General features: G+C 39.6%; 1 protein-coding gene across 1 annotated transcript; it reads left to right on the forward strand.

The window, feature by feature from the left end:
- The first annotated feature begins 7869 nt into the window (after window positions 1–7869).
- Window positions 7870–42604, forward strand: bdh2 (3-hydroxybutyrate dehydrogenase, type 2). The gene is made up of 9 exons (XM_039759220.1): window positions 7870–8051; window positions 16697–16775; window positions 21269–21365; window positions 31109–31217; window positions 31655–31715; window positions 32831–32944; window positions 39215–39273; window positions 40992–41084; window positions 42206–42604. Exons 1-9 carry the CDS (start codon window positions 7980–7982, stop codon window positions 42257–42259), a joined length of 738 nt encoding a protein of 245 aa, XP_039615154.1. The 5' UTR covers window positions 7870–7979; the 3' UTR covers window positions 42260–42604.
- Window positions 42605–54961: the final 12357 nt, after the last annotated feature.

The following is a 54961-nucleotide window of genomic DNA, read 5'->3' on the forward strand; positions in this document are numbered from 1 at the left end:
AACAGAGTCCAAAACAAGACTGACACAGAAGGGAAAAGGGAAGGCTTTTAAAGGGGGAGACAGGAAGTGAGGTCATAAGGGTCGGGCACGTGTTCATTGTTCATTGGTTTAGTCCGGATGTGACATCAGGGGGGCCGGAGCTGGCAAGGTCTGTCTCCATTGGCTCGGTCCCAGAAGTGACGTCCAGAGAGACAGGTGGAACCTCCCGGGTTAGGTCTACAGGGAAGTGAGAAAGAGAGTTAGTGCGCTCTGCCACATCCCGGCATGGCTCAGAACTGCCTTCACTCGAGCCCTTTAGCTGCCTCCCATGCGCGCGTGTGTGACAAGGCCCCCCCCTCAGCCCAGACCCGCCGGGTCGGGCGACCTTAACCGAGAGGTCGTAAACCGAGAGAGAGCATCGCGCTGGCATGGAGAGCACCCGGCGATGAGCGCAAAAACTTATGCGGCTGCAGGTCAAGAAACCACCGGGTGACCCGCGGATTCACTCCTTGTGCAGGGCCATCCACTGTAGAGGTGCATGGTCCGTGACAAGGGTGAACTCACGCCCAACAGGTAGTACCTCAGCTGAGTGATCGCCCATTTAATCGCCAGAGCCTCCCTCTCCACCGCCGCATACCTGGTCTCCCGGTCCAACAGTTTCCGGCTCAGGAACATGACGGGGTGTTCGACACCATCGACACTTTGGCTCAGCACGGCTCCCAGGCCTGTGTCCGAAGCGTCCGTCTGGAGGATGAAAGGCAAAGAAAAGTTAGGTGCCATCAAAATAGGTGCGGACGTAAGGGCCTTCTTCAAGTCACCAAATGCAGTGTCTGTTTTGCAGTCCATACCACAATGTTCGGGCCCTCTTCTTTGTTAAATCAGTCAAGGGCGCTTTCTCAAAACCGGGTACAAACCGGCGGTAGTACCCGCTAACCCGAAAGGCTTGGACCTGCCGCTTGGTTCATGGACGGGCCATTTCAGAATGGCATCAATTTTGGAGCACTGTGGCCTTACGGTACGGTCACCCACCAGGTAGCCTAAATATTTGGCCTCGCTTAATCCAAAGAAACATTTCTTGGGATTAATCCGGAGCCCGGCCTCACCAAGTGTCCGTAATACCGCTTGGACATGCTGTAGGTGTTCCTTCCATGTGCTGGAATAGATGACCACGCCATCTAGGTAGGCAGCACTGTATGAGTTATGAGGTCAAGCACTTTGTCCACCAGGCGCTGAAAGGTTGCTGGAGCCCCGTGTAACCCAAATGGAAGGACACGATACTGCCAGTGTCCGCTAGGGGTACTAAGCGCGTTTTTCCTTCGGAGTCCGTTAAAGGACCCTGCCAGTACCCTTTTGTCATGTCAAGTGTGGTCAGGTATTGAGCCTGTCCAAGCCTCTCGAGGAGGTCGTCCACGCGTGGCATTGGATAGGCATCAAATTGGGAGACCTGGTTAAGCCGACGGAAGTCATTGCAGAACCTCCAACTCCCGTCAGGCTTACCGACGAGCACAATGGGGCTGGACCAGGGACTATAACTCTCCTCAATTACACCTAGTTCCAGCATGCGCTTGATCTCAAGTTCCACTTCAGCCTTTTTGCCTCGGGAAGGCGGTGCAGGCGTTCTCGGACAACAACCCCGGGCTCTGTCACAATGTTGTGCTCAATCAGAGAGGTCCTTCCGGGGTGTTCACTGACTACCTCTCGAACGGTCCGGATAACTGTTTCCAGCTCCTGCCGTTGCCTGGGTCTCAAGTCTGCGCCAAAGTTAAGGTCGTGTGTGTGAGCGAAGAGTGAGCGGGCTGGCCGGAGGAGGATCGGGTCCCTGTCCTTCCACGGTTTCAGCAGGTTCACATGATATACCCGCTCCTTTGGCCGACGATTGGGTTGACTCACCAAATAGTCGACCAGTCCCTTCCTCTCCTTAACTTCAGAGGGGCCCTGCCAGTGGGCAAGCAACTTAGAGTGGGAGGTAGGCACTAGGACCATGACCCGATCTCCGGGTGGAACTCCGAAGAGGCGTGCCGCGGTTGTAGTAGCGAACCTGTGCTGCTTGAGCCTCCTCCATGTGACTTTTAAGGACAGGCCGAATCTTTTCCAAATCTATCGCGTAACTCGCGATATACTCCAGTATGTTAGTGGTGGGAAGAGCCTCTTCTTCCCAGCCTTCTTTCAAAATATCCAATATGCCCCGAGGTTGTCGCCCATACAGTAGTTCAAAGGGGAGACCCCGTGGAGGCTTGTGGGACTTCCCGATAGGCAAAAAGGACGAGGGGGAGGAGCTGATCCCAGTTCCTTCCATCCTCGCTGACCACCTTACGTAGCATTTGCTTGAGAGTTTGATTAAACCTCTCTACTAATCCGTCGGTTTGAGGATGATACACCGAGGTTTTTAAATGCTTTATTTTCAGTAATCTGGCAGTCTCCTTGAACGTCTCCGAGGTGAAGGGGGTCCCCTGGTCTGTCAAGACTTCTTTGGGGATCCCCATGCGCGCGAATACCTCTAGTAATTCCCGTCGCGATGGCTTTAGAGGTAGCTGAGCGCAGCGGAACAGCTTCGGGTATCGTGTAGCATAATCCACGAGGACTAAAATGTACTTGTGTGCCTCGGGCTGAGGGCTCTAGAGGTCCCACCAGGTCGACCCCGATTCTGTGGAAGGGAACGTCAATCAAGGGAATAGGAACAAGAGGAGCACGGTCCCTCCTAGGAATCTGTCGCAGTTGACACTCCGGCAGGAAGCGCCAAAGCGAACCTCCTCATTAATTCCTGGCCAGTAAAACCGAGCTTGATCCGCTCCAGAGTTTTTTCGGTGCCCAGGTGGCCACCTAGGAGGTGGGCGTGTGCTAGCTCGCAGACCTGCCGCCGGAAGGTACGCTGCACTAGCAGCAGCCTCGTCTCCTGCCCGTCATGCATTGCTACACGGTAAAGGAGGTCATTATCTAACACAAAGTAGGGGCCCTGTGGCATCGACTGACTAGTCGCTGGCCATTGACAAGGACCACTGCATTTTTACAAACTTCAGGGAGTCGTCATTCCATTGCTCCCTTTGAAAGAAGCCGGCGCCTTTTAAATTGAAACCGCAACACGGAGAGAGGGTCAGCGCCACCTCAATGGGCGTGGTTTCTCCGCTCCGCCGGCGTTGGTGGATGACGTGTCAGCCTGCGGCGGCCCGGAGTTACCCGCGCCAGCCAGGACGGCTGCTTCTCTCTCTCTGCCGGGCTGATTACACGGGCGTGGAGGCAGCTTGAGACGGTTCATCTCCGGCCCATAACGAGGCCCAACTTAACCCCGGAGTGGTATGTGTCTCACCGCTTTAATGTCAGACCAGTCCCGCCCTAGTATCACCGGGTGTGGAGGATCAGGAAGGATTGCCACGGTTACTTTCTGGACTGATCCTCCGTAGCTAATGACACAGCGGCGGTGCTGTACCAGCGGGTTTCCCGCGGACACAGGTTATACTGGTCTTGAATTTTAGCCATTGTCGCGTAGCACAAAGCGGCGGGCAACAATGGAAATGTTGCTGCCGGAATCGAGCAGAGCGAAGTTTTAAACCCGTTAACATCACCACGCCTGTATGCGGGACCGCCAACGGGTTTGTCAGAGCACACCAAGCCCTCCTCCCTCCACCTGCATTCCTCCTCGCCCAAGCGGTTTGCACAGGCAGCGCGGACGCCATGCATGCTCCGGTTGTACAGGGAGGGGCTAGGTCTTGGGACATACCCGCTGAGTTTGGCAGAAGGACGGTTCTGCTCTCCCAGAGTGTGAGGCCGCCTCTGTGTTTCCAGAAGCTCTATGAGCCCTGACATGTTCAAACTGCACGCCCCAGACCGGCTGGGTGAAGCCCTGGGAAGTGCTTTCAGGAGCAGATAGCAAGCTACCTGCTCAATGACCTGGTAGGGCTTGTTTTCCAAGGGCCGTAGCCACTGCCATACTTTGCCCATAAGGACCAGGCTTGTTTACTGGTCGGCCTCTCAGGGTCCAACCTCCACTTTGTTATTTTACTCACCTGCCAGTCTGGGGCACCCCTAAGGTGGTAAATGGGGCTGTGGTTTCACTGGGGGGCAGGCACTCTCCCCCAAGAGAGCATACTGAGTCCCTCTCGTCTCCCCCCTCCAGGGCAGCCCAATCGGTGAGCCCCACCCACACTCCCTGGCCTCTCTAGATGGCCTAGTTCTGCGTGCTGGGAGCGGAGCCCGCACCGGTCTCGCCGAACCACGGGCACCCTCCCGCCTGAATACTCGGCCCCGGTACGCTCCCACCTGGGTGTTTTGCAGGTCCTGTCCCCTTCTCTTCTGGGACTTCTCCATCCTGCCGACTACGCCACTGTCACAAAACGAGACAAAGACAGAAAAAGGTTTGGGGCAGCCACCCATGTAATTAGGTATCCTGGCTGCAAAGTCGTTTTCTTTTCCAAATACAGCACAGAAGTGCTTACAACAGAGTCCAAAACAAGACTGTCAGAGAAGGGAAAAGGGAAGGCTTTTAAAGGGGAGGCAGGAAGTGAGGTCATAAGGATCGGGGACGTGTTCATCTTTCATTGGTTTAGTCCCGGATGTGACATCAGGGGCCGGAGCTGGCAAGGTCTGTCTCCATTGGCTCGGTCCCAGAAGTGACGTCCAGAGAGACAGGTGGAACCTCCCGGTTAGGTCTACAGGGAAGTGAGAAAGAGAGTTAGTGCACTCTGCCACATCCCGGCATGGCTCAGAACTGCCTTCACTCGAGCCCTTTAGCTGCCTCCCATGCGCGCGTGTGTGACAATATATATATGTATATATGTATATCTATATATGTATGTATGTATATGTATATATATATATGTATGTATGTATATATATATATATGTATGTATGTATATGTATATATATATATGTATGTATGTATATGTGTATATATATATATGTATATATGTATGTATGTATATGTGTATATATATGTGTATGTATGTGTGTGTGTGTGTATATATATATATATATATATATATATATGTATATGTATATATGTATGTATATATATATATATATATATATATATATAGCTACAATTTTGGATAAAAAAAGTTAAACATTTTAAGTAGCAACAAACCAAGTTATATTTTTGTGTAGTGATATATCAAAAAAGCTGTCAGATTGGCACAGTGTTCATCAGGTACTGTGTCAAAGAATTTATCATGTAAGAGGCTCTGCTGGATGAATCACTGCAAGTGTTCAGCTTCTATCTTTAATAGCCAGATAAGAAGGTGTACTTTATTACCAATCTACCTATGCCTACAACTGGACTGAAACACACTTGCAGGAATACTTCACACAGTTATCTAAGTCTAGCTGAATTGTTTAACTTTGCTTGTGTAAAGGTAAGGTTATAACATAGATAAAGAGTATAGATAAGCCAGTGGGACTATAAGTTGTCTCCTCTTTTATGTGATTTTGCAGTGTACTTGGTGCTGCCTTGCTATCTAGCACCACAAACCAAGTCCTTGAACCAATCCTTATTTTAAAGTTTCAGTTCTAAATAGCTTACTTTCATCCCCACATTACTCTGACATGCCAAGAAGCAATTAACTTTGTACAGCTAAATTAATAGTGACAGCATCATAAGTTGAAAGTTGAGATTGATGGCATTGCTGAATGTTATAAAACATTTTATCTTTTGTACTGCCCTTTGAATGTTTTGGCTGTCACAGTCAAACTAAAGTAGCAAGTTTCAACAGCATTCATAGTTGTATATGTGCCGTTTTGGGTCTGATATCCAGTCTGAGATGTTTAGCTCAAGTCTGTTCACAAAATTAATTTTAGATAAAAAAGAGGGAGATACTGTGAGAAATGCAAGTTGAACGAGGGTGTCTGAATGCATATTTACAGCATACTAGTGCATAGCATTTTGCAGTTTTATGTCTGACAATTTTTTAAACCAGTTTGCAGTTGTTTGGTGTAGCAACCTTTATACTATCCATAAAATGTAGTGTGAGAGAGAGAGCACTTCATCTGTAAATGTGCCTTAGAAGAAAAGCACAACACTTCAATAAGGTTATCAGTCCTTGAGCAGGGAGAAGCCTTTGAACTAATCTAATTCAATGTGTAAGTGTGTCACAGTTCAAACCCCTCTCTTTGTATAGACACAAAGTTTATACAGTGGAACCTCGGTTCACGAACGTCTCGGTACACGTACAAATCGGTTTTACTACCCAAAAGTTTGCCAAAAATTTTGCCTCGATTCACGACCACACACTCGGTATATGAACAAGCCAGTTTCCCTTTCGGTTTGTACATGTTCAGTCTCTCCGAGACAGATGCACACACACACACACAGAGGAGCGTGCTAGAGAGAGGCACTCCAGGCTCGCGAAAGAGACAGAGAGCAAGTGAGAGAGGGAGGGCTGGACACATAAGGTAGAAAAGGCTTCTTTTTGTTTTCAGTTCTGTTTACAGCGATCTGTTTATAGCGTGCATTGTGGCAATGTTACTTTTCTTGGTGGTTTATTAAATTACAGATTTTTAAAATGTTCATTTTTTTCCCTGTGCTTAAAACTCATTAAAAAAAAGTGTTTTTAGCAAGCGGTTCCTAGCACTATAGCGTGAACTATTGCAGTGTTAGATTTCTCTGTTGTTCAAGGTTTTCTCAGTGTTATTCAAAGTTTTTACATTTAGTTTACTATTACGCTGTGCATTCTATGGTATGATTAACTATATTTGTGCTTAAAAATTAAACAAATATACTGTATATTTACATACAGTTTGTATGGTCTAGAACGGATTAATAGTATTTATATTCAATCCTATGGTGGAAATTGCTTTGGTTCACGACCAAATCAGTTTACGACCAGAGTTTTGGAGCGAATTATGGTCGTGAACCAAGGTTCTACTGTACTTGCTTAAATTAATTGGTGTAATGAAGCAACATCTATTGCATAAAACAGATCTCAACTGTGAACTTTCAGGGGAATAATGACAAAAATGACATTGAGCCTTCAAGAAGGAAAAACTGCTAAAGATGCCAGAAGTAACAACAGGTGATTTTTGTGTTAACTGCTGATTTTGAAGGTACTTGAATACTTTGACCCTTGTGACATAGTTATATGGGTAATTCCATGTCAAATCATCACACCTTTGGAGCTCATCACAGATTTTAACAAAGCTTGGCGCGCTGATTTGGTCACATCAGTAACCCATGAAACTGAAACTGCACGCATCTTGGATCAATATTAAGGGAGATTTAAGATAACATAGCTTGAACTTAATGAGGGGTGTGGGCGGCTATGACTTTGACTGGCTATATCTCCATACATGTAAGTTGTACAGAAATGGTTTCCACATTGTTGTAAAGCTTTTTTCCAGCTCTGTATTTTGCATAAATACTATACTATCCCCAAAATGAAAAAAATGATTCATTATAATATTAAAAGCAGAATAGCAAAAAAAAAAAAAGTATTTTAAAATTGATCAATGTTTTACTTAAGATAGCTTTTAACGATATGAATATTTCCAGAAAATGTGGTCTATGGTTTTTGAGTCATGGCTGAGCTATTTTTACTTATAGGTGGCATCACATGGTTTCATATCCCTAATGGGCCTTTGTTTTAGGAGCCAAATCCCACTTAATCCATTTTGGATTATAGTGGGACTGCCCCTATTGCAGCAGTCTCAGCCTTTTATAATTATTCCTTTTTGTATATAATTGTTTTTTAAATATGCTTTGCCTTTTTATTTTTCATAAAATAAAGCAATTTAGAATTTAAATTTAAAGGAAAAGCTTTCTGATAATCTCAATTTTGTTACAAATTGCCAAGCATTTTACAAATAGTGTAACCTTTGCTGTTTAACAGCTTTACTGGACTTTGTCCTAAATCAGATAAACATAAAGTAGAAGTTGTTAAGTATTAACAGCATATCTGAAGTTGCCAATAAGCACAGTCTCAGGGAAATATGAAGATTTAATGTTTTGAGTAAAGTTAACCACAAAAAATATTGTTCATCGGGCTTTTTGTTTGTTTTCTAAACAGCAATCTACTATGGGTCGATTAGATGAAAAGACCATTTTGCTTTCTGCTGCTGCTCAGGGGATAGGCCGAGCTGCTGCCATTGTAAGTTTATCTTCATTTGTTATAAGAAAAAACTTTTGTCATACATGATAAGCTTAGAAAATATTTTTTGGAGTTACTTAATTTCTTTCTGTAAAATACTCAATGTGTTAGAAGAGCATTTTATTTGCACACAAAATAACATATACTCTTCCTTATTAATCTGTTATGTGTAGACAACTGACAATATGTATGCATGTATTTATATATATATATATATATATATATATATATATTCATTGTTGTGTATTTCATACAGAGCACTTTACTTTTACAACCCAAGAATGCTGTCCACATTTACAAGTAATATATAAAGCACCAAAAGACCCAGGAGTATACAAATATACATGTGTCACAGTAGTTTGCAGTTCTTCCTCAGAGCTCCAGAGACTTGTTTGAATCCTCAGACACTGTCTGGAGAATGCATATTCTCTGCATGTCTTTATGGGTTTCTTCTGAGATACTCCATTTTTTTCCTTTCATATCCCAGTAAGACTCGTAATAGTGATAATAAAAGAAAATATATTATAGCATATCATATAGGGTTGATTAGCTCAAAGACTATGCAAAGGAAACCACATTTTTACTGTAGAAGAGAGAAAATAAATGAGGCCAATGGCCATTTGCAAACAGGAAGTCGGTCTATTTGCAACAAACCTGCTGAATTCCTCTCTTTTGTAAACCATCTGTAGGAAAAAAAAATATTAGTATTTGCAAAAGAAAAGCACTGTGATATGTCAAGTGTGGGTATCTAGGTGAAAATTTCTTCATGCCCCTGTAGATACAGCGGGTGTGATTTTAAGTAGCTGACTTTTGTGTCTTTGAACAGAGACACAAGATATGCCATATAGCTTTTGTAAACGAGTATTTTTAAGGCATACTGCAGTCGTGTCAAGAATGTTTTGCAGTTGGATCAAAAGGTAAGCCACCCTGCTGTCTAAAGTTGTCAAAACACATATACATAACAATGCAAAGTTGCCACAGATGAAAAGCTTAAACAATAACAGCTGGACAAGTTTCTAGGTTTACAAAATTTCAGTCAGTCAGTCATTTTCTAACCCGCTTAGTCCTGAACACGGTCATGGCGGTCTGCTGGAGCCTGTGCCAACTAGGGCTCGAGGCAGGAACAAACCTGGGACAGGGTGCCAGTCAATGTTATTATAGTTAATGAAAACTAAAATCAAAACTGAAACTATTATGAAAAAAACATTTTCATAAACTGAAATAAAATAATTAACAAAGCCGAAATGAAAAACTAAAACTAAACTGTTAAAGTAGCTGGAAAGACTAACTGACATAAAATAATCATTTGCTAAAAATATTTTTAGTTTTCATTTTTGCATGAATATTCTTGCTGTTAGTTTTTAACCATTTATCTTTTAATGCGTGTTCACACAGCATTTGTGTCAATATGGTTGGTACAAAATAACAAAGCCCAGTATGGGAGATTTTTGAATGTAATATTGAAGGCATTCATTATAAGCACATTGTTTTGGAGCAGGAAATGTATGGTATAGACATCTAGAGTAAAAAAAAAACCCTCAAATCTTAAAATCCACCTAATTTCTTTACAAATTGGCCCATTCTGGGCAATAAAAGAAAAAAAAGATCCCAGCAGGCAGCACACATTTGTTCAGCACAAATGATATAGAAAATATTTTTAAAAATTTTAAATTGTTCATATTCATTATATAGTTTTGATTATGCTTGTTTTTAACAGACAAAAACAAAACTAGATAGTAAACAATGTCGTGTAGTAAGCTTTTACACTTGTATCCTAACCCATTAAGTGTACAGTTCTGTCTGATTGTGATGCAAAACTAAACTCCTTAGTAGCTCTTTAACCAGACCATAATTACTAAAACTAAAACTGAAACTAATAGATATAAAAATAAAATAGAAATATCTTTGTGAAGTAAAAACTAAATTAAAGCTAAAAATACATGGTGAAGGAAGACTAAAACTAAACTGAATTTCCAAGTAAGGTCAGAAAAAATATAGAAATAAAAACTAATATAAAAAGGCAAAATTACAATAACCTTGGTGCCAGTCCATCGCAAGGTGAACACACACACAACCACACACACAACCACATGCTAGGGCCAATTTAGGATCAGCAATTCAAATGAATACATTTTTTCCCTTTTTGTTATGAAAAGAAAGTGAATGTTTGTCATGAGGTACACAATATGAAATCCCCTTGTTTCTTAAATGTTAAACTTCAAGTTTGTTTTCCCCTGTGAAATATTTTCTATTGCACTTAAACTTGAATTAAATTAATCTAGACTGAAAGATAAGAAAATTATAAAACGAAGAAATTTAAATGTGTTTTAATCAAACTTTATTTGGACAGCTAAACCAAGCTGTTCTAATGTTTTCAGAGGAAATGTGACACATAATATGTGCATGTTGTATATATTCATTGAGTGATTATTTTTAAGTTCATCTTTAAACAAGGGGAGCATCAGGGCCTCAGCACACTACAGCACTGGATGACAGTGTTAAGGATAGATGTGGAGAAAGTTGCACCACCCATCCACACATTATGGAGTCTTCCAGTTAAGAAGTCCAGTCTCCTGTTGCAGAGGGGTGATATGACAATGTTAAATGCTGAGCTATAGTTTACAAACAGTACTCTAATATGCCAGTTTTTATTATCTAGGAGAATAGTTTCAATTGTAAGGAATATGACATCCTTTGTGAACAGCGTGTGATGAGAAAACTGGAGATGATTTGAATTATCTGGATGTTTAGATTAATGTGTCTGAATTGACAGTCTTTTAAAGCACTTAATAAAATTGGAGTGTGAGCCTGTAGTCATTAAACATAAGACACTCCTTTTTTTTGTTTTTTTTTGTAATCAAAATTTTATTACAGGGATGAAAAAAATGAATGTTATATAAACAAGATTTTGATTAAAGAAGAAGTTCAGAATTTTTTAAGACAAAGGTATTTATTTATTCACAACGATGGTATGTATGCATTTGCCATGCAAAATTGTATTCTATAGTCCAGCATTTTCTATAAGTTAAAAAAATATCTTGCCTGATCTGGCGCTTTATAACTGGGGAATCAGGGCATGTCACACCGCCAGAAAATAAAAGCCGAAAACATGTTAAATATGTCCTCCTTCCATGTTTCTAATACATGTTTGTTACAACAAAGGGAATCTGAAAATAACCATTTTATTGTGTATTTCTCAAAGTAAGGGTATGTTTTCTTTTTTGCTTATGTGAGTTCTTGGATAAATACAAAGTAAATTAAAACAAATCCCACCATGTGGCATGAACAGTTTGTGATTTTTGTCATTTGAGAGGAAACCATCGCTCAATGGTGGTGTTATCAGGCTACTAACTTAGATTCAGCATTCATCAAAATATTTGATGACGGCATGAGCTTTCAGAGGGGTCTTGATCATGATTTTGGCAGGAGGCTAATTAAATCTGTATTGATAAATGCATTAATATTTAAGTTGGAGAATGTAGCCCATTTCAAGCCTAGTTTGAGTAATTCAAGTTTAATAATTAAGGCTGACCACACAAGGGTGAACACTTTTGAAAGTTGTGAAACATGAGTCAAGCTTAGTAATTTGTTATTACTTTAAACATAACTTGTTTATGAATTAAATGGAGAAATCATAAATAGTACCGTTGATTGCTAGCTGGATCCTCTACCATGGCCTAATTAATAGAGATGAGCCATTTCAGATGAGAAACAACTTTTTGACCAAAATTGGTTGAAGTAAGGAATTGTTGAAGCACCAGCAATTAGGAGAGTGACGAAAGGTAGAGCTTTGACAGCATGCATTCATTAGGGATTGGAATCTGATGATTCAATTTTGACTCTTGGGGTGTGTGTGTATTTATCCACACATACACACACTAGTAAAAATCCCATTTTGTAAAACAGGCACAATGCTACAATGTTAGAATAGGAAAAAAATTGAAGTAAAAAATAGGAAAAGGGAATCGATATTCTATATTGAATACAATTTTATATTGTATTGTGATATTAGGATTGCAGAAACTAAGTCTGTAGTTACCGGTATAGATACTAAAGAATAAAGTTTTCTTTGTATACAGTTTTTTTAGTGAACTGTCTTCTTTCTCCACTAGCTGGATGTAATGCACTTGCATAATGGTACATCTCACCATTAATCGTAAAACAATACAGGCAAAAACTTGGTGGAGACAAGATCCTGGCAAACCATTGATGCAAATGCTAAAGAGCTATTGATTAAATAAATTTTCTGAAAATATATGGAGATCAGTTATAAACTGTCCGGTTGAAATTGCCTGTTGGAATGAGCTGTAGGATTAATGTTTCCTTTTGATAATACTGTGTAAATCCTTTATCAGGCAGTTGCTGTGCAGCAAAGTGCTTATCACTACAAAATATAGAAATGCTATGTAATGGTTCACAACTATCTCTGATAATAGTTGCTTCATTGATTGAAACATTGTAGGCTAGTCAATAAGTGGTGGAATTAACTGCATCAGTCCATCCGTTTCGATCACATCGTGCATTAGGAACCTGTAGCCATGACATCCCGCTTTCTTTGTGCTGGTTGTTACCTTATATCCATCTCTTGTTTGTGGTTGCTGTTGTCTTTGTTCTTCAGACATTCTAGCCTTTACGTCTTTTTTTTTTTCTGTCTCTGCTCATTTGACATTCTAATTTGTTGCGTTCTTTTTTTTTTTTTTTCTTTTTTCATGTTGTAATGGCTCATCATCCAAAATGGAATTTGTTGTTGGTTTTATTAATTTCCAAGTGGATTAATTCAAAATATCTTCCTTTTTTCTACTTGTGGATGCCAGTCGACATGAGCAACATTGACTCACATTAATGCTGCTGTGTTATGCTTGGCCACGGACGAAGCTGGACAGTTTAAAATGTTATGCTGGCCACAGGTGGATGGATGCTAGATGCTTTGTCATTTTATATAGATACTGAGCAATAATTTTAGAACACCTGTATTTTTCCAGTTTTCACTACATTTAAGAAGTTCAAGTCCAGAGAATAACATGAAATGGTACAAAAGTAAATGGCAATCTGTCAAAGGTTAAAAAAAGTGATTTTTCAGAGTTATACAAAAAAGTATTTTTTAGGAAATAAGTAATGGGTTAACAACTTACAGATTTCTACAGGAATGGAAGTTAATTAAGCCTTGAAAGCTTATGCAAACAATTCCTACAGGTACAGGCAGGAACTATAAGTAGGTCGGGAACAAACTGTGTTGCTACATTCTCTAAAGCATTATTTGGACAATATTATACAGTATATTGCTATCATAATGACAAGAAAAGGCAATTAAAGACCATTATAACCCTTAAAAATGTAGGTATTGTCGAGAAATTGCAAAGAAAGCCAACGTCTTAGTGAGTACGGTTTCCTACACCATAAAAAGGGACTTGGAAACTGGAGGATATTCTGTGATGTGTAGAGTGAGCAGCAGAGAAATGAAAATGTAATCCAGTCTGGGCTGACTGTGCTAAGAGTATTCTAAAACAGGCCATTTATAGAAAAAAAATTAGTCAATTAAGCTTAAATTGGAGGCAGACTTACAAAGGGTATTAATAGACTGAGGTATATGTTGATTTGTCAGGAATTTATCTAATTAAGGGTTCATGTTGTCATTTGTGTCAGTGCCAAGGGTTATTTTGTAGCCTGTAAATTTCAAAGGATATTTGATAATAAAAGGTTGGAGCATAGATGGCACTCCTTCCACTGATACTGCCTAGAAGATAGCAGAATTTCCCTTTCAAAAGTGAGTCCTTACACACGTGGACAAAATTGTTGGTACCCTTAAGTCAATGAAAGAAAAACTCACAATGGTCACAGAAATAACTTTAATCTGACAAAAGAAATAATAAATAAAAATTCTATGAAATTTAACCAATAAAAATCAGACATTGATTTTCAACCATGCTTCAACAGAATTATTTAAAAAAATAAACTCATGAAACAGGCCTGGACAAAAATGATGGTACCCCTAACTTAATATTTTGTTGCACAACCTTTTGAGGCAATCACTGCAATCAAACGATTCCTGTAACTGTCAATGAGACTTCTGCACTTCTCAGCAGGTATTTTGGCCCACTCCTCATGAGCAAACTGCTCCAGTGGTTTAGGTTTGAAGGGTGCCTTACCCAGACGGCATGTTTCAGCTCTTTCCAAAGATGCTCAATAGGATTGAGGTCAGGGCTCATAGAAGGCCACTTTAGAATAGTCCAATGTTTTCCTCTTAGCCATTCTTGGGTGTTTTTAGCTGTGTGTTTTGGGTCATTGTCCTGTTGCAAGACCCATGACCTGTGACTGAGACCAAGCTTTCTGACACTGGCCAGCACATTTCTCTCTAGAATCCCTTGATAGTCTTGAGATTTCATTGTACCCTGCACAGATTCAAGAGACCCTGTGCCAGATGCAGCAAAGCAGCCCCAGAACATAACAGAGCCTCCTCCATGTTTCACAGAAGGGACAGTGTTCTTTTCTTGATATGCTTCATTTTTCCATCTGTGAACATAGAGCTGATGTGCCTTGGCAAAAAGTTCAATTTTTGTCTCATCTGTCCATAGGACATTCTCCCAGAATCTTTGTGGCTTGTCCACATGTAGTTTGGCAAATTCCAGTCTGGCTTTTTATGATTTGTTTTCAACAATGGTGTCCTCCTTGGTCGTCTCCCATGAAGTCCACTTTGGCTCAAACAACGACGGATGGTGCGATCTGACACTGATGTTCCTTGAGCTTGAAGTTCACCTTGGATCTCTTTAGAAGTTTTTCTGGGCTCTTTTGTTACCATTCGTATTATCCGTCTCTTTGATTTGTCATCAATTTTCCTCCTGCGGCCACGTCCAGGGAGGTTGGCTACAGTCCCATGGATCTTAAATTTCTGAATAATATGTGCAACTGTAGTCACAGGAACATCAAGCTGCTTCGAGATGGTCTTATAGCCTTTACCTTTGACATGCTTGTCTATAATTTTCTTTCTAATCTCCTGAGACAACTCTTTCCTTCGCTTCCTCTGGTCCATCTTGAGTGTGGTACACACCATGTCACCAAACAACACAGAGACTACCTGGAGCCCTATATATAGGTCCACTGACTGATTACAAGATTGTAGACACCTGTGATGCTAATTAGTGGACACGCCTTGGATTAACATGTCCCTTTGGTCACATCATTTTCAGTCTTTTCTAGGGGTACCATCATTTTTGTCCAGGCCTGTTTCATGAGTTTTTTTTTTTATTAATTCTGTTGAAGCATGGTTGAAAATCAATGTCTGACTTTCATTGGTTAAATTTCATAGAATTTTTATTTATTATTACTTTTGTCAGATTAAAGTTATTTCTGTGACCATTTTGAGTTTTTCTTTCATTGACTGAAGGGTACCAACAATTTTGTCCACGTGTGTATCAGAGATTTTACGGGGCAAGTGCCGTCTTGCATATGTTAGTACACCACATTTGCACAAGCTGGGTAAGGATGATGATAAAACATACTTTTTCATCATGAAACAAATGGTAACTACTGATTTTCTTAGTAAGACATTAGAAATGGCTGATAATTTGTTGGTACAAGTTTTTAAAATGAGCCGTTAAACTGTCCTGATTGTTGGTTTGCAAATATTGACTTGCTTAATGATACTCTTTTTATTTCATTCAAATGAAACTGACAAATGGAAATTCACAAGAAATAAGCTTTTGAATTTACATAGCCGTAACTAGTGAGATATATGTGGATTCCTAAGCAATTTAAACCTTTTTTTTTTTTTTAAGCATTTATTCCATACCAAGTAACTGAAACAACATGGAGATGATGGACTTGTAACATGGGTAATAGATTTGGTACCAGTCTATTGGAGTCTAGCAATAAAGTACCTTAAAAGACTCAGTCATACATTCACAGTGTATTGTCCTGTGGTGCACTTTGCTCTGACAGAGCCTCTGCACATTGTCTTTCTTAAGTCTTGCTCCTTAGCAGCTCATCAGTATTTAAGTCATTCAGCATGCTGTCAGCAAACATGGCATCACACTCTAGCCACCTGCCTCTCCTTCCAGATCTCCTTTTCTAACCAATGTCCTAATAGACCTCCTTTCCAGCCAATAAATGTTTTAAGGATATTGTCCTTCCGACTGCCATAACTTGTTCCAGTTTTTTTTTTTTTTTTTGCATACTTTGTTGGTTTTCAGCTGATTTTTTGGTATTCTTGGTAAAATCTGTAGTTTTTAATCATAATCGGGTCAAAATTTCTGTATAAAGCTGGTTTTCAGTTTTGTATATTAGGGCAGCTGATATTTGAGCATATGTAGAACACCACCTTTATTATTATTTACCGCTGGTACATGAAGCATACAGTTTTATGCTGGGGTCTATAAAGATTAGTTGGTTTTGAAACCAGGCCCCAGCTTTAATGTTAACATCAAAATTATCACAGTGGATAAATATCACTACAAATTAACTGGTTCACACAAATTATATAAAATAATATACAATTTCTTTATATCTTGTTTTGTTACTTAGAGATTTAAAATCATTATGCATCACAAAATATGTACATTTACATTGCGAAATGTGTTGTGAGAAAAGCTATTTTCCACTGACTACAATGTGTTCTGATTGGCTAGTTTTGTTCATGTGTTTATCTCTAGGCTTTTGCAAAGGAAGGAGCAAAGGTAATTGCTACAGATATCAATGAAGAAAAACTTAAAGAACTAGCTCAATATTCAGGTACGTTTAATGTTATTCAAAATATAATTTTTGCCCTTTAACATTCGTAATACTGTATGCAACATATTTAATTTATGAGTAATACTCCTTGGATCTATTTATTCTTAAATAATATCAAAGCAATTAGGGTGTACTCACTTTTGCACAAATCTTTCTAGAGCTGTTTTAGGGTGTTTAAAATTTAAATTTAAAGACATCCTGTGTATTTGTGTAGATTTATATTTTTGTTTATTTTATATTATTTTTGTCCTTTTATCCTACTTAGTGCTGTCTTTATTCCCAACTAAAACAAGCCAAAAACATTGAAATATTTTCAACACAAATGTTATGTATCTAAGAAGCACATAAATTCCAATATTTCAACATGCATACAATAGGAAAAGTACGTCAAGTTTCCACCCGTGTATTGATGCAGGTTTGGTACACATCGTATGTGGGACATGTTTTGAAATTGTCACCAACACGCAGCCTAATTGTGAAATCGAGACAATAGAAGCACATTTCTTTGCACACTTTTCTTATAAAATGTTTTTTGTTGCTTGAACATGAGTGGGTAGAATGTCAGTGCCTAATCTGCCCATCGATGCTCCCATTGTGTTATTTTTGGCTACCACAGCACAAGGCTTTAGTGACTTCCACATTTTCCCTGACGTAGACATAGACGGTTGCTGCATTATGAACAGCGCTTAGGAGGCTAAAACCTTTTGTGTCTTTCTACTTATCACTGTTGGTTTGCCCGTTTTTTCACAAAACTACCTGCACCATGGTGAACCTTCACAGGACTGAATTTGTCAGGCATTGTACAGTACCATATGCAACATTTTCACATTGTCATCACTATCGCTTGATTCATCTAATGGTTCAGTTTCAATTTGTTCGAAACTGGCTTTACAGCTTTTCGTTAATATGCACTCTGTTTTTATTTTTGTTGGAGGCACTGCCCCCCCACTCATGAATATTGTCAATTTACCATAAAGTGTTGTGTTTTTTTTTTTTTTTTTTTTTTTTACAGTATCATGTTATTTTATCCACAACATAGCAGCAGAATACTGTCCCAAGCATTTTTGGGTTTACTGCCCCATATCTCATCAAAATCAATGCTCACGGTTAATCCCAAGGAGGGTAAACTATAAAAGTATTGTTTTATGTTTATGTTGTATTTTATTTTTCAAGTTTGCAACTATAGTATAGCATGCTGGATCTCAATAATGGAAGTGCGGCTGCTAAGAGTAAATTAAATTGAATTCTGCATATTGGCTTATTTGGTGTTAGTTTAATGGCAAAGTAAAATATGTTTGTTTTATTTGTCACACAAGTTTAAATGTATTTAATTCTACAACCTGGACAGAACTAGAAGATTTTTCATTACTGCATATCCTGATATATCAAACCATAAAACTGAAAGTGCAGTAGTAAGATGGAGATGGTGCTCTGCAATCTGTAGAGCTTTCTTGTCTTGATATGTGTGCCTCTGATAAAGCTACATATTGCAAATTGTGACCCTTGCCTGAAACAAGAAAAGTCCAATTTTGTAGCCAAGTCTGAGAGTGGTGTTTGCTGTTGAGCATCTCAAAAGTGGCCTGGAGCTGCCATGTTGGCTCAACATCATATGAAGAAAGATGACTGAGTGCATTGCCAATTGGGGACTGATCGACTTTCAGAACTGAGCAATAGAAAATGGATCTTGACCTGTGGAACATAAGTCTTCTAAATTAGATGGAGTCAGAGCATGTGCAGGGGTTGAAACAAACCAGCTACTATGAATTTAGAAAGTATTCAGACCCCTTCATTTTTTCACATTTTGCTATATTGTAGCTTTGTACTTAGAGCATTTAAATTATTTTTTATAAGTTTTTGAAAATTTTTCTAAATATAAGCTGAAATTTATTGACACAAGTATTCAGCCCCTTTATTTGGTGCTTAATCGAGTCACCTGGATTTGGGGATTTTCTGCCATTCTGTCTGTCAAGGACATTCCCAGAGTTGTCCCTAAGCCACACCTGTGTTGTCTTTGCTATGTGCTTAGGATCACCGTCCTTTTGGAAGGTGAACCTTTAGCCCAGTCTCAGGTTCAGACTGCTCTCGAGCAGGTTTTCATTAAGGAAATACTGTATGTGCACTTTGATCCATTCCACTTTTTCTTAACCCTGTCTACTCTCACAGTCCCTGCCAATGGAAAACACCACACACCCTGGATCTGCCACCAACATAATTTACAGTTGGAATGATATTGTACTGGTGAAGAGCAGTGCCTAATTTCCTCCAGATATGATGCTAATCTTAGTTTCATCAGACCAGAGAATGTTTTTTTTTCTCACAGTATAAGCAAATGTTGCAGTGATGATCATTCTTTATACAGTTTTTCTATCTCCACACAGATTTCCTGGAGCCCAGCCACAGTGGTTATTGAGGTCTTGGTCACCTCTTTTACAATGGCTCTTCTCCTATGATTGCTTAGTTTAGAGGGGTAGCCAGCTCTAGACGAGTCATGGCTGTTTCAGACTTCTTCCATTTAAAATTATGAAGGCAGCTGTTCTCTTCCCCAGGTCTGTGCCTTGACACAATCCTGTCTATAAGCTCTGCAGGTCATTCCTTAAACTATATGGCTTGATTTTTGCTCCGATCCACATTGTCTGCTATGGAATCTAATATATACATGGGTGTGTGTCTTTCTTAATCATATCCAATCAATTAAATTGACCACAGGTGGACTTCAGATAAGGCTGTCAAATGTTTTACATGTGCATCTACAAATCATGAAGCACTTTTTCATGGGTCCCCCTTGCAACATTCAGGTGGAATCCTGTGGTTCAAAGTATTACAATACATGTTTCTGCCAAACAGGCACAGGCAGAGCAGTTTATGATCAAGAGGAATATGGGGTTAGTAAGTGAGTGAAGTAAAAGAGCAGACAGGAGGTAGGAAGGTTGAAGGCAGACTTGTTTTATTGTTTTGGAGGTGTCCATAGGGCAGTTATAGGGTATTGTTTATATTGTGGCATTCAGAGTAAATGCCAGTCGGCACCTGTGGACTCACCCGGAAAAGCGGGATTGTCACAGTATCAAGTCAGTGTCTGTGAAATCGATCTACCCTTTTTTTTCTCCCAACTCTGAATTAGATTAAACATATTTGTAAATAGATAGATATTTTCTTACCAGTTAGTTCTTTGTGAAAAAATAACTGTTTTAAGAGAGGGGAGTGTGTGTGTTGTTGTCCATGTTTGTGGCCAGCGTGTGAAATCAGGAAAAAAAAAAAGCCTGGACATCTCGTCTGGTTAAGAATAAAGCTTTGATTGACTGCTACACCCTTGAATTTCTGATTTTATCATTTGTTGATTTCTCATATCTGAGACCAATGAGAAGATACAGCACAGATTTTAAAAAAAGCGAGAAGAAAGATAGGAAGATGATAAACTGATTGATGCCTATTGTGGCCACGAATTTTACTGCCACCCATTCATTGGTTGTGGTGGATTAAAGCAACATCGGCTTCACAGGTTTTACCTGATGATCTCAACTCTAGTATCATCCAGGAAATAGTTGTCTCCCTGTGTAAGGTCATCACAGTTTTCATTTTCATGGCACAGCACTTACTGTTAGAACAACTCACTCATATGTAGGGAAGATTCATTTATTTACCTGCTAAATCTCATCTATTACTCTGCAAATTGAACTTTTGAGCCTTGGACTGTTGTTTAAATGTCTAGAAGTGCATAAAATCAACTATGGAAACCAGTAACTCTCCTTTAGTGGCAGATGTGAATCATAGACAATTTCTTTTGTAAGCTGACAGTAAAAAGGCAGTAGTTCCCCAAAAAGACAAATCATCGGTTGGTAATTGTCATGGCAAACCAGAGCATTTTTCTGCCTACTGCTGATAGAATGAAGAGCAGGAGGAGAAGGTTGGGAGCACTCGCTGATTACAGGGCATTACCGCACTCAACACATGATGAGCCACTTAGATTGGAGTTAGCCATGAATTGTAGCTATGATAGAATGACAAACAGTGTTCATAAAGCATTTCTATAAATTATGCTAACAGGATTTAAATGGCTATAGCAAGCTATCAAAGTGAAGCTTTTTAACAGAATAAATGATTGGTCAGGTATTTTGGATTTTGATTACATTACAGTAGATGTAATTGTTTAAAAGTTGTGCATTAGTGCAACAGTGTACGCCGTGTAGTGCCTGTAAATTAGTCATGTCTTAAATGCAGGATACCTAAATTAGAGAAATATTGTGTCCAGCAAGAGAAGATATATATTTGGTCCCCCATTCATAATTTTTTTTTTCCCCCCCACAACTTTTCATTGTTGCCTGTAGTCTATCTAGTGCCCTTTCTAGAATTTTGCAGATAGGTAGAATGAAGGACTAGCTAAAAAAAAATGAATATTTTCAACATTTCTGTGTATGATGCTCTATGTATAGAAATGCAGTATATGTCTTGAGTCATCTTTATGTATTTTTCTTTGTTTATTTTTCTTGTTTCTGTAGGTATTGAAACAAGAGTTCTTGATGTAACTGATAAAAATCAAATTGAACTTCTGGCCAAAGAGTTTGGCAATATAGATGTTCTCTGTAATATTGCTGGGTAAGTATAATAAAGTTACATTCCATGTAATGTGGGTAGTGATCACTCCTACCAATTTCTTTTATGTAGACTCATTCTTTATCAGTATGCTGCTGCTGGCGTATGTGAATTTCCCCTTGGGATTAATACACTATCGATCTATCGATTGATTGTACTAGAATACTCGGAGGTCATTGTTTAAAAGTATATGATGCACTTTGATTGTGGATAGTTAAAACTCCACGTCTTATGCTGTACCTGTACTGTCAAAGAGTGGCACGTCAGGGGTGGTATGGTAGTTCTGGAATGGGTAACAGAAACTGCCATTCCAGAAGCATAACAGGTTTACTACTAGCCACTTTCTGGGTGTATTTACAAAGAGAAGGATTCTTAGAGACATAGACTACCAATGCAAGAGTTCCCTCAGTATGATGAGCCTTTTAGGAGTTAGAAGTTTCTCTCTGCTACTTGTTAAACTAGGTGGGTATCTTGTGTTGCCTGTTTATGTAAGGGAAGGTTGGAGTCTAGGATTACAGGGACATCTGACACCATTAAAGGGAGTGCTACTAGAACAGCTCAAGGGATTCCAGAGACAAATCCTGATATTTCTCTAGCGTTTTCAAAGTAGTTCCTAGCAGAAACTTAAAAGCTGCTTCTGAACATCAGATAAATGAGCTTGGAACCATCTTGCTGGTGGAAGAAAGAGAGACCAGAGGGTTAGAGGTACAAAATGTGTGTTATAGGGTATTTTACCTATTTTTTAGCTTAGCCTAGTGGACCAGAGTCCAGTCTATTCATTTTTGTTACTTTATTCATCTTAATGTTTATTTCCTTCCTAGTTGTGTTATTTTACTAATAAACACATCCTTTTTGAGTATGTTGGCCTTCTTGGCATTTATTAATGATATAAAGCCCCATATGACACAGTATTTAGATCGTGTTTGACATATATAAGAAAAACAAATATGTTGGATAATTTGTGCAAAAACTTAAAAATAAATTAATCAGTATAGAATTTCATGAATAAATTGTTGATGATCTCTGAAGGCTCTCTGCAGTGCTTACAGTTTTTACTAATCTCTTAGTATTTTTTTCCATTCTGATTGCAGCATTGCAGTTTTATGCTTTACTGATTAGCTATTTGGTCTTTTCCTAGAAAGTGAAACTTTTTTCCCTCTGTGGAGAGGTTTTATGCAGTCATCCAGTATAATATTTAGATAGTAAAATGCTTACTAATCAAGACTCAGCTATTTTTCCCTTGTGGCCTGTGTCTCCTGATTGTCAATTCTGTTCATATCAGTTTAGTTTATTTTTATGCAGTACATCATGGGTTTCAGACTCATCCTTATTGAGGGACAAATATTACACTTTATATACCCACTTTATATAGGCCAGAATATATGAACAAAAAACTACCACTATATATATATATACTAGTTATAACAGCCCATTAAGTCCAGTATGAGATGCAGTCGAGACATATGCTTGAATCTGCCGTTAAAGCAAAGTACATCCATTAACACCTACAGGATAGATAGATAGATAGATACTTTATTAATCCCAAGAGGATATTAACATGATCAGAAGGCACTTAGCTATGCTGATAAACTATGTGTGAACTTGCTGGTAAAGGATTCACAGATCACATTCACAGTTGGTCAGAAATTGATAGTGGTCATGTTTAACATCAGTGGAAAAGGTGGCTTTAGAAAGTGAGAGGTGTGGCAAAAACGTTGTGTGTGAAGATGAACTACCATCTCCTTTACGAGACTGTCACATCTTTGACATCATGCTAAAACATGAGTTCTTTATGATGATGAGTTCACTCCTCCTTCTTTTCACTTTTTTATTTATTTATTTTATTAGAAAAGAGGTAACGTGGGTCCTCCTCCCCATGGGCTCACCACCTATGGGAGGGGCCAAGGAGGTTGGGTGCAATGTGAGTTGGGTGGTGGCCGCAGGCGGGGACCTTGGCGGTCTGATCTTCGGCTACAGAATCTGGCTCTTGGGACGTGGATTGTCACCTCTCTGAAGGGAAGGAGCCTGAGCTAGTGCGCGAGGTCGAGAGGTTCCGGCTAGATATAGTCGGACTCACCTCGACGCACAGCTTGGACTCTGGAACCAATCTCCTTGAGAGGTGCTGGACTCTCTACCACTCTGGAGTTGCCCCCGGTGAGAGGCGCCGAGCAGGTGTGGGCATACTTATTGCCCCCCGACTCGGAGCCTGTGCATTGGGGTTTACCCCGTGGACGAGAGGGTGGCCTCCCTCCGCCGGGTGGGGAAGGGTCCTGACTGTTGTTTGTGCGTATGCCAACAGCAGTTTGGAGTATCCACCCTTTTTGGAGTCTCTGGAGGGGTTGCTAGAGGGCATACCTTCTGGGGATTCCCTCGTTTTGCTGGGAGACTTCAATGCTCACGTGGGCAATGACAGTGAGACCTGGAAGGGCGTGATTGGGAGGAATGGCCCCCCCGATCTGAACCCGAGCGGTGTTTTGTTATTGGACTTCTGTGCTCGTCACGGATTGTCCATAACGAACACCATGTTCAAGCATAAGGGTGTTCATATGTGCACTTGGCACCAGGACACCCTAGGCCTCAGGTCGATGATCGACTTTGTGGTCGTGTCGCCGGACTTGCGCCATATGTCTTGGACACTCGGGTGAAGAGAGGGGCGGAGCTGTCAACTGATCACCACCTGGTGGTGAGTTGGCTTCGATGGTGGGGGAAGATGCCAGTCAGACCTGGTAGGCCCAAACGTGATTGTGAGGGTCTGCTGGGAACGGCTGGCAGAGTCCCCTGTCAGAAGTAGCTTCAACTCCCACCTCCGCAGAACTTCAACCACGCCCCGAGGGAGGTGGGGACATTGAGTCCAATGGGCCATGTTCCGTGCCTCTATTGTTGAGGCGGCTGACCGGAGCTGTGGCCGCAAGGTGGTCGGTGCCTGTCGTGGCGGCAATCCCCAACCCGTTGGTGGACACCGGTGAGGGATGCCGTCAAGCTGAAGAAGGAGTCCTATAGGACTTTTTTGTCCTGTGGGTCTCTGGAGGCAGCTGATAGGTACCGCAGGCCAAGCGAACGCTGGCTTCGGTTGTTGCTGAGGCAAAACTCGGGCATGGGAGGAGTTTGGAGAGGCCATGGAGAACGACTTTGGACGGCTTCGAGGAGATTCTGGTCCACCGTCCGCGTCTCAGGAGGGGAAGCAGTGCAGTGTCAACACCGTATATAGTGGGGATGGTGCGCTGCTGACCTCACTTCGGGCGCTGTGGGTCGGTGGGAGGAGTACTTCGAAGACCTCCTCAATCCCACTAACATGCCTTCCAATGAGGAAGCAGAGCCTGGGGACTCTGAGGTGGGCTCTCCCATCTCTGGGACTGAAGTCACCGAGGTGGTCAAAAAACTCCTTGGTGGCAGGGCCCCGGGGGTGGATGAGATACGAGTTCCTTAAGGCTCTGGATGTTGTAGGACTGTCTTGGTTGACACGTCTCTGCAACATCGCATGGACATCGGGACAGTGCCTCTGGATTGGCAGACCGGGGTGGTGGTCCCCTCTTTAAAAGGGGACCGGAGGGTGTGTTCCAACTATAGAGGGATCACACTCCTCAGCCTCCCTGGAAAAGTCTATTCGGGGTTCTGGAGAGGAGGGTCCGTCGGATAGTCAACCTCGGATTCAGGAGGAACAGTGTGGTTTTCGTCCCTGGTCGCTGAACAGTGGACCAGCTCTTCACCCTTAGCAGAGTTCTGGAGGGTGCATGGGAGTTTGCCCGACCGGTCTACATGTGTTTTGTGGACTTGGAAAAGGCATTCGACCGTGTCCCTCGGGAATCCTGTGGGGTGCTCGGGAGTATGGGGTACCGGACCCCTGATAAGAGCTGTTCGGTCTCTGTACAACCGTGTCAGAGCTTGGTCCGCATTGCCGCAGTAAGTCGAGCCCGCTTCCAGTGAGAGTTGGACTCCGCCAGGGCTGCCCTTTGTCACCGATTCTGTTCATAACTTTTATGGACAGAATTTCTAGGCGCAGCCAGGGTGTTGAAGGGGTCCGGTTTGGTGGACTCAGGATTGGGTCACTGCTTTTGCAGATGATGTTGTCCTGTTTGCTTCATCAGGCCGTGATCTTCAGCTCTCTGGATCGGTTCGCAGCTGAGTGTGAAGCGGCTGGGATGAGAATCAGCACCTCCAAATCTGAGAGCATGGTCCTCAGCCGGAAAAGGGTGGAGTGCCCTCTCAGGGTTGGGGGAGAGATCCTGCCCCAAGTGGAGGAGTTCAAGTATCTCGGGTCTTGTTCACGAGTGAGGGAAGAATGGAGCGTGAGATCGACAGGCGGATCGGTGCGGCATCCGCAGTGATGCGGCTCTGCATCGGTCTGTCGTGGTGAAAAAGGAGCTGAGCCGTAAGGCAAAGCTCTCAATTTACCAGTCGATCTACCTTCCTACCCTCACCTATGGTCATGAGCTATGGGTAGTGACCAAAGAACGAGATCGAATACAAGCGGCTGAAATGAGTTTCCTCCACAGGGTGTCTGGGCTTTCCCTTAAAGATAGGGTGAGAAGCTCAGTCATCCGGGAGGGGCTCAGAGTAGAGCCGCTGCTCCTCCGCATCAAGAGGAGTCAGATGAGGTGGCTCGGGCATCTGATCAGGATGCCTCCTGGACGCCTCCCTGGTGAGGTGTTCCGGGCACGTCCAACCGGGAGGAGGCCCCGGGGAAGACCCAGGACACGCTGGAGGGACTATGTCTCCGGCTGGCCTGGGAACGCCTTTGGGATTCTCCGGAAGAGCTGGAAGAAGTGGCCGGGAGAGGGAAGTCTGGGCCTCTCTGCTTAAGCTGCTGCCCGCGACCCGACCTCGGATAAGCGGAAGAGAATGGATGGATGGATGGATTTTATTAGAAGCAGCCAGTTTTGATTCTAACTACAGACTGGTGTGGTTCACCTTGCTGCAAAAATAAACATGAGCCGATACTATAAATTTATTCTAATGGCAATGTAAATAGAGAGAAAATAAATCTGTCTTAAATTTTTGAGAAAAGTGCGACCATCACAGGCCATTAATTAAAATGTTTTGGCAAAAGTTGGCAGCAAGGAGGCACCAGTGTGTTTGTTGGCACACTGTTGCTCTGTTTTTTATTGCTTGTTTGTCTATGGGATTTATTTTATTTTTGCTTTCTGGTGGTATATTGACAGGTATTCATTATGATTGTTCCACTCTGTTTATGATACAGAATATATATGAAGAATTTTGCTTTCGTGCTTATGCTTGTTGTGAGAATTATCAACTTTGGACATTCTGGAGTTCTTCCCTTCGAGCTGAAGTTCTGTGGTTTTGACCATTCTCGTGGAAGTGGTGCAGAAGACGGTGAAAGTGAAACGAGACTGTCATTTGGGCCAGCATTAGGGCAATGACTTCTGAAACTAATTTGGGTGCCATGTCTGCTTCCATTACATATTCTCACTTTAGATGGCATAATATCTTGACTGGATATACATGTCTTCTCATTACTTTTTAGCAGTAGCGCTGGAGGCAGGCAAGACAATTTATATCTTAGTCTGTGGTTAACTTTGACAGTTTTAAGATTAATGAAGAATGCCCCACTGCAGTTGGGTGAGTTACCTCCAGCAGAAATGGTGCTGATGAATGTGAGGTGTTTACTGAGTAACTCTTTTGTTTTAAATAATGTCATTGAAAGTCATTGCCAGTGACTTTGCCCCCACTTACTGAAACTGTCCTGCAGAACTTTAAACTTTATAGTACCTCAAGATCTTTGGATCAGGGTGGTGGTGTTACTGTGGTCTTCAGAAACTATTTTAAAGGGCATTTAATGCAGATGGAGCAATTTAAGACTTTCGAGGTACCATTGTTGAAGATAACACTTTTATATCCAGTGCACTGTATGATTGATTATAGACCTCCTATTTCTCGTATTTGTTCTTAATTTAGTTCTTTGCGCTTCTTTCATCACTGTTGCTTAGTACAGATCAATTGTTTTTGGGAGGCTTTAATATTCATACAGCTGCTCTAAAAGACTGATAAACAAGAAGTTTATATAGCTTATGATCTCCTTTAATTTACAACAGTGGATGATTGGTCCTACATATATCCATGTACGTACAATTTTTTTTCTTCTTCTCAAGGGGCCTCTCAATCCGTGTTGTCTTTACTGATGCTGTTTCAGTGTCAGACCATTCCCTGATTTTATTCTTTGTTGAGTCACCAAGAGAGGCTTTAAAAGATGAGACAATAACCTATCAGTATCAGACTATTACTTCATATATTATCAGTTTTTTTTGTTAATGCTTTCACTAATGCTTCTTTGTTGTCCATCCAGGATTTCCCATCCTCCTCACTAGATACCAAGCTTGGAGCTTGTCAATTTATTTACTATGTCATGCACTACAATTTTAGATATCTAAACTCCAGTTAAGGTCTAAGGCTTGCTCACATTTGAATGATGACATTTGGTCTCTTAGAAGAAGCTGTAGGAGAGTGGAACAGAGATGTAAGTAAGAAAGACTGGAGATATCATGAAATCTTCAAAAACAGACTTTTTAATTTCATAAGTATGGCAGATTCACAGTGTTTAGTGAGAGCTACATTCGCAGAGTGCTTTTCTGGCCACTCAAAGTGCTTTACATAGACTTTAGGGGTCTCCACTTCCACCACCACCAATGTGCACCATCCACCTGGATGATGCCATGGCAATGGTTTTTGCACCAGTACACGCATTGCATACTACCTATTTGATGGTGACGGGGTGAGAAATTTAGTCAGCCAATAAGGAACAGGGGATGATTAGGGGGCCCAAAATAGGCAAAGTCATGATGGACACTTTAGCCAGGATATCTGGGTACATCCTACTGTTTTAAAGGATGCCCAGGGGTCTTTTATTACTACTTGAGTCAGGACCTCAATTTTTACATCTCTTCTCATTTAGAACTAATGGCTGACATCCAGGGGACAGCCTTGAAGTGGTTTACATCATAACTTAGGGACAGGTCTTTCTCTGTTAAAATTGGTGATTGCTTTTCTTCCTCTGCTCTGTTGGCATGTGGAATTCCTCAAGGGTCTGTCTTTGGTCCTATATTGTTATTTATTTATATGCTTCCTTTGGCAAATAGCAAATATCTTGAAGCAGCACAATATAATGTATCACTGCCTTTCAGGTGAAATTGACATCTGAGGATACTCAGTGACTTGAGTCCCTTACTGTGAGTTTTAATTGGATCAAAATCTGGATGGCAGAAAGTTTTCCTCTGCTTTAATGAAAACAAAAGTGAGTTGATTGCTTTTTTCACTACTGACAAAGTCAGAAATTTGAGTGTAGGTTTTGGAAGTCTTACACCCAACTCAACAGTTAAGAGCTTGGGTTTTATTCTTGATTCAAGCTCAGATTTATGAGTCAGTCAAATTCAGGTGTCAGGAGCAGCTTTTATTACCTCAGATTTCTAAGCTCAAGTTTTTTGTTCGGTTTTCATGTCTTTATTGCCTCATGACTAGATTACTACAATGCACTTTACTTGAGTGTTAATCAGTCTGTGTTATCTCGGCTACAATAAGTGCAGAATGCAGTTAATAGGATGCTCACTGTTGCTAAGCGAGGCATGGGATTTTGCCAATTTTAGTTGCACTGCTCTGCATGTTACCTAACTGAGTTACTGTACTTTGTCCAGCATCAGCACCAAGATCTTTAAAGTTTTCAGCATAATCACTTTTCTCTAGTCCCAGTTCTTGTCTGAAATCAAAGGAAGACTGTACCTTTTTAGTATCTACCTTGTGCCTGAGGACAAGTCTACCTCTGTTTATTAGGACTATATCTTTTGTAAATGCCTTTAAGGCCGAGCCAAGGCTTATTTGTGTACTAAGGCTTTTTTGGGTTCTTGAGGCCTTCCTCTTTGTATTAATGTTTTTGTTTGCATGCATTTGGACTATTTCACTTTTACTTTTAATTTGTATTTTTATATTTTATAATGCTGTAAAGCAGTTTGGTTTACCTCTGGAATAGGCCCTCTAAAATAAATAAATTGGTATTGTTTTGTACATTGATTCTGATGCTGCTTTAAAATTGTCCATAGGTCTTGAGTTTGACAGCCCTGCTATACATAGTACTATTATTTATTACTTATATAAAGAGAGTTCATATTGCTTAACTTAGTAACATAAAGGGTATTTTCTCTGACTCTCAAGTAAATTTGATATTTTTTAAATCCATTTGTTGCATTTTACCACACATTGGCCTCACTTGTTGCATTATCATTAAAATAGTTTTTTCTCTGTAATTGCTAACAGTATAGGGTATTTTGCTTAGTGTCATGTTACAGGTATGTAGGGTTTAGAGTGGAGGAAAGGCGACTTCTTCTGATGTCTGTCAATATCACAGCTTTCTAAATGATTCTAAAGCTGCTTTATCTGGAAATCAAAATAAAAAACTGCACAACAAATTATGTATTTGCAGCAAATTTTTTATATTCATAAGAATTACTTATGTATGTTGTGGAACGAGCCCCGGACACAGACAGGTAGACGTGTTTAAGCATCACCACACGTTTATTTACACTAGTATTTACAATTATAAGTGCACACAAAACCCCCAAGACTCCCCAAAGTCCAGGCCTCACACTCAATGCCTCACTTCTTCAGGCCTTGAATGAAGGGTGGCGGCCCCTTTTATAGTCACCTGGATGTGTTCCAGGTGCTTCCCGGCAATCTTTCACCGACATTCCCCAGTGTGGTGGAAGTGCCAGCTGCATACCCGGAAGCACTCCAGGTGTCCCCAATCCTTTTCCCCCCCAGCATTTCCGGGTGTGCTGAGGTCCAGGGCTCTGTAGGCATTGGGGCACCCTCTGGTGGTGACCACAGGCCCCTGCAGGGCTGAGCTTCAATGCTGTCTACCTGTGGTCCCCAAAGCAACCAGGGCGGTCGCCCCCTCGTGGTCTGGAGGAGGTGCAAGACCTCCTCCGGTCCTCCTTGGCATCCCGGCTGGGTACCACCCCCAGCCGTGTGACACAATGTTCTTTTTAACATAGATAATGACATCTTCAAACACTGGAACAGTTTGCACAGAAAACACTCATCTTCAGTCAAATGCAAGCTGCATTAAGATTGCCTAAAGAAAGCATCCTCCAGAGCAGTCAGGATAGGTGTGGAGGCCATTCATCAGCTTCTATTAGAGTTTCTTGCAATTCAAACAACCGAAGTCCAATCTACTCGTGGTGTTTTGTGGGCAGAATACTTTTGTGTCAAATGAAAAAATGCAAAACTATGTGTGTGACATGTAAATGCTTCTGCAACCCACTTGAACCCTTGTTTCTAGTATGATAGTTATTGTCTGAACATTTTAATTTTCTTTCTGTCTTTCACTATCAAGTGAATCAAATGAATTGCCTCTTCAATCAATATAATCTAAAACTTGCAACGATGTAATTTATTTCTTGAGCATTGTGTGCATTAAAACTTTTAACATCCATAACCCAGTGTCCAATGTTAAATACTTATTTTGATTCAGAAGAACAAACTGTTTAATTTTTTACCAGTATTTCAGAATTTTACTTGTAATTTTAAAATGGCTGTGTAGAAACATTAAACTCGTTCTACATAGTTCTACCTTTAATACTGAATTCATTTAACTATTGTGACTTATTCATAATGTGTATAATCTTGGCCTTATATTTAAAAAGGTGTAAATTTGATATTTATTTGACTTTAACGGTCAGGAATAAAAGTTCATGAACTACTTCTAACATTGTATTTAACTTATAAATCCAATCCTTATTTAGATTTGTCCATCATGGCTCAGTTCTGGATTGCACTGAAAATGACTGGGACTTCACAATGAACGTAAATGTTCGCAGCATGTACATGATGATAAGAACCTTTCTGCCAAAGGTGATTTTTTTTTTTCTTGTAACTTTTTTGTAATCAGTAGTTTAAGGTTGATTAAATACTGTTGCATTAGTAATTCAGAATACTTGATTTCAGTCCCAGCACTAACACTGTCTGATTAGGTGTTTGCTTGTCCTCTCTGTGCCTGCACGGGTTTCCTAAGAGTACTCTGACCTTCTCTCACATTCCAAAGACTCGCATTTTGGACTGATTAGCAAATCTAAACTGGTCTGGTATGAGTGTTTCTGTGGACGTGTCTGCCCTACAGTTTAATGCCACGTCTCTTACACTCGGATCCAGTGATCCTAGGATCAGTTTTGGTTCCCTTCATCCCAGGAATATGATTAATAGGTTCTGAAAAAGAATTAAAGAGTGTTGAATTAAAAAAATACACTGTATTGGCTTTGCAAAGTTTAGAGCAAGTGTGTGTTTTTCCACAGATGCTGGAGCGAAAGTCTGGCAATATTATTAATATGTCTTCTGTGGCATCATCCATCAAAGGTAAACATACAGTATATGGGTTTCTCACATTTTAAAAAGTAAAGAAAATACAAGGTAACTGTGCAAAGTAATTTCAGAAAAGTCTATTTGTTACAAATCTTTTTGTATTATTGTGATCAGTTGTTTCTTGTTAGTCCAAAGTTCATGGTGAGTGGCATGGTCCAAGTAGCATTTGTGGCAGGCAGCACAGCAGAAAACAGAATAGAAAATCAGAGTGACCGGGGTCAGGAACATTTCGTAGTCTTAACAAATGAACAATAGCAATGTAAGCAGTGCTAGCAATGGAGCAACAATACAATATAGTATAGCCTCTTCAGCCGGTGTCTTGATTTAGTAAATTCTGAAAGCGAAAGGGCATGTCAGGCAGATAATTCCATAGTTTTGGAGGCCATCATTTTAGACTTAAAATTATTATGGCATTGTAATATAAACAAAAATAAGACTACTTAAAATCTCTGCCAGTTTGGCATACCAAATTAAAATTGTCTTGCCTGTTTTCTACATCTCTACAGCAGTGAGTATGAGATTATGAGTTACTAGCTTTACCTTCCCCCCAGAGACATTTTCTCAGCTTACATCAGATACAGCATTAAATGCCAACTTTAATTGGCTGTTTTCTTGTGTAGTCTGTGACAGACTGTATTGATGCTATACCAGTTTGGCTACTGACAACTTACCCATTCTACCAGGTTATACTTTAGACTTTTGTTAAATGAATATTTATGCTTTAAATTAATGAAATGCTTTTGATAATATCACACAGAGGAGTGCAAAATTGACATTGGTTTATTTTGTGTAAAAAGACAGAGTTGTAACTGTCACTCTCTGCCAAAAAATACTTTGCAAGAAAGATTTTATCTCTAAAAGATAGAGATCATAATTCATGGCAGATAAACATATTGTTTCTTTCCTTTAATTTAAAGTGTAAAAAAAAAAACAAAAAAAGTGGAACGTAACATTTTGTGTTTGTTGTTTCTTGCTTATTTGCTTGCTTTATCCCAAACAGTAAGGTAAAGTGGGCTCTGGCCATCTAAATAAGAGTCATGTTTTTTTTTATTTTCCTTTATCCTAAAGTAAGAGCACAAAATTTACGTCTGGCTCTGTTCTTGCCAAAGGTGTTGTGAACCGATGTGTTTATAGCACATCTAAAGCTGCTGTTATTGGACTTACTAAATCTGTGGCAGCGGACTTCATTGAGCAAGGTATTCGCTGTAACTGCATTTGTCCTGGTAAGTAACTTTAAAGCTACAGATCAAGCCACAGTCATTAGCAATGTCTTTAGAGCAGTTAGGGTCAGGTCACATGGGGAACGGCCTTTTTCAAGCTCAGCCACAAATTCTCTATTGGACATTAGCACCATCTGTATACCTTTGGCTTTCAGCTTAGAGTTGTTACCTTACTGGAAAACAAATCTTCTCCCAAGGTTCAAGTTTCTTGTAGACTGCATCAGGTTCTCCTCCAGGATTTTGCATTATTAATTTGACTCTTTACCCTCAAAGGACATCCAGGGCCTGCTACAGATAAGCATCTTGCAGCATAATGCTACCATCACCATGCTTCATGGTAGGGATGGTCTGTTTTTGATAATGTATAAGTGTTTGGCTTGTACCGAACATGTTGTTTAGTCTGTGGGTCAAACAGCTCAGGTGACTTCAGGGTATCTTTAAAAAACAGTGGCTTTCTCTTTGTCATTCTCCCATAAAGGTGTGACTTGTGAAGTACCCAGGGAATAGTTTTTGTGTTCATAGTCTCTTCAATCTTAGTCACTATAGGTTGTAATTCATTCAGAGTAATCATGGATCTCCTGGTGACTTCCCTCATTAGTCTTCTTTTTGTACAACCACTCAGTTTTGGTGGGGGGCCAGCTCTAGGCGGATTTTAAACATTAAATCTTGGCCTACTATTACCCCCTGATACTGCATTTTTGTAACTGGTGCTCTTTTTTTTATTTATTTTGGTGTGTGGTTTGATTGTGTTTCTTTTATTCTTCTTTACTGTAGGGACTTGGTTTTCCAAACCTATTTACCCCATGGCTCATGAATGGCTCTAATTTCCTGCCCACATAATGGCCTGCTATCCATCACAGGCAACATCATTGCTGGCAGCAATTTTAGCTTGAGACTTTTAAAATTTTAACTCTCCGTCAGGTACTCTTTCAAAAATGTTATGTAAGATATTTTTGGCCATAAACCCTCCTCCACTAACAGCAGGATATCAGTCAATACAAGTTTTAGATCTCTTGAATTGGTATTGTTCTCTTTGAAAGCTGTTGAGCCACCAAAAGTCTATTTGGGCTTAGTTTATTTAAGTAAACTATATTGTAAAATTCTATCAGAAAATGTGTTTTATATATATATATATATATATATATATATATTCTAATTAAATTTCTAGATTCACTGTTATTTCTGAACATTAAACATTTTTATAAATGTGGCATTTCTGTCTTTGAAGTAAACAAAAATTAAAAATGCTCCAACTTTTTTAACTTTGTTCAATAATGAATATAACCCTGTTTGTATTTTCATACTTATTTTATTATGGTGACATGCATGAAGTGCTAAACCTCAATCCATTTAAAATGGAATTTGTTTGACACAGTGTGTCTTCAATGAATATTTTGTTCGAAAGTGACAAATTCTTTCTTGCTAATTTTGGGAAAAACCTTTTAAATATGTAGAAGGTGCCAAAAAGCAAGCTGTCCAACAAGAAACTGTTACATATTACTTTAATTGTAATATATAGTTAGACTCTCATATCTATTTAATTGTGTAATTATTTACATTTTTAATATTTGTTTTCTGCAGACAAAAGGTGTAGATTTTGTTTCTATGAAGAAAAGATTTATTTTACCCTTTTTTGTAATATTTTGGAATGTGACTTGTATTCTTTCCAGTATAATTATCTGCTAATCACTATGCCAAGTGTTTTAGCAAAACATTAGCAGTATGTCATAAACCTGTCTTTGTGAAGTTTTATTTTTAATTTTTAAAGTCACTTAATATCTAGACTTGCATAACTTCTATTTTCCTTGTATTATATATTAGGTACATTACTGTTACAACAATTACTGACAGTGGACATTAAAAAACAGTTATGCATCAACTTTTGAGTCACATCATAAAAGCCATTGTGGATATTGTGCACAAAAAGTACCCTTACTAAATATTAGTAAATTCTCTGATATCATTTAATTAATTTTCCTATCAGAAACTGTTACAAATTAACAAAACTGTCAGTGTGGTCATTTTATATATGATATAATCCTACATTCACTTAAAACAAGAAATATGCATTGTTAGAAAATCAAACTAATCAAAGAAATTTCAAATGATAACACAGAGCATTTAAGGCGGGCAGTATATTCAAAAAGCAGCTGACAAAATATTTGAGACTTGAATTAATACATTTTAGCAGGCACTCAAAAGCCATTGTTAGTTGTCCACTGACCTAGTACCAGCCGATTTCTGAAATGTACAACAACTGCACTACCATATTCTTACTAATTACCAAGTCCTTGAATGCATCTCAGTGTTGCATAGTGCTTTATATATATATATATATATAGCACAGGTAACAAAACATAGAATGGCTGCTGCAGCCTCTCTGTACTTAGTTAGCTGCTAGAAAATCTGACTTCTAAATTTCTGTTAATCTGCCATTTTAATAGTAATCCTTTAAGAAGTTAAAGTATTATAAACAGACTGGGTGTTAGAGTGATAGCTTACTGCTGATGTAGACCATGTTTAATACAACAAAAAAAAAAATATCTAACAAAAATGTATATATGTGTTGTCTACTGAATAAAATGCCATAGTATTCTCCAAAATAGTTACAGGGGTTTACAGAATAAGAATAAAAAGACAGTATATTGTGATAGTGATAGACTTGAAGCTGGTCTTAACAATGCATGATTCTCTGAATAAACATTCGTGGATTAGATTAACAGTACTACTCTGAGAGCATGTGAAAGTGCTGAAGCCTACTCATCTGATAATTTAAATGAACAAGTATGAAAATAAAATTAAAAAGGGAGTATCCCCACCAGTTTTAACTAAATTGTGTTTAAGGGTGAGTGAACAGATTTTTAATTAAACAAAAAAAGTTCTAGAGGTAAAAATTTGGTTTACTGTTCAGTGAGAAAGCACACTGGCCACTAAAATAAAGTATAAAACTAGGTAGCCTGGGTAATCAATGCAGATATGCTATATATTAAAACATCATACCAATGGAATTTTTTTTTTATTCATACCCAAGATGGTTTACTTTTTTTTCTCCTGTACATCAAATATTTGAAAAGAATGATTATTTAAAAATATTTATATTTTGCAGCAAATTATGCAATTAGAAGGCCATTATAATTTCTGATCATGCTCAACTTATCTTGGAGCTCCTTTTAAATTAGTAACTGGCAATTACACCCAATTCTAGAGGCAGATGATGTTTTTATTAAAGTTCTGTCTTCACACATTTACCATTCACTAATAAAATAAGCTCCACTTAAGAGGAAGATAAAAAACAGAACAATAACAGAATTAATTGATCTGTAAACATAACAAAGAACATGCAAAATTGCCAACTCAGAAAAACTAGCATTCCAAATGAAAAACAATTTCTTATGCGTAGGAGAAGCTGAGCAGTAATTACTTACTTCATATCACTCAGTCTATAAACATGAAGAAAATGCTTTAGACAATCTTAACACATCAAATATAAATTAAATCCAGAACACTGTCAAAATTGTGGGTACTGTTGCTGGTTCAAAAATGTTAAAGGTAGAAAGATACATAACTTCTTCAGAGAATAATACGTGAGTAACACAGTTTAAATCAGTAATGGTCTTGCGTTGTGGTATAGCTATGTTATCATGCATAGACATGATGGATAAACCATTTACATTATCTGAAATCTTAGAAACCATTATTTACTAAATGGAAAAGCTGCATACCTACAAACCTGTAATCTCCAACAGACATTTTCATCAGTTTGTAATGAGAAAACGTAATATCCTTTAAAATGTGAATACTATTGAGATGAATTCCCTCTTAAATGCAGAAATTAAAATTCTGTCTAAGGCCTTTGCAAACAGAGTCTGAAAAAATATTGCTTTCAATTTTGCTGAAGAAGGAAATGCATCCCTTCAAACCATTAAGAAGATCTGCGCAAAGGTAGCCAAAACAATATATATTAGTTTTAAAACAGAAAAATGCTTATTTTATATTTTTAAGCAAAATAAAACTGAAAAATTGGTGTGTCATATTGTATGACATTATAAATTATTTGGTGCCAGCAACAGAGTGCAGGGAGTTTTTTACAGGTAGGACCAAAAAACAGTCTGTGAGAGCTTCACAGCCTTGGCAAGGCAAGATTAGTGTCTGAGAGCAGAGTAGATGGGACTGGAAAGTTTGTGCGGCAGCTACCCACATCTCTTGATTTGGGAGGGTTCAAGAATGAGACACTTTCTTAGGAAGCAAATAGACCAGAACCCCTTGCAGCATTGCAGTGTTGCTGTATTTATTTGTTCACTAAACAAGCCTGTTGTTGAGATTATTCTTTTGGCAGTGCTATCAAGAGGACGTCAATTCCCAACAATGAGCACGAGTAAGCAGGGCCTGCCAGGAGATCCAAGCAAAGCTTCAGTGGTCTTTCACAGAAAGTGTTTAAGTTACATATGTCATGAAAAGCAACTTTTCCACATAATGCTGGCTGTTTCTTGTTTGCAGACTACGTATCCGTGCATAATGCAATTTGTATGCCTAAAATATGGAAAATATTATCAGTTAAGGTATGCATATCTAATTTATTTTGCATTCCAGAGAGCGAAAGTAAGATTTTAATGTTCAGTCAACAAGACTACCATATCCCAATTACCATAGGATATTTTGCATACTGATCATGAGCTTATTAAAAATGAACCGAGGTAGAAATAACAGTTTGTAGAATTTGAGCAAAAGTAAGTAGATAAAAACAATGGATGCTCAAAATGTTTCATTATTATTGTTAACGCCATAGTAGTTTTCCTCTGAATTGCAACAAACTGACCAGGCACAGCACAGTCTCTGAAAAAAGACCATCCAGGAAAAGCTTGGGTTGCTGCTGGAAGAGGTGTTGGCGAAGGCCAGCGGGGGGGCTTACCCTGTGGTCTGAATGTGAAACCCAATATGCCAGTGCAGTGATGGGGACACTGTGCTGTAGAAATGGTGCAGTCCTTCGGATGAGGCATAAAATCAAGGTCCTAACTCTTTGTGATCATAAAATATCCCTGGGCATCTTTTGTAAAGCATAGGGTTTATCCCAATGTCCTGGCTAAATTGCCCATCACAGCCTTGTCTTTCCGGCCTCCTAATCATCCCCTCTTTCTAATTGGCTGTCTCGCATCACTTCACCACCTAACAGCTAATGTGTTGTGAGCATACATGATCAAAATGGCTGCTGTTGCATCATCCAGGTGGATACAACACATTGGTGGTGATTGAAGTGGCTTCCCACTCACTATGTAAAGCGATTTGAGTAGTGAGAAAGTGCTATACAGTGAAACCTTGGGTCACGACCGTAATTCATTCCAAAACTCTGGTTGCAACCCAATTTGGTCGTGACCTGAAGTAATTTTCCCCATAGGATTGTATGTAAATACAATTAATCCATTCCGGACATACAAGCTGTATGTAAATATATATTTTTTAAAGATTTTTAAGCACAAAAATAGTTAATTATACCATAGAATGCACAGTGTAATAGTAACCTAAATGTAAAAATATTGAATGACACTGAGAAAACCTTGAACAGAGAAAACTAACATTAGTTCACGCTATAGCCTTACGAACGATTGCTGTAAACACTTTTGTTTTAATGAGTTTTAAGCACAGGGAAAAAAATTAACATTTGAAAAATCCGTAATTTATACAAAAACTAACCATAAACAACCAAGAAAACTAACCTTGCATAAGTAGAGTTCTGACATGAAGGAAGTAAGGAGGAACTAGGTGGAGAGGAGATTACAGTTTTGAGGTAAAGTCCCTCTGCGCGATGCACGTCAGACCGAGAACAATGTACTGTAAAGGGCGAGACTGAACACGTGCGGAAATCATCGGCGCGTACGAACTGGAAGGGAAACTGGCTTGTTCATCAAGTGTGTGGTTGTGAACAGATGCAAAAGTTTGGCGAACTTTTTGGTCGTAACCCGATTTGTACATGTTCCGAAATGTTCGTGACCCGAGGTTCCACTGTATAAATATAAAGAATTATTATTATTTGAATATTTTGTTTTTAGAGGGGTGGCTAGAGAGTTTAAAGCAAACTTTTTTTAGGGGATGGGCCAAAACATCTGCTGTTGCAGAGGGCCCTGTGAGTTTTCACTGTGCTATTTGATGTGATCAAACTGGGTATATTAACGGCAGACTATCTAAAGTTGCAGCATTTATAAACATTATAATGTACATTTTTCAATCACGATTTCAATTTTGGGTACAATTATACAACCTGATTTTCTTTTGTGTCAGGAACGGTAGATACACCTTCGCTAAGGGAACGAATCCAAGCCATGCCTAACCCAGAACAGGTAATTGTAATGTCTTTATATTGTAACATGAAACATTGCTTGAAATTTCCATTATGGATAGCACAAAAGTATTGCATGGGACTTTGTACAGTTCATCCCATATTAAAGAGTTAAACAAAAGTTTATTTTTTAATTTATTTTTTACTGGTACAACTTAATTCTGATTTTATCACCCATACAACACACATTTATACAACTTGAATATCATTAAGATTTTCACCAATAAATGCTGATTTTTATGGGCATCTGCTGCTTTAAAGAAAATAGGTGTGAAACCAGGGGTGGCCAAAGGACAGCTCTGGAAATCAGTGGGGTCTGCCCAGACTCTAAATGCATTTACTGGACTGGCACATTTAATAACATTTAGGATGTGGTATACGTGGCTGCCCAATGTCAGTACTCAGGGTTTGGAATTTTAAAAATCTCCACATTAACCCCAGAAACAGTGCAAACATAGGAAAAAATCACCTCACTTTCCCATTCACCTTTTCAAAAGTAAATTCTAATTGTCTTTGGACAAAGTCTAACATCTTTTGCAGAATCTGTTTACTGAAAACATCTCAGTACATTTTCAGTTCCCCAAGAACTTCATACCTTATCATATTACACTGGTTTCTCTTCTACTTTGCCCTCACTTGTCTTCCATCTCCTCTCTATTCCATCTTCTGCTCTTCCATGATTGGTTATCTTGCTCATGCCACCAAACATGCTCAGTGCTCCTGCTCCATCTTCTACATATCAGTGTACTCTCTTCTTCTATCTTCTCTGCCATCTTTCCTGCAAAAAAATTCACCATGCACCGGGGGGCCATGAAACAATTGGTGGATGTCCTGACCCAATTGTATCTGATCCAAAAGCTGTTGGGCACTCCCTTGTCACGACCTCTCCTTGAAATGAATAGCAAGCGGAGGACTCAGCCTTCCTATTCAATACACAATAAGTAATAATACAGCTACAAAGCCCTAGTAGCAGGTTCTTCTTCCAGCCAGATACAAGCAAGCACTCCTGCCTGGCCTGGGACTCCTCATTAGAATACTGGGTGTAGATAAGCACTAGCAGTACAATCTTTTTGAAGGTGACTGTTCCGTACAAAAATGTCACTCTTACTTAGATGTTTTCAATGCAGTGTCATGAAGCTTTATCTTTTGGGGAAAAAAAAGTATTTATTTCAAATAGGCATTTTATAGTTTGATAGAGAGACTTCCATTTCCTCTTGCTTATGCAAATCGGAGGAAAAAATAGCAGTGTGTACATTTTATAATTCAAATAGACTATGCAAAATTTTGAATGAGTAAAGTACACATTGTAGTATTGTAAAACACTGCCAAATAGAGGGAAATACAAAAAATACACTGCTTAGAGTAACTTCATTTTTAATAAGATCTTTTTCATAGTGTAAGAAACACTTTATGCTGCACATGCCTTTATGATTTAGCAAATACCTGCTTATGGTATTAATCTTCTGTCATTTGTTAAATACCTGTTTCTTTTATAAATGGAAAATATTTTGTAAGTAGATTTAATGTATCTAGGCAAATAGGATAACTAATGAGTAACAAATCGATGGTCTGCCAGCAAAGGACAGGCTTAGAAAATGAAGCAGATATTAACCACTCTGATTTATTGGGCTGCTCTGTATTTCTAGTTAAAATACAACATTGTATAAAGGAATAAAAAATATTTTTAATCAGTGAAACAAATACTTTGTTTCATATTAGGCACTAAATGATTTTGTTGCAAGGCAGAGGATGAATAGATTCTGCACAGCAGAAGAAGTGGCACATCTATGTGTGTTTCTAGCTTCAGATGAGGTAAGTAGATACTTTCTCCATCAACAGGAACTGAAGAAATTTTACAGAAGAGTTTCTGTGATGAATGTATCAGATTCAAATCAGTAAAAGGAAATTAATTTTTAGTAATTTATAGTTGGAAAAAGGCCAGAAGATAATTTGGTTATTTGTACTGATATGCAGTATCCATATAAATAAATAAAGTGGTAGATGAGCATAGTATGAGCCATATTTATGGTAATTATAAGCATGCCTGATGCAGGCACTGTTGATTTGAAATATGACTTGTTGGATTCCATGATGCTCCCTCTGGAGTTTGGTCATAGATCATAAAATACTGTGCTGAATAGAATAGAACCTCGATTTTGTTGAAAAGATATTCTAGTAATTTTAATGTTATATGAAAATACAAAGTTCTACATACTTTGACATACTTTTAATTATTTATTCAACTTGTATAGCATCAAGAATTTAATTAATAAACACTAATATTAAGGCCACATATTTTTTGTTTTAAGCTAGTCTTTGTGGAGAATGTTGTTCAGATATCCCCAGACATGCCTGGTAGATTTATATTTTGGATTAAGACATTGCATTGTACTTCTCTAATATAAAGTTTCCATGTTGAGTTTATTACAGAGGGATTCACATTTGTTCATTATTGCATCTGTTCTATAATTTGACTTGTTCATTTCATTTTCTGAAACTCTTTACTCCAGTGCTGTGTTACAGTGGGCCATAGCCTGTCCATTCACATTGCAGGGCACACTTCCAAACGTGTTCATTAGTTTTGAGCCAGTTAGCCTCACGTGCCTCAGTTAGCCTTAACGTGCACATCTTTGTTAATATTACTGAAGTACTTGGGGAGGTTAAAAAAAAACAAAACAATATATAAACAATGAGAACTTAAAAATGGCAAACAGTGCCCAAGCTAGGATTTAGGGTTGTGTGGTTGCAATGCTATCCACTGTCCCAGCCCAGTTAATAAATCAGTTAGTTAACCTTTATTGTACATAAGAAATTACATTATATGCTTTACAAAGTCAACAACATTTTATTGTTTCTTTTTCATTTCCTGTAAATTGTTTTTTATATAACACAATTTTTTAAAAGGCATCATACTTATTGTTTTTCTCTTTTAGGCTGCCTTTATAACTGGATCTGAATATATAATTGATGGGGGCTGGAGTCTGTAAATTAAAGAACATGGGAAGCAGTTACTTCTGAAGAACAAATCTCTTTGGTCAAATGTTTTACATTACTTTAGTCAGCAAATTATGGAATACTCTAAGAAAAATATATTTCATAAAAGAATCTAATTCTTGTGAATCTCTGTCTTTGTTTCATGAATCATATATTCGAAGGTGGCTTATCCACTTCCCCATCTAAAGATATTTAAAATGAACTGCTTTTCATCTGTTTTATATTGCTCTGCTATCACCAACACAATGCTTTTGTTGATTTTATTACAGGCAGCTAATGAGTGGACTGTGATGTGATTTTATTTTTTTTTAATTCAATTAAATGTAATTTCTTGTCAAGTTTATTTTCATGTTCAAATAATACAACAAAATTCATACTTGCATGTCTCCTCAGAACCGCCAAAAATTCAAAACCAAAAATAAATAAAAATTATAAAGTGGTTAGAACAACAACATATATAATATATAAAATGTGTATTTGTAAGTATTATGTACATGGTTTGTTATGTTACAATATTTTATGATTGACTGATCAGCAATCTTATGACTTGTGGGTAGAATCTATCCCTAAATTTACTGGCGAGTGCTGATGTCCCTGTATACTTTGCCAGAGTGGAGGAGTCCGAAACGTGACTGTGAAAGATGGCTAAGGTCGTTAAGAATCCTTTTATAAGGCTGCAAGTGTGGTATAAGTGTTGTTTCCTGAAGAAAAGGCAGCTGGGAGCTGGTAAAGTTATGTGCCGCCTTCACCACACTGTAGTTCTTTACGTTCTTGAACCTGAGCAGGAGCTATACTAGGATGTTGATGCAGAGAGTGATGATGACCGACCTCTACTGTGCACCTGTGGAAGTTAGTGAGAACAGATAGAGAAATCCAGGCGGTCTTCATGGTACTGGTGAACCTTTTGGACAAGAGCCAAAATGTGTTGTACTCACTTGAGTTTTTCAGTGATAGTATCTCCAAGAAATTTAAGCTGCTTGCTCTTTCAACAGCATCCCCTCCAATGTAGATGGAAAGGTGGTCTGCTTTCTGGAATTTTTGACTGGTTCCTAGATTTTTTTTTCTAACATTAAGGATGAGATTGTTGACCTGGCACCACTGAGGCAGCAGGTAGGGTTCTTAATACCCAGAGAAAATTCATGTGAAGACATGGAGAATGTTCAAACTGAACTGCAGACAAGTGACCACAGGCTAACTATTCCTTGACACTAAATTACTATTTTTTGTCAACATGTATCATGTTTTATATTGCTTCATAACTTTAGAATTGATCAACTCCATATCTAATGCAGGTTTCCATGTTTACTTTCAAACTAAGAACATTAAGAATGCTGCCTTACAACTCCACAAGCCTGGGTTCAGAGCATGGTATATGTTCTATCTATAGTGTTCGTAAGTTGTCCCATTGTACAGGAATTTTTCTTGGTACACTTTTTCTTCCCACAGGAAGAATTGTAGTGAAGGCTGACCGGTGACTCTAGATTATCTGTCTATCACTCATTAAGCTACTTGCATCATCTATCATTTTGCTCTGCTTTGTTCTTTTAGAGTCACAAAGAAGCAATGTTCTCAGATGAAAATGTATATTAAAAATGCAGCAAAAAGAATCTAATCAACAGACCAAATACTTAAATACAAAATATAATCAAATTGTTATTATAGCAAGAGTAGTCATTCAGACAAAGGCCCTATGAAAAATCCTTTCAGATTAATTGCAGATCCTTATGAGTGCTCACAGCAGGCACTCTAGAGAAAAAGAAGGAAGAGGAGACTAGAGAAGTTAGGATATGGGGTAGAGGCTCTGATCACTGACCACCTACACCTGAAACGGCTGCACCAATGAGAAACATTTTCCAGTGTGCGAGTCAGATGACTGTTTAGTCTGTGCTACAGAGAGCCCAAGAAAGATTAAACTAAGAAGATAGGATGTCAGAACCCCTAATGAAAGGCAGTCCAGAGCATTCCAGTGTAAGCTTCTCAAAGCCTTGATGCTAGGCATAGATTTGTGGCAGGATGGGAAGGTTTTTCAGCTAAATGGATGGCAGCAAACTACAGACCATTAGGTAAGCAATGGAAAGCATTCACAGACTACCTGCAGTAGTTTTAAAACTAAGAGTGAACCATCTACATGTTTGGGGGCACCCTTTTTTGTCAGATGGAAAACTCTTTACATAATGTAAAAAGAAAAATGATAAACAAAAAGTAACAAATAATGTTAAAATACATAACTGGATTATAGTGTTAACTTCTAATTTATGGCAAACATAATGCATATATACTGCCAGAAATAACAACAAAATGTCAGTCTGCTCCACAATTTTACCACTGGTAACAATTAATAGGAAATGGTGAAAGCATCTCTAGTCACAGGGGATGTGGGTCTCTCTATAGAAAACAACTAGTATCATTTCGGCTGTTCCTTCCAAAATTAGAACAGATGTTTTAACTTAAAACTCTGAAAAACTTCACAACCTATAACACAGTATACTTCAGATCTGACACAATGAGATGTTTCAGCAAAATGATAATTAATGAGGTGGTGCAGATTTTCTTTTGCACTCAGAAATTCTATATCTCACAGAATGCAATGTTTTTCCAGAGCACCCTTATTAAAATTACAACTGCAGATCATTCAGAACAAGTGACCTTTTAAACTAGATGTGTATACTGACCACCAAATCAAGGTAGAAAACCAAGTAATATTAACCACATTATCATGAATGGGTTTTTTTTCTACCAGAGGAAGGCCAAAAAAAGAAAGTCTTAAAAGAAACTACTGCAAAATGTGATGAAGCCTCAAATTTTCATATTTTAAAATCTCCCTTCCTTGCAGGTTCCAGCAGTCTGAATGCCTTGCTTTGTTGCAGTACTCTTATTCACTTCAGGAAGTGGTCCCCTGAGGCAGAGCAGGCTCTGAGGGACTGCTTTGGAACTACAGACTGGGATATATTGCTGAGATCACATAGTGAGAACATTGAAGAGGCTGTTGAATGCACAACTGATTACATCAACTTCTGTATGGACATTGTAGTTCCAGTAAGACAGTATTATGCTATGCTAACAACAAGCCATGGATTACAAGTGACATCAAGGGCCTTTTGAACCAGAAGAAAAGGGCTTTTAAAGGTGGTGATAAGCATGAGCTGAAGTGCGTGCAGAAGGAACTCCAAGTCCAGCTCAGGGCGGCGAAAGAGCAGTACAGGAGAAAGCTGGAGCAGAAGTTGCAGAACAACAGTATGAAGGAAGTATGGGATGGGATGAAGATTATCACTGGCTGCAGCTCGAAGCGGGGTGCCGCCATCGAGGCAGATGTGGAGAGAGCAAACCAAATGAACAACTTCTTTAATAGGTTTGATCACAGTAACCCACTCTCACCTCGGTACTGCATCCTCCAACCATCCTTCTGCTGATACCAGCATAGGTGAGACATCCCCACCCACAATTACAGCAGCCCAGGTGAGCAGAGAGCTGAAAAGACTTTGTGCCAGCAAAGCAGCGGGTCCAGATGGTGTATCGCCATGATTGCTGAAGGCCTGTGCGTTGGAACTGGGGAGTCCTCTACAGCGCATCTTCAACCTGAGCCTGGAACAGGGAAGAGTCCCGAGGCTTTGGAAAACATCTTGTATCACTCCTGTCCCAAAGGTATCACGTCCTAGTGAGCTGAATGACTTCCGGCCTGTTGCTCTGACGTCACATCTGATGAAGACCATGGAGCAGCTGCTGCTTCACCACCTGAGGCCACAGGTCTGTCACGCCCTCGACCCTCTGCAGTTCGCATACCAGGAGAAGGTGGGAGCGGAGGATGCCATCATCTATATGCTTCATCGATCCCTCTCCCACCTGGACAGAGGCAGTGGTGCTGTAAGAATTATGTTTTGGACTTCTCTAGCGCCTTCAACACCATCCAACCTCTGCTCCTTAGGGATAAGCTGACTGAGATGGGAGTAGATTCACACCTTGTGGCATGGATTGTGGACTATCTTACAGACAGACCTCAATATGTGCGTCTTGGGAACTGCAGGTCTGACATTGTGTGCAGCAATACAGGGGCACCGAGGGACTGTACTTTCTCTGTCCTGTTCAATCTATATACATCAGACTTCCAATATGACTCGGAGTCCTGCCACGTGCAAAAGTTCGCTGATGACACTGCTATTGTGGGCTGCATCAGGTGTGGGCAGGAGGAGGAGTACAGGAAACTAATCAAGGACTTTGTTAAATGGTGTGACTCAAACCACTTACACCTTAACACCAGCAAGACCAAGGAGCTGGTGGTGGATTTTAGGAGGCCCAGGCCCCTCATGGACCCTGTGATCATCAGAGGTGACTGTGTGCAGAGGGTGCAGACCTATAAATATCTGGGAGTGCAGCTGGATGACAAATTGGACTGGACTGCCAATACTGATGCTCTGTGTAAGAAACCTCAGAGCAGACTATACTTTCTGAGAAGGTTGGCATCCTTCAACATCTGCAGTAAGATGCTGCAGATGTTCTATCAGACAGTTGTGGCGAGTGCCCTCTTCTATGCGGTGGTGTGCTGGGGTGGCAGCATAAAGATGAAAGACGCCTCACGCCTGGACAAACTTGTTAAGAAGGCAGGCTCTATTGTAGGAGTAAAGTTGGACAGTTTAACATCTGTGGCAGAGCGACGGGCATTAAGCAAACTCCTGTCAATCATGAAGAATCCACTGCATCCACTTAACAGGATCATCTCCAGGCAGAGGAGTAGCTTCAGTGACAGACTTTTGTCACTGTGCTGTTCCACTGACAGACTGAGGAGATCGTTCCTTCCCCACACTATGCGACTCTTCAATTCCACCCGGGGGAGTAAATGCGAACATTAATTTTATTTCAATTCTTTTCATTTTTATTACTATTTAATTTAATATTGTTTCTTTGTATCAGTATACTGCTGCTGGATTATGTGAATTTCCCCTTGGGATTAATAAAGTATCTATCTATCTATCTACTGCTTTTGGATTTGCTCATTTTTTTTGCTGTTACTCTTTCTTTGTCCTGAGTGAAGGTTTTCTCTAAAATTGCATTATGGCATTTATGTACATTTTTCTGTAACTGTGAATGTATTGGTTAACTTTTTTGACTCCACATTTTTTGATTTCTCCTTCTCATGTTTTATTTGTTTTTGTTTACTGTGCTTACCTGGCCTGGATGTTCTACAGTGAGGCCTCACGCAAGTCTATTCAGTTATGTCCATATCAATAAGTGAAGAAGATATATTGAGGAGGTCTCAGTCTGATTCAGAGAATTTGTTATCCTGGGGGGAAGAAAAACCTCTGTTTTTTTTAAATGAGCAGCTTTCTAGCACTGTGGCATCTATGCAAAATCCTCAACATACAGAATTTCAATAATAATTCACAACATAAATTAATTTCCTCCCAAACATTTTCTTCCAGTTCTTCCCATCAGTGCTTGTGTGAGTAGTGAGGTTTCGGGCAAGGACTACCGAGTCAGCAGTCAAATCATCTTTAAGTGCTGTTCTATCATTTCTAAGGCAGTAGAACAGCTTGAACAGTTCTTAGGCATATGAACACAACTAGTATTCAAAGTCTTCCTCAGTGCTGTTTTAAACTGCAGTAAAGGGTTCAGTGGTCTATGTTTTTACTTCAGTGGTTTACATTTTTGCACTAATATAAAATTCAAATACATAGCATACCTGCCCAGGGCATCTTTAATGGGGGTGAGGGGGGATCCAGAGAAGCTCAGACCCTATGATGTTCAAAAGGTTTGGTCCCAAAATCTATACTTAAATTAACAGGTGAGAATGACAACATTTCACGGATGCTTTTCACTATCCCATAATAACTTCAACCTTTAGAAAGTATAGTTTATGGCAGATGTTATGGTGCATCTGTCATTCTGCTCATGTGGTCGGGCTCATTCAATGGGAGTAATACTGCAAATCTCAAAGACTCAGGGGTTATTGCTAGGGTTTAGGCCATTTAGATTTAGGTGGATTTAGATTTTTTTTTTATTTGTTCCAAGAAGGAAATTTATTTTTTTACAGAAGATCAGTATAATTAATACTATAAAAATGTCTGACTTGGTTAAAGATGAAAAAGAACAGTCACAGTTAGGCATTATGCAAGCATTTTGGCATTGGCATAAAGGAGCATGAGCAGCATTTCTTGACACACCTCTGCTATATAAGCCAATGGCTAACATCAAATGAAGGCTGCCCTCTATTCCCCACCGTAACACCAGAATAGAATATTTTCAAGTACCCAGTGTTACTGCTGCACCTTTTTAGCCTTCAGTTGCCTTTAAAATGATGGATATCAGTTTTCCATTGTCATTAAATCTAGAATCCATTGAATCATTGCAGAGGAACTTGGTCAGCATACAGCCTTGGGCAGATTTCTGGCAGATGAAATTTAATGTAAGTATATGTACAGTGTTATAATTATAAGTAAAATGTGAGATTTATACACTGGGAGGTAAAGTACACCTTATGAGAAGGATTTAAGAGTTGTAGTGGACTTATCACTTTCACTCTCCAGACAGCATTCAGAAGAAGGCAAACAGAATGTTAGGTTATATAGCACGATGAGCAGAGTACAAGTCCAAGGAAGTTTTGCTCAAGCTTTATAACGTACTGGTTAGGCCTCATCTGGAGTGAAGTGTACAGTTTTGATGTCCAGTCTACAAAAATGACATAGAAGTGTAACTAGGCTGCTTCTAAGACTACAGAGCATGAGTTATGAGGAAAGATTAACACATCTAAGCCTTTTCAGTTTAAGCCAAAAGTGATTACCTGATGACATGATTGAAGTGTTCAAAATTATGAAAAGAATTAGTATAGTGGACCGAGATGGTTACTTTAAAATGAATTCAACAAGAGCACAGAAACACTTTTCACACAAATTTTAGGAAGCTTTCTTCACACAGAGAATTGTAGATGTGGAATAATCTACCAAGTAGTTTGGTAGACAATGGAACTTTTAGGGACCTTCAAAACTACACTTGTTATTTTAGAGGATTTAAATGGATATTACTAGCTAGCTTGGTTGGGGTGAATGGCTTGTTCTCATCAAAATCCTTCTAATATTATAATTTTGTATTGTACTGTTGTTATAATTACAGTAATAATTTTGGAAACTGGGTACTTTCTTAATCTTTGCTATCTTGACCACGTTCATCACAGACCATGTAAAGATTTCATGAGAATTAGGGCTTTAATCAATTATTTTGTATGAAGTTCACCATTGCAAAGCAAACAAGATGACAATTCTAAGCAACGAGATAAAATAAAGATCTTACCACACACAATAAAATTGTAAGAACGAAACTTAAGGAGAGAAATTAAGAATTGTTGGCAACAAAGAACCACACTATCTAATCAGTAGCTGTAAAATTGTTACAGAAAATAGTGCTCACTAAGAATTTTGAAATAATTCTCTGGATTGGTTTGAAAATAGCTGTAAGAGCATGTCAGTTGTCTGAATGGATAACACGTCAGCAATGATGAGAAGTAATCTGGTGTGCTGAAATGAACTGCTTTGTAACTCTATAAATGAGGTGTCATGACTCTGCAAATACTGTATAGAAAGACAACATAGTCAAGCCAGTTGAAGGGTGGAATTTGCATTTTGTCCATGTTAGAATTCTGGCAGTTATTTTTTGAACATAATTGAATCGGTTAGTACTCTGAGTAGAAATACGGCTGAAAAGTAAATGCTACAATTCATTCCAGAGTTACTGGAAATTCTATGCCTTATATGTAATATCTGACAATTGGAATGTGCATTATGTTTGGGATATTCCATTGTTATTGTGTATCCCACAAAGTTTTCTAATTTCTTTTGTTGTGGACTAGACAGATTCTCATCAAAGCTTCATCAAGAACAAAAGAGACCAAGTCCCTAAAGGTTTTCGCAATTGTCTTCTGCCATTCAGTTTACTTCTATGCTGTAAAAATTTGATCCAATGCCATGGCAAACACTATAACAAGAAAGCTCTCTTTTGCTTGGAATAAGATTTCACATGGTAGTGAACTGATTAATTCCCCATGTCCTGAGTTCAAATCCTACTACCAGTCAATGTCTGTATAGGTTTTCTCCCACATGACGGTTAGGTTAATTGGTGACTCTAAATTGGCTCCAGTATGAGTGTTGTTGTGTGAGAGCAGTCCCCATGATGGACGGATGCTCCTTCCAGGACATTTTATTTTTTTTATGCCCAGTACAATGAGGATTAGTTCTGGCCTCTTGTAACCCTAAATTGCAATAAGTGGGTTTGATAATGTCGTGCTTTCACATTTCATTTGCTGACATATTCATTTGATGCCATTGTGGTATAGTGGGTGTGGTCCCCGGCCAGGACGCCCAGGAGGAGGAGAGGAGGGCTTGTGCCTCCTCCAGACCGCGAGGGGGCGTCCCTCCTGGTTATATTGGGGACCACGGGTACAGGGCTTGGGCCCTGTAGGGACCCGTGGTCAATGCCGGTTTACCCCGTGTGGTCTTTGGCCGGGGATGGAGCCCGGCCGGGACGCCTTGGAAGACCGGAGGAGGGCGTGTGCCTCCTCCAGACCGAGAGGCGTCGGTCCTGGTTATGCAGGAGGCCTCGGGTGGGGGGCTTGGAAGCCCAGCCCTGTAGGGACCCGTGGCCCCCGCCAGGCGGCGCCCCAGTGCCTATTGATCCCGGGAGCCCGGCACTTCTGCCACACCAGGAAGTGCCGGGGGGAAGACGAAAGGGGATACACGGACGGCTTCCGGGTGCGCAGCCGGCACTGCCGGCACACGGGGGTGTGACCAGGACTAAGTGCCGGGAAGCAGCTGGAGCCCATCCGGGTTCCCATAAAAGGGGCCGCCTCCCTCCAGTCATTGGTGGATGTCGGGAGGTAGCAGGACTGAACTGGAGAGAGAGGACGGGAGGCGGCCAGGAAGGCACAAAGACTATGGGCCCTGGACTTTGGGGAGATCGGTGCAAGAGGCACTGGGGATTGTGAGTGTGCACATGATATTGACATTGTAAATAGTGTAAATAAACAGTGTGTGGGTGCAAAATATGTTGTCCGTCTGTCTGTGCCGGGGCCAGCTTTCACATGGGTCGGCGGTTCAGAAAAAGTATCAAGTTTTAATAAATAAGTAATTAATTGCCCAACTCATTCTCCATGGGTGCACTTACGCAACTGCAGGGAGTTGGTGCAGTAATTGGGGTGAGACGCACCTGCACGTGAAGGTGCGGTCTTTCTCAACGTCTTCATTGGCTTACTGTGGTGTGTAATTGAGATGCTGTGCCCACAGAGCCTTATAAGAACGGGCGGTGGCAGGTTGAAGAGGTTCCTAGTGGGATCCATTAGCGTGGGGCTGACCCCCAAAATACTCCCCACACCACACCACCACCGTCACAGCCATTGTGTTTAGTTTTAAATGTACTGTAATGTAAAAGCATTTCAGCCTTCATATTTTCCTATACACAGGCCATGAAGCTGATCAAAAATTTTAGCATGCACAATTTGGTATATAATCTGTTGATAAAGCCCATACTATAATATTATAAATGAACAACAAATAAATATAAATATAAATCTAGATAAATCTCATGAGATATTATAAAGGAAACCAGTTATTATAAAGCATTGCCCAAAATACCCATGGTATGATAGCAAGTATATAAATAATGTTAATAAATACCATCAATGTAGGTAGATATACCTACTTGTAAAATATAAAATGTTGTGTATCAGAACATAATCATTTAACATACCTTTTTCACATTTGCTTCAGGGGAGACCTTTTTTGTAAGTACAGCTTTAATATAACAATATATATATGCAATAACAAAAGCATTGTTATGTTCAGTTTACAGTGGTGACAACACTGCACAACTTCCAACAGGTTTTCCCTTTAACATATGACTGAAAACATTTCATAATCTTTGTACTAGTAAACATCAGCACATCATCCCCAAACTCTCCAAAACTGATCAGAAAACATTACATTTATAGCTAACATTATTCTGTTACTTAACATGACATTTTTTGTGTAGTTTCATTTCTCTGCCTCTTATTTCACCCTGACTAGAATTTGCTTTAAACTTAAAATCTATATATATAATTCACTAAGGCAAGACAACCATGGAAAGCACGCTGGAAGGGGTGTGGATTCACTAAGCCGCCGACAAGTGAGACACCTATGGCGCACGCAGGAAGGAGCCACGCCCACCAATTTCAAGCCCATTGGATACGACGACAACTCGCAGGGCCACGCCCACCAACTCGGACGCGATGACACAGAAAAACTGGCATCATTTATATTCGTCTGTTGTAGAGGTCACATGCAGCTCCGACCCACGTTGACTGTTCATAGAGGCATGTTTCTCGCAGAGGTGAATCGCCATATGCAGCGTGTAAAACTGTTTGAGAGGGGTATCCCATGGGATCCTTAACACATTCCTTTACAACTGAGGTTAAAACACAATGAAGTGAGCAGTCTTTAAAAACGAGTTTTCGATTACGACACACAACCGCATGCACCATAGCAAACTGTTTTACATGCTACATACAGTAATTCGCATCCGTGACAAACATGCGTCTTCAAAGATGCTCCTGCACTTTGTACACACCCACCTCGCTACCACTGTGGTCGGGTGTCTTGGTGGATTATATATAGAAAAGCAGCCAAAACCGCACAGAGCAATGAAAAGTCTGCATAAGTCACAGGTGCATCTGGACTGTGCAAAGACGACAACGACTCGAGCGACGAGGTGGAGGTGGGCACATGAGCAGGCAGTGCATACTGGATGAGAAATCAGCAGACTAGCATGACGGAGGAAGTGGACTTTTTTTTTTTTTACAAAACTTAGACATATTATGTAATCATTTTTGGTAATAAATGTTCTATTGCCTATCTATTACATCATTAATGTCTTCTGAATTTCTTCCTCCACCAATCAATACTGGTTTCAAGTTCAAATCACATTTCAATTTAAGTAGCTTCTCCATTTTTCTCTTACCACACAGTACTTTACACTTTCATGTTCTTTTAAGGTATAGTCTTGTACTCATTCCTGAAATTTCTGTAATATTCGTATTAGTATATTTTACCATAGTAGATATGAGAACAACTCAAAGAGTAAAGGAAGTTTGAAAACTCCTCAGTAACTGTAACAGATAGAAGCTGATCGTGTTGGCTTATGGGTAGTTGAAACACACTCAGCGTAGTGCTCTGTTGTTAGTCTAGCTGAAGCCAATGTCAAATAAACATGGACACTCCGCTGCAGGAATGAATTATTGTTGAACAACGTGCTGTTGTGAGATTTCTTTGGGTAGAGGAAGTGAAACCTGTTAAAATTTAACAAAGGATGTTGGCTCAGAACAGAAGTAAAAACAACATGACTCCACAAAACATTTATGAAATAATAGTTACATTTAAAACAGGCAGAGCAACTGTAACCAATGAAGCTCTCTCTGATCGACTATCAACATTGTGCACACAAGTCCACATTGACATGTCAAATGTCTTCATCAGAGAAGATCAGCAAATTACTTGTCTGCTGTTGCTGCATATTTGGATAATAATACATTTTATTTATATAGCGCCTTTCCCATGCTCAAGGCACTTACAGAATATAAGAAAGAACGGCAGGGTATACAGTATATAGCATTGTACAAACCAAATAAATAAATAAAGAAGATTACGACAGAGAATTCAGAGAAAAAAAAGGATATCAACTATGGATCCGCACATAGTGCATGATGACTTGGGATACTGTAAAGTTTGTGCCAGATGAGTGCCTAAACAGCTTACTGATCTGCACAAGACAGCATCCTTCGGGCAAATCTTAGCAGGTTTCACTCCTGCTGCCCAAAGAACTCTCACTACTGCATGTAAGTCATTGTTGACATGTGTTTCGTCAGCTTCCATTGCAGTTACTTTGTAATTTTCAAATTGCCTTTACTTTTTGATTTACCCTCGTAGTACCAGTTCAGACTGCTAATGCTGACTGTAACCATCGCTCCTTTAGATGACAATCAAAATGCACTTTCTGTCCAGCACTGACTCCAGAATACCTCATGCGTCTATGCTGCTGTATAAACCTGATAGATAGCCAAGACCACGACACTGGTTAATAACAATAAACAAATAAATAAATAAATACTGTAATAATAATTATATTTTTTACATTTATATAGTGCTTTTCTCACTACTCAAAGTAGTACAGTGAGTGGGAAGCCACTTCAACCACCAATGTGTTGCATCCAGCTGGATGATACGATGGCAGCCATTTATGAGCCAGTACAGTCACCACACATTAGTTGAAAGGGTGAGACGTAGTTAGCCAATCGGAGACAGGATGATTAGAAGGCCAGGATGCCTAGGCCGTGGTGGAGCAATTTATCCTGGCCATCAGGATACATCTTGCTCTTTACAAAGGATGCCCAGGGATCTTTAGTGATCACAGTGAGCCAAGACCTCAGTTTTACGTCTCAGCCAAAGGATGAGTCCATTTTTACAGCACAGTGTCTCTGTCACTGCAATGGGGCATTGGAATCCACATTCAGACCACAGGGTAAGAGCCTACTGCTGGCATCACCAACACCTCTTCCAGCAGCAACCCAGGCTTTTCCTAGTTGGTCATTGGAGAACATGCTTAGCTTCAGGTGGACGAAGAGTATGTGGTATAGCTAGCCTTCGAATTGTCCCAAAATTGAATAAGCTAAGGCCTACACTTAC

Source organism: Polypterus senegalus, chromosome 7 (assembly GCF_016835505.1).
Source record: "Polypterus senegalus isolate Bchr_013 chromosome 7, ASM1683550v1, whole genome shotgun sequence".
Classification (NCBI taxonomy): domain Eukaryota; kingdom Metazoa; phylum Chordata; class Cladistia; order Polypteriformes; family Polypteridae; genus Polypterus; species Polypterus senegalus.

Excerpts from the sequence above, each read along its gene's own strand:
- bdh2 (XM_039759220.1), top strand. The coding sequence starts at position 7,980 with ATGGGTCGATTAGATGAAAAGACCATTTTGCTTTCTGCTGCTGCTCAG. Across the intron at positions 32,945-39,214 it reads CTGTAACTGCATTTGTCCTG|GAACGGTAGATACACCTTCG; the intron begins GTAAGTAACTTT and ends CTTTTGTGTCAG. Across the intron at positions 39,274-40,991 it reads CCATGCCTAACCCAGAACAG|GCACTAAATGATTTTGTTGC; the intron begins GTAATTGTAATG and ends GTTTCATATTAG.